At 41.6% G+C, this 62104-nt stretch overlaps 6 protein-coding genes and 1 long non-coding RNA gene across 8 annotated transcripts; 5 read left to right on the top strand and 2 right to left on the bottom strand.

Annotated features, from left to right (window-relative positions):
- Nucleotides 1–2422: 2422 nt before the first annotated feature.
- LOC119491029 (GTPase IMAP family member 8-like) lies at nucleotides 2423–7764 on the top strand. 2 transcript variants are annotated; one of them, XM_037774596.1, is made up of 5 exons: nucleotides 2423–2941; nucleotides 3020–3174; nucleotides 3896–4136; nucleotides 6042–6389; nucleotides 7115–7764. In XM_037774596.1, the coding sequence occupies exons 1-5, from the start codon at nucleotides 2926–2928 to the stop codon at nucleotides 7681–7683; spliced, it is 1329 nt and encodes a 442-aa protein (XP_037630524.1). In that variant the 5' UTR covers nucleotides 2423–2925; the 3' UTR covers nucleotides 7684–7764. The 2 variants fall into 2 exon arrangements, with proteins under 2 accessions (XP_037630524.1, XP_037630523.1); XM_037774595.1 differs by having other exon boundaries at nucleotides 2423–3174.
- A 1089-nt stretch (nucleotides 7765–8853) lies between these two features.
- On the top strand, nucleotides 8854–14727 carry LOC119491388 (TLC domain-containing protein 3A-like). The gene is made up of 5 exons (XM_037775362.1): nucleotides 8854–9155; nucleotides 9792–9875; nucleotides 11806–12025; nucleotides 12138–12233; nucleotides 13348–14727. The coding sequence occupies exons 1-5, from the start codon at nucleotides 9031–9033 to the stop codon at nucleotides 13642–13644; spliced, it is 822 nt and encodes a 273-aa protein (XP_037631290.1). The 5' UTR covers nucleotides 8854–9030; the 3' UTR covers nucleotides 13645–14727.
- A 205-nt stretch (nucleotides 14728–14932) lies between these two features.
- gemin4 (gem (nuclear organelle) associated protein 4) lies at nucleotides 14933–24970 on the bottom strand. The gene is made up of 6 exons (XM_037775361.1): nucleotides 24712–24970; nucleotides 20763–22835; nucleotides 19209–19365; nucleotides 18144–18414; nucleotides 16339–17052; nucleotides 14933–15365 (listed from the first exon to the last, which is right to left on the bottom strand). Exons 1-6 carry the CDS (start codon nucleotides 24719–24721, stop codon nucleotides 15144–15146), a joined length of 3447 nt encoding a protein of 1148 aa, XP_037631289.1. The 5' UTR covers nucleotides 24722–24970; the 3' UTR covers nucleotides 14933–15143.
- A 1530-nt stretch (nucleotides 24971–26500) lies between these two features.
- LOC119491710 (tapasin-like) lies at nucleotides 26501–41560 on the top strand. The gene is made up of 8 exons (XM_037775910.1): nucleotides 26501–26645; nucleotides 34691–34867; nucleotides 34939–35214; nucleotides 36290–36619; nucleotides 39411–39758; nucleotides 39866–39959; nucleotides 40141–40160; nucleotides 40969–41560. Exons 1-7 carry the CDS (start codon nucleotides 26600–26602, stop codon nucleotides 40154–40156), a joined length of 1287 nt encoding a protein of 428 aa, XP_037631838.1. The 5' UTR covers nucleotides 26501–26599; the 3' UTR covers nucleotides 40157–40160; nucleotides 40969–41560.
- LOC119491712 lies at nucleotides 34064–34526 on the bottom strand. The gene is made up of 2 exons (XR_005207643.1): nucleotides 34217–34526; nucleotides 34064–34127 (listed from the first exon to the last, which is right to left on the bottom strand). It is a non-coding gene; the product is annotated as an uncharacterized LOC119491712 (long non-coding RNA).
- A 1507-nt stretch (nucleotides 41561–43067) lies between the features above and the next one.
- LOC119491709 (tapasin-related protein-like) lies at nucleotides 43068–49175 on the top strand. Its single transcript, XM_037775909.1, has 8 exons — nucleotides 43068–43204; nucleotides 44077–44253; nucleotides 44325–44600; nucleotides 45458–45787; nucleotides 47282–47629; nucleotides 47734–47826; nucleotides 48012–48031; nucleotides 48883–49175. The coding sequence occupies exons 1-8, from the start codon at nucleotides 43159–43161 to the stop codon at nucleotides 48895–48897; spliced, it is 1305 nt and encodes a 434-aa protein (XP_037631837.1). The 5' UTR covers nucleotides 43068–43158; the 3' UTR covers nucleotides 48898–49175.
- Nucleotides 49176–50892: 1717 nt separating this feature from the next.
- Nucleotides 50893–58263, top strand: LOC119491711 (tapasin-like). The gene is made up of 8 exons (XM_037775911.1): nucleotides 50893–51018; nucleotides 51851–52027; nucleotides 52099–52374; nucleotides 53451–53780; nucleotides 56184–56531; nucleotides 56639–56707; nucleotides 56889–56908; nucleotides 57672–58263. The coding sequence occupies exons 1-8, from the start codon at nucleotides 50973–50975 to the stop codon at nucleotides 57684–57686; spliced, it is 1281 nt and encodes a 426-aa protein (XP_037631839.1). The 5' UTR covers nucleotides 50893–50972; the 3' UTR covers nucleotides 57687–58263.
- The last annotated feature ends 3841 nt before the right edge of the window (nucleotides 58264–62104 follow it).

Genomic DNA, 62104 nt, shown 5'->3' with positions numbered 1-62104 from the left:
GTTGCCAGATCTCACGAGAGAAACAAGCAACCAGGTCTATAGAAACAAGCCCAAAAGAAGCAACTCTGACCTACCTACCACAATATGAGAGAGAGAGGCAGCCTTCATATATATATGTATGAATTTATTTTAGATTGTCCAAATCAACATACCTCTTTAAAGGACCAGTGTGGCAGAAATGGAATATGATATTAATAAGTATGTTTTCTTTAGTGTTTAATCACCTGATAATAAGAATTGTTGTGTTTTCGTTAGCTTAGAATGAGCTGTTTATATCTACATAGGGAGCGGGTCCTCGCCATGTTGCTCCACCATGTTTCTACAGTAGCCCAGAACTGACAATCCGTCTCTGTTAACTTTTCTTGCTAGGGCCGGAATGTTACTCGCTCCCGTCGCCGCCGCTGTGTCTTAAATCAATACTCACTGCTATTTGCAATGCTACTGCAATGGGAAATAACGCTATTCACATGCATATGAATGTGAATAATAATACTTATAGCTCTCTAACAGTATCATCCAAGTGTTTTAGCCAGTAGAAATTCATACAGGCCCAATTCTATCTCATTTGGCTGCCCAATATTTAGTATCACACATAGTAGAATGACCCTTTAGTGATATAATTCATCTTGGGTAGAGACAGCTCAACCAGCTCTCTTATCAGCTTAACACCGCAGAGACACACACCATTTTCTTTTGATGGATCGCTCAGTAATCATTATGAAAGTGTCGCGGCCTGGCCTACTTCCTGCTGCTCCATTATCCGTACGTGGCCTATTTTCTGTGGTCCGAGCTCTGCGGCCGCATAGTGTGATCTGACGCCATGAAAAGGTCCTTCGGCCAGGAATAGTTCTATAGGCTGACACCCTGGAGGCTCCCACATCACTGGAAGGACTCATTCCATCAGACATCTGAATTTTTTTTTTTTTTAAATACATGTGGAACCTAATCCACTTGTAGCGAAACATTAACTCGACATTGATGTTCAAGGAGGAACATCCATCATATCATCAGACTGATGTATTGGTGTCGCTTCACTTAGTGGCACACAATCTGCAAAATTGGAAGTAACAGTGCTTAATTTAGCAGAACAATGCTTTGGGAATTTGAAGCTCTTAGTTACCATTTTACACTCTGTATCTCTATTTGGACACTCGGGACAGATTCCACTGAAGCCAGCATGCAGGTGCAGATATCACAGGAAGTCAGAACTCAGCTGGGTGGGAGTTCATCAGTGACACAGATGATTTTTTAGAAACATTTTTTAATATTAATTGAAATTCTCATTACATCCTGACATCAATAAATCAAATGCTCTGACAGAAAAAATGAAAGAAATCTGGTATCTGTGGCTGTCGCAGGACTCTAATAAGCCCGTCCAATCAATACATTCGGCCAGAATGAAATGATTAGACGGGCTACCCGTCTACCTGCATGCACTCTGCCCGTGCACTCATTGAGCGTCACCGGAGTCTTCCACAAGCTGCTAGCTTGACAGCTGTTAGTGCTAACAGTAGCCATGTTCATTGTTTACGTTCATTATGATCATTTTGGGGGAGTGTCTTTGGAGGGAGGCCTGAAGGGACAGGCTGTCAGTGTTGCCGACTTGGTGACTTTCTCTCTAGATTTCGGGACTTTTGGAGCTAGTGCTGCTAGCTACTTTCATTGGAAAGGAGTTGGCAACACTGAGCTGGGTTTTTAGGTTGGATCATTTTTAAAAATCTAGCGCACTCTTACTGGTTCCTCAAGATCACCGACCCTACCTTTAAGTTTGCTAAGCTAATGTTAGTACCATAAGCTGATGGTCATACCAAAATCTGTAGTAGCAAAACCCCTGAGTGTATTGAATTACGGCGCATGTTAGTTACTACTAGGGCTGTCAAACTTAACGCAAATTTGTTTTAACGCCGCTAATTTCTTTAACGCATTAATGCAACGTGCGATTTTAGGAAGCTAAAAATGCTCCAAAGTTACACAAAATTTTGGCGAGGACTGGCATGGCCATTTTCAAAGGAGTCCCTTGACCTCTGACCTCAAGATATGTGAATGAAAATGGGTTCTATGGGTACCCACGAGTCTCCCCTTTACAGACATGCCTACTTTATGATCATCACATGCAGTTTGGGGCAAGTCATAGTCAAGTCAGCACACTGACACACTGACAGCTGTTGTTGCCTGCTGGGTTGAGCATGATTTGAGCATATTTTTTTATGCTAAACGCAGTACCTGTGAGGGTTTCTAGACAATATTTGTCATTGTTTTGTGTTGTTAATTGATTTCCAGTAATAAATATATACATACATTTGCATAAAGCAGCATATTTGTCCACTCCCATGTTGATAAGAGTATTAAATACTGGACAAATCTCCCTTCAAGGTACATTTTGAACAGATTAAAAAAAAAAGTGCGATTAATTTGCATCTAATCGTGATTAAATATTTTATTTAATTTACAGCCCTAGTTACTACACATATGAATTCAACTTTTAATTTCGAAGAGAATGAAATGTGCCATATGTTCTTTCAAAAGTTACACAGACACACTTTAAAAAGTGATATGAATTTGACATCGATGCTGAGGCTCAGATAGAGAAAGACCGCTCCTGTCACCAAACCAGGTGGTGCTATAGAGCTATAGAGTTACTGCTGTGTGTGTATTCTTCATGTTTTATGGCCTCAGCGTGTGTGAGTCATTTTATTAACTTAAGCCACTTCTCAGGAACTTCCCTGTTGTGAACTTTGAAAGTAATAACCACATAGCCTTGCACAACTTTGATAAAAGTGCAATTCCACAGAACAACACCGAATCAACAACAGGAAGTAGATACAGAGCTGGAGTCACATAAAAAAGAAGAAGCTGAGGAGAGAGATTTCAGACTGAAGCTTTGACCCATACTCTGACCGTGGATTATACAACAGGAACCGTGACATGGCAACCTCTTATGGTGAGTTACTCTAGGCAATTTAAAAAGATTGCAGCTCTGTTTGAGTGTGTATGAATGGGAGATCACAAATGTTTGCAGGTCCAGAGCCAAGCCTGTCCCAAGTGGTTGTGCTGTTACTGGGTGAGAGACAAAGTGGGAAGAGCTCAGCGGGAAACAGCATCCTGGGAAAACCAGCCTTCCACCAAAATACCTCTCGCAGCTCCAAAGAGAACGGCACCGCCTTCGGAATACAGGTGAATAAACAAGTTCACAGTTTGGATTTACTCACTTTAAACCTGCAGTAGGTAGTATATTTGTGGCGTCATTGGGCAAAAATTCCATAATAACCTTTCAGCAAATTGTAACTCAAGTGTTCTGAGAGAAAACTAGACTTCTGCTCCTCCTCAAGGCTCTGTTTTCAGGCTTTAAAAAATCTAGCGTGACGGGAGACTTTGACCAATCACAGGTCATTTCAGAGAGAGAGCGTTCCTATTGGCTGTGCTCCAGTCACGTGACCAGAACTTGGCGTTCCTTCACCAGATTTCACAATTCACGCGGCAGCGTCACAAACTTTCTCATTTTACAGCTAAACTGTACACTACAAGATGATTCTGAAAACATTTGAGGCGAGAAATAGGCATTACAGAATATTGATTCATATTTGATCAGTGCGACATGGTTTGACCATGTGGTCGGAGTTCGCGAGTGATTGACAGCCAGCTCTCATAGACAGCAGCTGGACAGCAGACCTCTGATCTGCTCTTACTGCTTGTTATCCTCCGGTCTGTGAAATCTTGCAGATGCAGGAGCACCGGAGGACACAGAGGCACATGATTTTTTTCAGGTTACCTGTTTCATGCACTACTGTCACAATATAGCGACCGTTTTATAAAAATAACTTTTTTTAATCATATTTGCTCCAATCTCGCCTACTTCAGCTTTAACTCTAAATATTGTATACATTTGATCAACCAGGTGACAGTAGTGGACACCCCGGGGTGGCTGTCTAACTCCACAACTCCAGACAGAGTATCCCAGGAGCTGTGCAGAGGTTTGACCCTCTGCCACCCAGGACCCCATGTCATCCTGCTGGTGCTGCCCATCACCTCCACCTTCGGCCCAGAGGAGTTGAATGCCATGGAGGCCCAGGTCAGACTGCTCCAAACCCTCATCTGGCAGCGAGCTATGGTCCTCTTCACCCATGGAGACAAGTTAGGTAAACTAATAATCATTTACTGGAGTCTGATATGTTTTCTCTCTGCTCACTGTCTCTGTGTCTCACTGCTAATTGGCCAGAGGGCAGTGCTACCTGATATATTATTTGTGTTTCATTTATAAATCCATTTGTTGGATTGTTCTAATTGGTTTCACAAGATTATAAAAAGGATAAATAATCTTGTGAAGGAGGCTACTGAATATTTTGTTTACCTCTTTAGGGGTTTCAAATGAAACAATCCAAGAAAGAAAAATCACATTTTGATTGAACTGCTCACAATTCATATTCACAGTAACGCCTTGTTTCCACACACTTTCGTTTTGTGTCCTTAGATCTGTATAGTATACGGATTCCGGCACCCAGTGTTCACGCAAGGCAATGCATCTCTTGACATCTGATATGGGAGAGAAGCTACTACATGGATATAAAACAGTGTTTTTATATCTATGAGTTTACTGTCTGTTTTTCGCCGTCCAGTCTATACCAGACGAGTCACATTTATAAATTTGTTCTAAGTGAAAGGTTTGACAGTGTATTTAGCTAACATTGGTAGCATGCTAGCTGTGTAACATAGAGTGCTAAATATGCCATCAAACTTTTCACTTAGAAAAAAATGTATAAATAGAGATGTATTACATTCATCAATCAGATATTAATTTGCTAATTTTCTCTGCAATCTCCCGCAAAAGTTAAATTTTTTCAACTAGCACTCGAGGCAAATTACGGACCGGAAAAAAAACGGAAGGAGGAGTTTTTCAAACGCATCGGAGGTCACAGAGGTTCCCAAAGGAATGAATGAACGTCCTGTGCTCCGGCTGGTGGGCGGTGCTTGGTATTTCTTCAACTGATCTCAACATGGCTGCCGGGTCATAAACTTTCTCATTTTACAGCTAAACAGTACACTACCAGATGTTTCTGAAAACATTTGAGGAGAGAAATAGGCATTACAGTACCAGAATATTGATTCATATTTGATCAGCGCTGCCTAGTTTGACCATTCGATCGGAGTTCGCGAGTGATTGACAGCTTTGACTTTTTTCCAAGAGACTTTTGAGCACGTCTCTGGTAAACACAAGATTTAAAATGGTGCTTTTGTGTGATTCTTTGTGGAGAAATTCCGTTTCACAAATCTGTTGACAACTAATTGATTAGTCAACAAAATCGTTAGTCGACTAAGAATTTCTTTGGTCGAGGACAGCCCTAAAATCATGCCTACACGTGTTGACTCAGCAGGGATATTCCATTATATTTTTATATTTTGAATCGTCATCTGACGCCTTAAAGATAGGGTGGACGATGTTGGAAACCTAGCATCATTTGAAAGTAGCATCGCCTCAAGAGCAGGGAGGCAGGGAGGCATCTGATTGGTTCTTTCCAAGCGGACCGCGAGGCAGTGATTGGTAGACCTTTTTACAGGATTACAGCAGCTACAGATGACGGCTCTTTTCCGGTCCTTTTTCAGAGCTCATAAGTAATGGATCACTGTCGGGTGTAAAGACCATTTCAACCAATATAACAAATAGTGTATACTGGAGAACATTGTCAACCCTGCCTTTAATTTTTTTTTCCTTTGCAAAATTAAAGACATTTCGGACCACAAATTGATGCATAAAAATTCACCAGAATGCAGGAAACTAAGTTTTTGACTCTCAAAATTTCCTGAGGAGGACCCCCAGACGCCCCCATTTCATATGTGTCCCCACAATGTTGAAATGAAATCAACGCCCTTGATGCTAACTCGCTAAACTAAGACTAAGAAACATCAGCATGTTAGCATTGTCATTGTGATCATGCTGACGTTAGCATTTAGCTGTGGACTCTTTGTTCATTTATTACTAAAAATGATGGGTCTTTGGCTCCGTCCAATGATGTTTAACTCAACCAATGAGGTTATTTCCGCTGCAGGAGGCCTGTCTATCCAGGAACACATAAGGCGACAGGATTGGACTCTTCATTGGCTGCTGGAGCGATGTGGGAACAGGTACCAGGTTATGACCAACCAGTCCAGGGCCTCGGAGGCTGAGCTTACAGAGCTCTTTGAGAAGATCCAGAAGATGATGGAGAATAACATGCCTCCCAGGGAGACGCGGGACAGGATGTACACCCAGCTGAGACGAGACGTGAGCATGAAGGAGGCGAGGAGAGCGCAGGGAAGACAAGAGGAGATAGAAATGACAGTGATGCATGATGTGCATGATGGAAGGCCAGGACAGAGGAAGCAGATGGCCTCAGGATGGCCATATATGCCCAGAGGTAGGTATGAACTATATATTTCTAATAGGGCTGTCAATCGATTAAAATATTTAATTGCGCAGTTCTTATCTGTTCAAAATGTACCTTAAAGGAAGATTTGTCAAGTATTTAATAATTTATCAACATGGGAGTTGACAAATATGCTGCTTTACGCAAATGTATGTATATATTTATTATTGAAAATCAATTAAAGACACAAAACAATGACAAATATTGTCCAGAAACCCTCACAGGTACTGCATTTAGCATAAAAAATATGCTCAAATCATAACATGGTAAACTGCAGCCCAACAGGCAACAACAGCTGTCAGTGTGTCAGTGTGTCTGACTTGACTATGACTTGCCCCAAACTGCATGTGATTATCATAAAGTGGGCATTTCTGTAAAGAGGAGACTCGTGGGTACCCATAGAACCCATTTTTCACATTCACATATCTTGAGGTCAGAGGTCAAGGGACCCCTTTGAAAATGGCCATGACAGTTTTTCCTCACCAAAATTCTTGGTACTAAGGGATTTATTAGGTTTTCTAGTTTCATATGATGCCAGTCTAGATTTAAAACTAAGCCCACTACAACTTAAAAATTGCAAGTTGCGTTAATGGGTTAAAGATATTAGTGGTGTTAAAATTTGACAGCAGTACTTTCTAATTTTGTCCACAATCCGCACGTCAACAACTGGAATAAGTTGTGTAAAATGTGAAAATCACTTCGCTGTGTCACTGCAGGATTCCCAACAGAGCCGGTTGGTGTTAAGCCTGCTCTTGGCCTCGTCCTGCTGGGAAGGAGGAAGTCGGGAAAGAGCTCAGCAGGGAACATGATCCTGGACAGTGAAGAGTTTCAGGTGAACGTAAAGACCATCAGGTGCTCTGTAGGCCACGGGGAAGTATCAGGGTGGCCTGTCACGGTGGTGGACACCCCCGGGTGGAGTCTCTTTGGTTTGGCCAATCCCAAGCAGGTCAGGATGGAGATCAGTCGGAGTTCTTGCCTCTGCCCCGAGAGGAGCAAAGTGTCGTTTGTGCTGGCTGTACCGGTGGGCTCGTTCAGAGAGAAAGACAGGAGAGCCATGGAGATGTTCCTCAGCGTTTTGGGGAATGATGTATGGAGGAGCACTGTGGTGTTGTTCACCTATGGAGGGGAGCTGAGAGGGAGGACAGTGGAGAAACACGTCGAGCAGAAAGGAGAGCCTTTACGGTGGGTGCTGGACAGATGTGGCCACCGGCATCAAGTGTTGGATACAAATACAGGAGACAAGAGTCAAGTGAAACAGCTGCTGGAGATGGTGGAGAAACTATAGGAATGATAGAAATATGACTAAAAATCACTTTTAACATGCATATTAATGCGAATAATAATACTGTATAGCTCTCTAACAGTGTGAGCCAAGTGTTTTTAGCCTGTAGAATATCATACAGGTATCAGAAAGTATCATTTGGCTGTCAAATTTGGTACTGCACATGGTAGAATCACACTTTAGTGATATAATTCATCTCAACCGGCTCTCTTATCAGATTAACACCACAGAGACACACACCAGTTTCTTTTGATGGATCGCTCAGTAATCATTATGGAAGTATACACATTATATATATATGAAATTATATTAACTCGTAAGATACATGCTGAGGTAAAAAACTAGAAATACTTGAAAATCAATATTCAAAATAATGTATATATATATATATATATATATATATGTATATAGCTATTACTGTACATCATTTCTGTATATCTGAATAAAGTTATGGATCCAAACTCAATATTATCTTCATGCTTTAAATATGAAAACAATCAAAGGTTCAAAATACCTCTCTGTCAATCAATATAAAGAGAGTTAGTTTAGTTTTTTTGGGAGTGTATTTTCAGTTAAATTCAATTTATTTTTATATAGCGTCAAATCATCAAATCGTTACCTCCAGAAGCTTTTCATAAAGAGCAGGTCTAGTGTATATATATATATATATACACTAGACCTGCTCTTTATAAATGTATTCATAAAGAGCAGGTCTAGTGTAAATATATATATATTTCTATATATATATATTAATAAATATATGTATGTATATATATATATATATATATATATATATATATATATATGCACTAGACCTGCTCTTTATGAATACATTTATATTTATATATATATATATACAACTACAGTATATACTTCCTAATGAGAACAGGACTAGGGTCGTGTCGCAGAAGGTAGCCCGCAAATTGCAAAATCTGATCTGAGATCTGCAAAAACTTGCAGAAACTCTCGCGAGACTCTCTGCTCGACGCCCTATCCTAACAATAACCATTCGAGATCGATGCCTGATCTTAACTATCTCGCGAGAGTTTCCCCAGTTTGCGGGTTCCTTTCCAGACACACTACCCAGAGGACTGGTGAGTATCTCTGACACAGGCTGCAGGACGCTGCAGGAGGTAGATAACTCCAGAAGGAGGCAGTAGGGCAACACGAAGGACGCAAGCTGTCGAGAAAACCAACAGAAGAAGAATAATTATCTAAATAAGTGTTGTGCATATGACGGGGAAGTCCAGTCAGGACCAGCCTGTTGTTGACTGTCGCAGTGTTTAGTCTCTGGAGTCAGCATGGGGTTGTAGCTGCTAGAGTTACACGTTACAGGAAGAGGTCTACTAGATGATGTCTACTGCCTTGCTGTGTGGAGCTGTGGTGTTTCCGGGTCTCTTCTACAGCTTCAGCAGAGTCCTGAGATGCTCTCTGACCCAGTGGAGCGATGCTGACGTGATGTCTGTCAGTGAGAGGTCAGCAGCAGCTCACACACCAGACTCCTTTAACATATGCAGCGCTTTATATATGCTCCTACTTTTATACCTGTTTAGATGCGTGATGGAGGTTTACTTACTATTCTATATTAGTTTATATAAATAGCTGGTAAATTCGGCCCTCCTATAGGGGCGGTGTTATGAGCTGTATGAAAAGTTTACTCAATTATTCATGTCATGTGTGTAATATGTCGACCGAAGAAACCACATTAGACCTCTGAGAGGAGTCAGTAAACTGGGAAAAAGAAGTTTGGAAACTTGTGTTTGGTGGATTATTTCTCTGTTGTTACAATGCTAATGGTCATTGTATTTTACATGGTTGGAAAGCCTGTTTATTTACCTTCACAATGATGTCCAACTTGTAAGGATCATGCATTTGTGGGATGAGCAGCACAGCTGATTATGTGGGGAGCGCCCAAGAAACTTTACATCTGGCAGAGCATTTTAGCAAATTTTTCTTTTTTCCCCCAGTTAATTTAAGTAATAATTTATGATGTGTGCATTGGTGCCGATAAGCAATATACCAAATAAATCTGCACGTATTTCAAAGTGTCGTGTAATTGTCTTTGTGGTCTTTCCTGTCTTTCCTCATTGTTGCTGACTGTGTTTCTTCAGGCTGGTGTCCTCCGTCCATGCATCTCTGGCTACTGCAGCTGGAGTCACAGTGGTGGCGTCCTGCAGGGATGTGATGACTGACAGGTAGGAGAGGCACGCTCCAATTCATACTATACAAATGGGTATTTCCCATATATAAAAAGAGCTAATTCAATCATGATATGACATTATTTCAAATGGAATTGCTTCATATGCATATTATTTACACCAAATTCAAATTATTTTTTTGTTTACAAATCATTTATATGATTTTTTTTTTCATCTAAATGAGCCTGTCCCACACCTCTGAGTCCTTACAGCGACACTGATCAAAAGCCAAAGTCAAAGTTTTATTCAAAGCGGAACTAATCTAGTTTCTATGGAAACAGTTAAAGGGACTGTTTGTAAGAATCAGAAATTGGTTGTAACAGCGACACCTGTGGCCGTTAAGTCAACGAAAGTCAGCGTCCTGTTGCTCGCGCTCGCCCGTGTGCACGCGCTAACTGAATGTGAGCGAGCATCCGTCAAAACAGTGAGGCGACACACGTCAGCCAAAACCACAATATCACTCTATATTTCAGCTGCTTGGCAGTAATGTTAGCTGAAGGTCTCTCCATGAATCAATGCTGATCCTAGAGTTGGCTATTCCTGCTTCAGCCTCCCGACCGCGGCACCTGTTCGGAGACAATAAAGTAACTCGCTGCTGAGCCCCGTCACTTCACAAGACACGGGAAAACATCTGTTGGTCTGGAGGAGCTGCAGCATTTATTTCTGCACAAACGTCCACTCTACATTCACTAGATATTCTCAGAGCTACACTTACTCTTCTGCAGTGTGTAGTGTGCACGCATGCACGTGTAGAGGTGGAGCGAGCTGAGCGAGAACGAGCGCGCAGCGGAGCAGAGGAGCAGAGACTCCGGCCCTGGAGACCAAAGCTACGGTCTCCCCCGAATCCTCCGACCGCGGCCAACACTGTTTAACAGACGGGCTTCACTAGATACAACCAAGAGGTTTTGGTGCTTCCATGTAGTTTGTATTGGAGTCTTGTCTGAACAGCGTAGCCACACGCGAGCGCGCATGGGACACCGACCCGGGTGATTTATACGTGTAAGAAGTTACAAACAGTCCCTTGACAGGTGAGCACATGGATGACAGGTTGTGCCGCCCACATAGGAGACCCTCTAGATCACCTTTTCTCCTGTAGTCTTTATTGTATGTCCTCACCATACAGCTTAGTGATTGTGTATTTTGAACTACATTTAAAAAATAACTTAATATTAGTGTTGAATTCATCTATTTTAGATGCTGATGTAGCAGACCTTGCTAGCTGCCATTTATCTGCAATATTAGCAAAAATGTCAATTGCACAACATGTCTTTAAGGACATTAGACGTTAGAATTGTAATATCTGTCATAAAAAACAACTTATTTTTTTTGTGTAAGAAGACTGACATCTGTGGTTACTGTCTGAATGTTTCAGGGTGTAGAGAAAATCGGGAAATCCCCTATTTAAATTTTTTTTTATATCAATATTTACAATGATGCCCAAAGCATGATGAAAATGAATTTAAATGTTTTAAAAAATATTATAGAAATTAAAAAAGCAAAATGTATAAAGTGAACATTGTAATGTTGCCGTAAGGACCTCTAGTGAGAACAAGTGATGGAAAAACCTGAATTTGTGTCTATTTGTGTGTACCTGTTTATACATACTCTGATGGTTAAAATTAAAATTCATTGAGGTTGATTTTTTTATTTTTATTTGGGAGAGTCAAAAGTGACCCTAGTTGTAGAAATACCCATATATATATATATATATATATATATAACTGAAATATCTGAGTTTGAAGACCATTTACTCTCTGAGCTAATTAAAATCCCAATGAATCAGTTCATGCATTCTGTGTCACTAAAGCTTTTGTGGCTAAACAACATACAACAAATCAAGTAAGTTTATTGTCTTTTCACATCAGATTTATTGTTTGCATATAAACAATGTTAATTCAGTGTGAATGCTCGCTGTCTCACCATACAGTCACTGGCTGGTCAATGCGTTTGCTTTGTTCGGAGCTAACTTCATGGCCTTCGACATCTATGCCATGTATCTGAGCCACTACCACACTCAGAGGGTCAGAGGTCATCCCAGTTCGTCCGGCGGCCACTCTCTTCAGACAGTGAAGGCTTTCCTCTTTAGGGACTGGATGTTGGTCCTCCATCACCTGGTGCTGCTGCTCATTTTCATGCCCATCACTCTGGTAAGTATGCGGAGGGATCACTGTCACAGTGTGTTTATAGAAGGGATTGGTCAGCTTGGTATGAACACACTTACAGTATCGGGGCTGACTGCGTCGTGTGTCTGATTTGCAGTTCTTCAGAAGGGGCCTGGGTGATTTCTTCATCGGCTGCTTTTTCATCACAGAGTTCAGCACACCTTTCGTCTCCATAGGAAAGATTCTCATCCAGGTAAACTATATAGATAACATCATAAAAATTGAGATTTACAACCATTAAGCTGTTACACGTCCCCTAGCGGCACGTGAAGTTTTGCATATTTGAAAGTCTGAAGAAAATACCTAGCTTATTTCAGCTTCTTCTGGTTCATGCCCACTCTGTCTCAGTGACGGTATTTCACACTTACATTCTGATGTGTCATCTCCTGTGGGCACATCTCCCATCAGTGACTCATCAACACTAGTTGCATTTTGGAAAACTGGCAGTTGTGGGAGGTAGAAAAGGAGGAGGAAGAGTGGGTTGTCCACTGATCCATCGGTTCTCTGTGGAGGACGGAACCTGCCAAAATAAAAAATAAATGAATAAATAAATGACTCGATAAATAAATAAATAAATGTCATTAAATGTAGCAAAAATGATATTCAAAATAAATGCTGCCATTGATTGATAAAATGTGACATAAATTGATATTTCTGTTTTAATTTGCTTCTTTATTTATTTGTATTAATTCCTTTATTTTTTATTTTTATACATTTTTAGATGTATTTATTTATTTTTGCAGTTATTTTTATTTATTTTATATTAATTTTTAAATGTATGTATTTATTTATTTATTTATTCCCCCAAACTTATTTATTTCTGTATTCTTTTCTTTATACATTTCCTCATACATGTCTTTTAAAAATTTTGCCTCATTATGCAAATATTATTTTCAATAAACAATGAATGCAAAAATAAATAAATTAAGTAAAAATGTTATAAAAATAAATACATACATAAATAAAAGGGAAAATTAAACCAAAGAGTAAATAAATAAGGGCATTAATACAAAGATTAATAAATAAAGAATCAAATATCTTTGTCACATTTTATCAAGTAATTAATGGCTACATTTATTTTTAATATTATTGTTTGCTATATTTAATGACCTTTTTATTTATTGAGTAATTTATCCATTTATTTTTTTATTTTGGTAGTTAGTTCCGTCCTCCATAGTTCTCCTGTCCACATGTCGAAGTGGGCCAGACCCTGAACCCCAAATTGCTCCCAATGGTCAGATTGCTTGTTGTATTCTTCCTCCAACTTGTTCATATTCTTTCCTCCTCTTCCGTCCCCTGATATCCAGCTGGGCCTCGATGACACCAGGATGTACAGAATCAACGGCATCATTGTCCTCCTGAGTTTCTTCACGTGTCGGATCTTGGTCTTCCCCTTCATGTACTGGATGTACGGCCGGCAGTTTGGCATTCCCCTGCACAGAGTGGCCCTCCATCTGCCTCTGCACTGCAACGTGGGTAACCTGGTGGTCCTGGCTCCACAGATCTACTGGTTCATCCTGCTGCTGAGGAAAGCCAGCAGACTCTACCTGCGACGGGAGAGAGGGAAGGGAGACGCAAACAAAGACAGGCCCAAGACAGACTGAGGGGTTCCAGCTGGTTATTAAAACACCTGGTAGTATTAGGGCCACTGTTGTGGAATTTCTTTTTTGAGAGTAAGTAACATTTTCTAATAATCTTCTGCAAAATAGTTATAATATTGGTGCCTTAAAGTGCCTTCTATCAGTACAGAAGCTGGCAAAACAAACCTGTTCCACTACGGTCCTGGAACGATCTGCAGGCCAAGCTCAAACACGAGACCCTCATGTCTTTAAATGATTTTAAACTTAGAATAAAGGAAGTGGTCACTCCTAGCTGCAGTTGCCTCAATTAACTAACAAACACATGACCAAAATGCTACCTTGTTAATGGACCGTATGATGTATTTTATTGTACCTATTGTTGCCGCTGTGATTCTATGTCGTTGTCTCGTTATGTGTTGGATGCTGCTATTTGGGGTTGTCAGAAAAATTCTAATCTTTTTCTTGAAATATTCATTTTTTCTTGTAAATTTGACCTTTATTCTCAAAACTTCTTTCCCTCAAAGTTAACTTCTGTGAATCCTATTTTTTCCTCAAAATGTACTTTTTACTGAGAAACTTTTTTTTAAACTTAATTTTCAGAATATTAAGACATTTTCCTCAAAGTATTAATTTTTTCCACCTTATTCTCAGATTTTTTTTTCCTTGACTGTGGCCCTAATATATCACGATACAGAGAAGTTTGGTGTTTGTCCTGCACTACCTATCATTATGTAGCTTTTTAAAGGGGCTGTATGTAAGTTTTTACATGTATAAACGTGTTTTAATCATTTTTTATTGCCAGTGTGTGAACAGGTTGTAACCTAACCTAAAAAATGAGACCGTCCGTTACTTTCTGGGTTTCCTTTATCAGCCTGTAAACGTCCCGGGAAAATCCAATGGATGTGACGTCATGCGCGCCCGTGTGTGCCTTTTCAACAAGCAATTTCTGATTCTTACATCCAGCCCCTTTAACTGAACTTTGATTGTCAGTTGCTACTATGTGTAACTACTAGGGTAACTATTTTAAATTTTGTGTTACCATGCACTGTTAAAGCTTTACTATTTGCAGAGAATATTTTTTGTACCAATAAAACAAATTAAATTACGTATTGATAGTAATTCTGTGTACGCAGTGGTAACGTATGCATACACACATGCATCCTAAAAACACGAGGTGGCCCAGGTTAACAGTACATACATTTGTAATTAAATTAAAACATACTATCTGAGCCACCACATCCTGCTCAAGAACCTCTCACAGTTCAGTTTCAGAGTAGAAATATGAATATTACTGAGGCAGCACAAAAAGACATTTGCTGTGAAATATCGGCTTTTTATTCACTCAGATTCCATACCCATCACTTTGTAATGACTTCCTAAATTAGCAAAGCGCAGTGTATGACCTTAACAGAAATGATAACCTTATTTTATCAGAAGACATGCTCAAAATCTACAGAGAGAATCTGAGCGTATGAGAACCCAAATTCTTCGGGTGGAATACGGATGAAAAAAATCGTTGCTTCTTAAGCTGCCGACGACACGAGCTGAGCGATCTTCTGCTGCAGGACGGCCTTCATCTCCTGGTTCTCCAGGTTGTCTGTGATGGTGGAGAAGAAGTGGCGGGTGTTGTCGCTCTCCAGCGGGCTGCTGCTGTGTGGGAAAGCGGCCATGATGGCCTCATAGTGGCTGAGGATCTCCAGACTGGACAGGAACAACGGTTCACTCTGGCCTCCTGGCATCATCACCTGGGAGGAGGACATTTAACCACTGAGACCTTCATCCACATTGAGGGAAATTAATACTTTAGAGGAGTCTATTCTGAACATTTTGCCATCAAAATAAAATAAAACATTGATATTTTGACATTCAATTACTCCGTTTTTAGGGCTGTCAAAGTTAATGCGATAACAATGTGCGCAAATTCGTTTCAACGCCACTAATTTCTTTAACACATTAACGCAACTTGCGATTTTTAGGTTGTACCGGGCTCAGTTTTAAAGCTAGAAACTGGCATCGTATGAAACTAGGAATCCATTGGTACCAACTGTGTCATAGCACGAAGGAGGTTAAATAACGCTCCAAAGTTACGCTACATTTTGGTGAGAAAAAACTGTCATGGCTATTTTCAAAGGGGTCCCTTGACCTCTGACCTCAAGATATGTGAATGTAAATGGGTTCTATGGGTACCCACGAGTCTCCCCTTTACAGACATGCCCACTTTATGATAATCACATGCAGTTTGGGGCGAGTCATAGTCAAGTCAGCACACTGACACACTGACAGCTGTTGTTACCTGTTGGGCTGCAGTTTGCCATGTTATGATTTGAGCATATTTTTATGCTAAATGCAGTACCTGTGAGGGTTTCTGAACAATATCTGTCATTGTTTTATGTTGTTAATTGATTTTCCATAACAAATATATACATACATTTCTATAAAGCAGCATATTTTCCCACTCCCATGTTGATAAGACTATTAAATACTTGACAAATCTCCCTTTAAGGTACATTTTGAACAGATACAAAATTTGCAATTAATTGTGATTTAATATGTTAATTGACTGCCCTATTAGTTTTACATTTAGATTTGCATGGTTCTTTTTTTTTGTTGTCTGTGGAGGTGGTTACACAAATAACCCTAGCTCCATGATCTTTAGCTCGACCTTCTAGCCAATCAGAATGCAGACTTCTCCGTGGCAATGGTATTAATAACTCTTACCTGGATGTGCTGAACATGGCAGAAGAGCTGGCTGAGTACAAAAAGGACTTCTTGGCTGGGAACTGTCTCCATCTCCTCCTCCATCTGGGACTCTTTAGATTTCAGAGGAGAGCATTCTGCTTGTTGAAGGTCTTTGGACATTGTAGGAGCTCTGAGTGAAGAGTCGGAGTCTCTAGACGCTGGTGTTTTAGGAGACGCTGAAGCAGAGACGGTCAACGCTCCAGATGAAGGAAGAGGCAGCTTGGCTCTTAGGGAGTTGATCATCTCCCTCACGGCGTGGGCGTATAACCTGCTGACGTGTCCCCAGCCGTCCGCTGCGAGCCAGTGGGAGCAGCTGGACCCGCAGAGCAGCTGAAGGACTCGAAGCAGGAGGACAGACAGGCGGAGCTCACATGAAAAACTCCTCAGATCCAGGAGGGGCAGGTAGTCCACGTACTCGAGCGAGAAGGGAACGTGGAGGCGACCGGAGGTGATCAGCTCCCTCAGGACTCTCAGCAGTCTGGTCCACTGGGAGACGGAGCACCAGGGCAGGGTCTGGGTCAGGGCCACCAGCAGGCCTTTGCTGAACATGCCGACGTGGTCGGGCCGGCTCTGGTCCAGAGAGAGACAGGACAACATGGTGGACTGCAGGGAGTCTGATGCAGAGCAGCACTCCATCCAGGCCAATAGACCTGTACCCTGGCCATACTCAGGCAGGTCCAAACCGGACCACTCCTACAGAGATAGGAACACAGATATATCAGCAGGAATAGTTTAGTACTTGTTGCAGGGGCGGAGCTAGATGTTGTAAATATTCAGGGCTCAGGCCAAATCTACGGGGTCCGGGTGTATCCTCCCTTTGTTTTTTCCCCATTTAGGCAGCTATATGCTCTATTTTTCAAGACATTTGATAATAGAATGCCTAAGAATCGGTACATCATTAGGGAAAAACCTGATAGTTGCCAAGGAAAAAAACATCCTGTGGAGCCTGCATCGTGTATTATATCTAATGTTCCCCAACTTTCTTCATCCTTTTTAAACCATAACACAACAGATGTTGAGGATGACTCATTTTCACTCCTGCCACCCAAAAAGAGGCAAAATTGCCTGATGTTACTATTTTTAAGTTACATAGGTTGGGTAGGCATTTGGGCTTTCCTGAATATTGCGGCTGCGGTCCAGAGTAGAAGAGTAATATACTGTATATTAGTCGACAAATATATATAAAATTTTAATAAATATAAAATATATAAATATTTGTACACTAGCAGGAATATTATATATATTTGAAACATGAAAACGATATAAAAGATGGACTAAAAGAAGAAAAATCAAAGCACTACAGGCCGAGATACCATGACTTAAGTCCAAAAACACTGCATCCTACATTTCCCATAATGCAACATCTTTCATTAGAGCCTCCCTACCTGGTAAACATCCCATTTTTTTTAACACAGACTTCATGTTAAAAATGTGAGGTCTCCAAACCTAAACTGAGATAATCCTGATGACATCACTGACATCATCAGGGTTATTTTATCAGACTTGACAAAGCTCTCCAGAACCACAAAAGACATCATACAATGTGTAAAATGTAAAGTGGTGGCGCTCACGCTTTGCTCGGTGCAGTGAAAAGCTGTTGTTGCACCGTACAAGCCATTGGAAATATATTATATTTCAATTTAACAGATAAGTCTTGTTGCATTGAGGCAGGAAGTCTTGGTTTGTGGGGATCTAACGCACGGTGATACCGTCGTGATGTCTCTGCACATCTTATTGCCCTTGTAAGAAACTCGAGATTGAGACAAACCCAGATGAGTTCTTACCTGCTCGGGTAGATCGCACACAGCCAGCAGAGACGAGGGAACCTCGTTTTTAAAGTGTTCCCCCCAAACGGGCTTCAGGTGGAACCGAACGGTCCAGTCCAGTTCCTCCATTTTGTTGTAGAGCCAGAACAGAGCTCTGGACCAGCTGCTGTGGGCCGCCAGCACCTCTGCACCCACCACCTGCCCCACTGTGGACAGCACCGACACCAGCAGCTCCTTGGTGTCCATGGACCAGTGGTGGACGGTGCCCTCTGGTGGCTGCTCCCAACACCTGGCAGAGATTTCCATATTAGGCAAGAGTCTGGCGATACGATACGTATCATGATATGGGGTTACGATTCAATATATTGCGTTTCATTTCATTGTAATTTTAGGCAAACTGTCACAGTATAAAGAACACACCACCATATGCATAAAATAAACCATAGTATATAAAAAGTTTACTTTTTTATGCAATCAGAACAGTGGATTGACATTTGCATTTATCACAGTCCCTGTAACATCCAAATAGGGCTGCAACTAACAATTATTTAATTAATCTGTTGATTATTTTATTGATTCATTGATTAGTTGTTTGGTCTATAAAATGTCAGACAATGTTGGAAAATCAGTGTTTCCCAAAGCCCAAGATGACGTTCTTAAATGTCTTGTTTGTCCACAACTCAAAGATATTCACTTTACTGTCATAGAGGAGTAAAGAAAACACAAAATATTCACATTTAAGAAGCTGGAATCAGAAAACTTTGACTTTTTTTTTTTCTTAAAAAATTACTCAAAAGTTTAATCGATTATCAAAATAGTTGGGTGATTAATTTAATATTTGACAGCTAATGGATTAATCGTTGCATCTCTACATCCACATCATAGCACGACTTTGAGAGGAATAAAGTATTGACTGAGTTCATCTTTGTATGTAAACAATTAATTACAAATCAATACAGTATCACAAAACATGATATCACGATATTCGATATTTTCTATATTTTCTTACACCCCTATATGTGTTGAAATCAAATAATAGAAGGTTTGTGGATTAGAGTCCATGAGAACACGCATCTTACAAACCTGAGAGTCTGGTTTTGCAGCTGGGCCAGGACATAGAGGAGGGGAAAGGGAGAGCAGTCCAACACCCAGTGAGGAGATGAGGCTGCTTCCTGGACGTCCACAGACAAAGCAGCGTGGAGGAGCTGCAGACTCAGCTCTATATCAAAGGAGCTTTGACCTGGAAGAAAATACAAAGAATCGAAATGATGGTCTTTACATAAACACATCATGTAAACAAACGCGACAAGACAAGGAACCCTTAAAGCTGCACTAATCAATAAGTTTTACATTAACAATGGATCATGTGACCACATATAATGCAGCGGTTGTGTTTGGCGCGCAGGAGACAGCGAGTGACGTTGATGTGGAACTAATGATTTGACGTTGGAATCTTTTTCACGGCGGTACAGTAAACAGACCGTCCTCCACCGTGCTTCATTCAGACAGAAAATGGACAGATATTTGACAGGGGACGGAAACAAAAACAGGCGATGCTTGCGAGACGAACAACAGAACATGCTCAGCTGACAGTAATCAACCAAAGAAACAAGTCGAGAAGAAAATATGACAAAGCCTGTCCTGCTGTTGGGTTCGCAGTGAATGCGAAGAGACCAGTGTGTATTTAATATCTGAAAGCTCTGGCAGCTGACAGTATGAGACACAACATATTAAGAATACACTTAGAAACATTACATCCCAATCCCGTCAATGAGCCACTCGAGTTCTTTCAGAGAAAACTCGATGAACACCATCAGTAGGAACAAAGCTTTGTTTTGCAGAGAAGTGATTGCAAATGTCTTCTTTTTTTTTTAAAAAGAACACCGACTGAAGGAGCAATAGAGTTGATGATCCTTCTTTTATTTGGCCCATTTTGTTGGGGTACCACTGATATAATGAAAGGTGTAGCTTGTAGTGACATACCAACAGAAAATCACCCTGCTCCGCAGCTCTACGGAGCATTTCAGCATCTTTCAGCTTATTGTTTTGGTTTTACATCCCATAGCTCCACATAGTTTTGGTTCAGTCTCATCGCTTTCATTAGACTTGTGGTTTCACACGGGACACGAACACCGGTCTCCTGGGCAAAAGTCCTGTGTTTTTTGACCCACCCATCCACCCTGACTTCCTCCCTGAGCTGCATTCGCCGCTCTTTATACTTCCCGGTTCACAATTATGTGGATTACATACGAACTGATTTCATGCTGACCATCATACATTTGTTTTTGAAATTTGTGTCTATGTACACAAATCAATACATTCGATTTTGTGACTATTTCACGAGCTGCTGTGCGACTGGACAGTTGGGCGGACTTCTGAGTTAAGAGTATTTTAAACCAATGCTGATACTTCATGAATGAAACTGACTAATATATAAATAGTAAGCTGTGGTCTCTAATATCTAATCCATTCATTAAAAGGACAACCTCAGCATCACACTGGTCTAGCTGTCTCATTAACATGTCATTATAGTTGCATAAGTGCACCAACAAATGGAGACACTTCCCTAAAAGATTCCTAAAGTAACATTGAAAGAGACACATTAGTTTTAACGCATGAACATCACGGGACACTCACCTGTAGCGGAGAGGTTAGGCAGGACGAAGATGTTCACGACCTCCTGAGGAGTCAGAAAGCTTTGCCTCCTTTCTACTTCTCCCTCGGCGGTCACGACAGGCGTCATCAGCAGACCCAGGTACTTGAGGAACTGCTCCTTCTCATTGGCTGACAGTGATTTGGTCTTGATCATCTCCTGTAGACACCTGCAGAGTAGCGTGCTACCGCTCAGAGCCTCCTTTCCTTCATCTGTACTTTCCCCCGCCTCTCTGCTTTCATCTTCATCACTTCCAGCTTCATCTTTTCTTTCCCTGTGTCCTCTGAGTCCAGGCAGCTGTTGCAGGATCTTAGCCATGAGAGAGAAAGCACCTTTATTGAAAATAGCTGAGTGACAACAAGACCTCAAAGCCGCTTCTGGGTTCTGAAACGCAACCCTGGCTACTAAAGACGCCGCTGTGTTCAGCTTGCCCTGCGTCGCCGCCGCTGCCGACGCTCCGCCGCCTCCTTGGATGATGCAGTTGAAGGCCATGTTGAGCTCCTGTTCGAACCCTTCGGTCACAGCGGAGGGAACGGAGCACCCAAAGAACCCCCTGCTGGACAGTCTCAACATGGCAGCCAAAGCTTTGTTCTTGTCTTCCAAGGAAAGTGCAGAGAAAATGTCTGCGGTGACTTTCATCAGCTTCCTGCACTGGCTCACGTTTGTGCTCTCGCTGTGGAGTTTACTCATGAGGGTGGTGGTCAGTTTGATCAGCGTGTCGTGCTGCTGGAAGGACGCCTGGTTCTTTTCCAGGCAGTCCATCCAGAGCTCACCAGAGGCAGCCCAACTCTGCTCACTGGCAAATAACGCCGCAAAGCTCTGATGGTCCGCCAGGCGGTGATTGATGATGATGGCGGTGACCCTCGCGTTCACCTCGGGGGTGCTCTCTGTGGCAGGGAAAGCCAGCGACTCCAACAAACATCTGAGTATATTCTTCTCGGTCCCTTGATCATCCATTTCAGTCACAGTTTTGGGCACTTCCGCTTTCTGCAGAGCTGCCAGGACTCTCTGAACACTTTGTTCTAGTTTAAATGCGGAGTAGCTAGGATTACATACTTTCAGGAGCCCGCTGTTCTGCCAAAACTGAGCAAGTTCTGTTATAATCTTCAAAGCTTCACCGAGCTTCATCCTGCTGGGTTTAAACTGAGACGGTGTGTGAGACGCACGTAGGTCTCTCTGAGCCTCCTGAATGAGTTCAGGACTCAGTTTCTCATCATTCTTTTCTCTGATGCTGACGGCTTTGGACAGGACGTGCATCTTCTCTTCGGTGGGAAGTGCGACTTCTTGGTCTATCAGGAAGGCTGTGTAAAGAGCATCAAGAGAAATGGAGAGGGCCTGGAGGCAAAGGTCGGTTGTAGATATGTCATCTTTTGTGTCTTTAAGTGCATGAAGGAGAATGTGCAGGACATCAGCGGTTGGCGGCGATGCCGGTAGATCTGACGCGTCTAGCTTTAACCTCTTTGCGGCCTGAGGGGACAGACTGGAACACTTAGACGAGAGACGGGCAGACTGTGTGGCGAACATCGTCTCTATGCTGTCCTCTCCTCCCGCTTTCTGCTCATCTCTGCCTTTCCACAGTTCCCACCACACCTCCAGAAAAAGTCGAACATCATCCTCTCTAGTGGGGCCGCTCCTCACGTGTTGCACGAGCCGTTCGAGCTCACTACAAATCTGAGATTGAGGAAGATGCAAGAGGAAATGGGCAAATGTCTGAGCAGCTGCCATCGACCTCACCACTTCCAGCAGGACAACACGGTTGACCTCAGGGAGGCCGTTCTGGAGGGGGAAGAAAGGGTTCTCCCTCCAGGCCGTCTCTACGTCATTTCCAGTCTCTCCGGACAACACCTTCAGCCACACAGCACTAACTAGTTTCTTTATCCAGCTGATAGCCGTTGTGGGGGGATGACCAGTGAGTTCATCCTGTCCACAGATTTCTCTGACTGCCTCCAGGACCGGATGTCCCACCCTGCTCCAGTCAGCCTTCTGAAGGGAGGACAGGGATGAGGGGAGGCACAGTTTATCAGCCAGGAGGAAAGCACCCTGAAGGACAGCCGATTCTGAAAGCACAAGAGAGCAGGCGTCAAAACAAATAAAAAGACCAATATTGCTCATTCATTCATTCATTCATTCATGCACAGCTAATCATCCAATTCTGTTAGCTCAAACAGGTCAGAAGACAGCCACGTCAACAAGTAGTGATTCAATTAAAGATGACTTTCATTATGGATTAATCTACAGATTAATCATTTTGTCTATAAACTGTCAGAAAGAGAAAAATGGCCATCATCTGGTCCTAGAGCCCAAGACGGCGTCAACAAACAGTCCAAAACCCGAAGATATTCAGTTTACTATCAGATATGAAAAAGCTTCATGCAATAACTTCTGTTATGATTTGACGCTATATAAAAATCAATAACTGAAAATAATAATTTACCATAACTAAAAACTCGAAAATATGGCTTAACCCTCTGAGACCTGTGGGAATATGGGCACTCCCGACCAACTTGACTGTCTTTCAGAGGCTGTAGCATGGCCATTTTCAAAGGAGTTCCTTGACCTCTGACCTCAAGATATGTGAATGAAAATGGGTTCTATGGGTACCCACGAGTCTCCCCTTTACAGACACTTTATGATAATCACATGCAGTTTCGGGCAAAAAACATGTACTTTCTTTGAATGCAGTATAAATGTGATATTTTCGTCTATTCTAAAATGGTGTATCTGAATATTTCTGCATACTGGGGTCCCTAAACAGTCTTGGAATTACATAAATTGGGTATCACTGTAAAGCTGAGACTATTATGGATTCAATGAGCCCAATCGTATTCATGTGAGATGATGTTAGTCCACATAGTAGACATTTCATATAGCGAGACCTATTTATTTTTAAATAGGACCTCACTGTATAAAATGACCTGTGGTGACCTCTAGGATAATCACAGCCTCATGAAACTTTACAGCCACAAACTACAGACCTAGAGCATTCAGAGGATGGATGGCTTTCCTAGCTAGATTGACAATAAGAGGGTTTCTGAGAAGTTTCCACAACACAAACGCTCGCCATCCAATCAACGAAAAATGCAATTCTGCAGAAAAATGTCAAAATATCAAAAGTCTTTGATACCAAATCACAGCATGACTTTTTCTATGGTGTTCCTCAAGGTCTTGGTGTCTTAATGAGGTATTTTGGAGGGATTATTGATCATTTTTATCAATTCTCGAATAGTAAAAAAAATGGTTAAAGCTAGCACCAAAATCTGTGTAACAGATGGTATCAACCCAAAAATTGCTGCAACAACTTTATGAGACATAATAAAGCATGGGGATGACCATCATATATCATCATGTTCCAAACACTTATTTACAATGTATTTTAATTCATTCATTCATGTTTATTTCTGATTTATGACTAGAACAACTAGACACACAGTGTTGATCTACATCTCATTATAATCTTCAGGTTCCCAGCTTTCAGATGATGTACACCACTTCTATGTGACATCTACTGCTGACCTGCCATCTCCCCCTAAAGACCCCCTGTATGTACCCCTCTAAAAACAGACAATAATGGGTTTATTGTGGGTCTCAGGGGGTTAATTGTTATTCTCATATGTACCTGTACAGATTATAGGAATCGTTGGAAGCTATTTTTCAATCCGGCATTGAACTGATTCATAAAATGTCCATGTTTGATTAAGCTTCTCTTGTTATTCTCACAGTCTTAAATAAACATAATAAACAGTGTGAGCTGTTTGTTAAAGCTGATTCTAGCTTATAAACACAAATGTGTATTATATTTTTGGGGATATACGGTAATGTAGATAAAGAGGGCAGCTTAACAATGAAAGATGTTGAATTAAATGTAGCATGAAGTCTTCTATATAAGACATTGAGGCGTGTTTGATGTCTATATTGTACAGAAAGTGAACATACCTTTGTCCATCTTCAGAGCTTCAGAGCTGACTGCAGGTATAGTCTGCTGTCCAGTTCTCAGGAGCTGTACAACAGTCTGTCTAGTCCACTAAACCACTAGTGCTGCACCATATACCGCAATGTAGCCTGTCAGACAGCTAGAAGTCTGTCAACATAACTCACTTTTCACACGTTTTCAGCAGCATGTCAACAAGTTCGTATAGAGCGCTTCCGCTGTTCCGCATCAGACAAGAGAGACCCGCTGCTCTCCTCTCAGCGGGTAGGAAGAGTTCACAGCGCCCCCACAGGATGGAGGTAGTACTGCATCACATACAGGATGGAGGTAGTACTGCATGACATACAGGATGGAGGCAGTACTGCATGACATACAGGATGGAGGCAGTGCTGCATCACATACAGGATGGAGGCAGTGCTGCATCACATACAGGATGGAGGCAGTACTGCATGACATACAGGATGGAGGCAGTGCTGCATCACATACAGGATGGAGGCAGTGCTGCATGACATACAGGATGGAGGCAGTGCTGCATCACATACAGGATGGAGGCAGTGCTGCATGACATACAGGATGGAGGCAGTGCTGCATCACATACAGGATGGAGGCAGTACTGCATGACATACAGGATGGAGGCAGTACTGCAGGACATACAGGATGGAGGTAGTGCTGCATCACATACAGGATGGAGGCAGTACTGCATGACATACAGGATGGAGGTAGTACTGCATCACATACAGGATGGAGGTAGTGCTGCATCACATACAGGATGGAGGTAGTGCTGCATCACATACAGGATGGAGGCAGTACTGCATGACATACAGGATGGAGGTAGTGCTGCATCACATACAGGATGGAGGTAGTGCTGCATCACATACAGGATGGAGGCAGTACTGCATGACATACAGGATGGAGGTAGTACTGCATGACATACAGGATGGAGCCAGTACTGCATCACATACAGGATGGAGGTAGTGCTGCATCACATACAGGATGGAGGCAGTACTGCATCACATACAGGATGGAGGTAGTACTGCATCACATACAGGATGGAGGTAGTACTGCAGGACATACAGGATGGAGGTAGTGCTGCATCACATACAGGATGGAGGCAGTACTGCATGACATATCCTGGTCCTGTAAATTGACATGTGAATTGTGGAAAGATGTCAATAATTTTATACTTGTTAACATTTTCTCAGATTTTGCACTGTACTATAGAAATATTATATTTGGTTGCTATGGTTACAGTGACAAAGACAGTATGCATTTGTTCTTATTAATTTAATTTTAATTCTCGTGAAGTTCCACATTTACAAGTGTAAATTTACCAAAAGAAATTCCTAATTTCTTTGTATTTATGAAAGAAATGGAATTATATCTGTCAACAATTTCTTCCTCACAAAACAAAAAAGCAATGAAAAAAATGAATGTATGCAATATCTTTAACGTTTTTAAGTGAAATTATTGTCATACTCTCGCGTGGTCTTTTTTTATTATTAATTATTTTTTTTATTTTTTTTATTGTGTTTTTTTTATGTTGATTCTGTTTCATTTCTGTTGTCCTTTTATGTTTGGCACAGCTCTTTGTTTATGTTTTCGCTATGTTTCTTTTATATGTAAATGTTTTTAATGTTTTATGCTGTTACTATGTATACTGTTATGTTGAAATAATAAAAAAGAAAAAAAAAAAGTACTGCATGACATACAGGATGGAGTCAGTACTGCAGGACACACAGTCAGTGATATTCTATCTGCCTAACACGTGATGCGAGAGGCAGGCAGAGCAAGTTTTTTTTCCTGTCAAGTCAAAGTGAAAGTATCCTTTCAACTGTTTGAACAACTCAATGTGGTGCTCGATCAACAAGGAGAGATATCTACCGATGAAACATCATGGGACTGATCTTAAAGATACTTAGTTACTTGTATCTGTGTGCAGGTAAGTTGCTGTTTGCAGCTTTGTTACAGATTGTGGCGTTTTTGGAGACAAGAATGAAATGACTACTACAGTATACTATACTATACTGTATGTAATATATACTACAGTATATGTATGTACTATATTATACTATACTATACTATACTATAATAGCATATACCACCAGTATACTTTACTATACTATACTACTCTATACTGTACTATACTATATTACACTGTACTGTACAATAATGTACTACAGTATACATCTGTACTATATTATACTGTAATAATATACTTTACTATAGTAGTCTATTTATATCACCAGTATACTATGCTATTCTATAGTATACTGTACTACACTGTACTATACTACACTGTACTGTGATATACTAATTAATAATATACTACAGCATACGTCTGTACTCTGTACTATATTATACTCTACTATAGTAGTTTTTTTATACCACCAGTATACTATACTATACTACACTATACTATACTACACTGTACTGTAATATACTATATACTATAGCATTCGTCTGTACTGTATTATACTATAATAATATACTATACTATAGTAGCCTATTTATACCCCCAGTATAATATTCTATACTATGCTATTCTATACTGTAGTATAGTATAGTGTACCACACTATACTATACTACACTGTACTGTAATATACTATATGATATAGTATACATCTGTACTGTATTATTGAAGAAGCTATGTTGCTTGTGGTGGTGTTGGTTCATAAAACATCTGATGTGGTGCACATTTAAACACAGGATCCAGGGAGCCGTTCCAACAATTTATTAAAGTCAAGGTGTGAAGTTGGATGGGAGTTGGTGGATGATTTTTTCTATTAAGAAAGGACATTAACAGATGATATTATAAATCTCATAAATATAATACAGATTACAATTAATAAGTCAATTCATTTTAACTTACATCTTTATGCATCCACAATCTGGAATTTGCCTTTTCTCCTTCACATATTAAACTCAGGTATCTAACATAACACAAAACAATCTGTTAACTTTCAAACAATATATATCTCATTTCAACCAAATAAATTATAAAGGCACAAAAGCCACATTAAACTCACATCACTCTCTCTTTGCTCTGCCTGGAATTGTTTGGAGGGAAAAGGGAGGGTTCAGGCCTGGAGGGCAGACTTATATAACCTACGGGGGAGTGGTTTAGTCAAGTGTGCATTCTATACCATGCCTGCAGGTGGGTTAGGCACTTGTGATTTAACAGCCGCCCCTTCAAATGGTACATTTGAATTTAATAAACAAATCGCAAGTTATTCATTGGAGTCAGATTCAACTGGTGAGAGAATGACCAGTCGGGCAACTGGTCTGATAAATCTTTTCCCCTTCGTTGTGACCTCCACTTTTCGGGTCCTTCCATCGTGACTTGGGAGGATTTGTGACACTTTCCCTACAGGCCATAATCCTCTAGGTAGCTGGGGGTCCATTATCAATACTACTGTTCCTTCCTTCAGATTCTGGGTGTCCTTTTGCCATTTATTCCGTACCTGTAGGTTGGGAAGGTAGTTTCTGATGAAGGAGGACCAAAACCGATCAGCTAGTATTTGACTGTGCCTCCATCGTCTCCGTCCAAGCAAGTTGGTCTCTGCATAGACAGCCTGTGGCAGAGAAGCATCTCGCCGCCCCATGAGAAGGAGATTTGGGGTAATGGGGTCAGGGTCTGCTATGTCAGCAGATGCATATCCGATTGGTTTGGAATTTAGAATTCCTTCTATCTCCACTAGGACTGTGTTTAGGACTTCCTCAAAAACAGTTTGGCTTCCCACTGTAACCCTGAGAGCAGCTTTAATTGATCTGATTTCCATTTCCCACATTCCCCCAAAATGAGGGGCATTTGGAGGGTTAAAGTGGAACTGTATTTGGGATTTACCTAGCTGTTCTCTCAGTTGTGGATTCATGGCTGCGAACGCTTCTCTCAGCTCTCTGTCTCCTCCTTTGAAGTTGGTGCCACAGTCAGAAAGGAGCTCATACGGGCGTCCTCTACGTGCAATGAAACGCCTGAGGGACATAAGAAAACTGTCAGAATCAAGACTGTTTAACAGTTCTATATGGGAACATCTGATGGTCATACACTTGAACAGTATTCCCCATCGTTTCTCTACCCGGCGCCCCAATTTAATGTTTAGGGGGCCAAAACAGTCTACTCCTGTAGACCAGAAAGGGGGTTTCCATAGCCTCAGCCTGGATGAAGGTAGGTCAGCCATTTTTGGATACACAGGTTTTGCCCGCCATTTTCGGCACTCAGTACATGCCCACTGATGTTTTTTGACAGCTTGTCTGCCCCAGAGGATCCAGTAAGCACGGCGTATTTCAGCAAATACCCTGTCAGGGCCTGGGTGAAGGAGTCGCTCGTCGTAATCTTTAATCAACAGTTTTATTAGAGGATGTTTAGGGTCAAGCACTATGGGATGGATGGTATCAGGTTCTAGGTCTTTACTTTGTCTCAGTCTGCCACCCACTCTTATAATTCCAATTGTTTCGTCAAACTCAGGAGAGAGAGGCAACAGACGACTATGTGGGGGAAGTTCTTTGCCCGATTTCAGTGCCTGAAATTCCTCTGGGAAACTTTCGGATTGGGCATGAGAGATTAGTGCAGTTTCTGCTTTAGTTCTTGTTTTGGTGATGGGATCAGGATTTGAATAACAGGTTGAGGTTTGCATCTTTTGGTAAGTGGCATTTATCAGGTCTGTCCAGGTGTTGTATCCCTTTGGATCAGGTAGGTCAAATGGTTTAGTGGGTTGTGTGAAGCCACAAAAAAGGGGTTTCCTCAACTCTGTGGGTAGCTCGGTAGCAGGAGCAGGACAGACAGGCCATTGACCAGGAGGAAGGTGGAGGAATGCAGGACCTCTATGCCATCGATGTGTGGTAGTTAAATCTTTGAGTGGCTTACCTCTGGTGATATCATCTGCAGAGTTCTGCTTTGTGTCCACATACCTCCATTCACTGGCTGAGGTTAGTTCGAGTATCTCCACGATTCTGTTGGCTACAAAGACCTTATACCTGCAGGATTCAGATAGGAGCCATGTTAGTACCACAGTGGAATCAGACCACAGAAAGGTTCTGTCAATGGCGACTGTCAGTTCAGCTTTGATTAGTTTACTCAGCTGTGCTCCAGTCAGGGCTGCAGATAGCTCCAAGCGGGGTATAGTCAGTTGCTTTAGAGGAGCTACACGTGATCTGGCCATTACAAATGAGACATTAGTCTCCCCCATCTGGTTTATGGTTTTCATGTATGCCACTGAACCATATGCTCTCTCTGAAGCATCACAGAAGATGTGTAGTTCTCTGTCTGTCACTTTGCAAGAAACATTAGGGTTGTTACCATCATACCACCTGGGGAAGGAGATGTGAACCAGGTTTGGGAGTTCACTCTCCCATCCATCCCATGCACGTTGCAGGTCACCGGTGGGGATCGGCTGATCCCACTGCTTGTTGTTCACCCAGAGCTGCTGGAGCAGAACTTTGGCTCTAGTGGTGAATGGGATGATGTATCCTAAGGGGTCATATTGTGAAGCCAGCACTTTATACACATTTCTCATGGTTAGAGTTTGGTAGGAGACGGGTCTGTGTCTATAGCCCAAGGTATCAGAGACACAATGCCAGCTGAGCCCTAGTGCACCCTCTACTGGATCTGTCCGGTTTTGATTCAGCCAGAGCTCAGCACTGTCTGACCTGGCAGCTGCTGGTAGGTGATCAACAACAGATGGAAAGTTACTTGCCCATTGCCTAATTTCAAATCCACCAGTTGACAACAGAGCCTTTATCTTGAGAAGAAGTTGTTTTGCTTCATTTGGGCAGGCGAGTGATCTCAGGCAATTATCTACATAGAATGACTCAAGAACAGTTTCAACCATATCCTCATTGTCCTTACTGTGGTCCTGCACATGTTTCTGGACAGCATATGTTGCACAGCAGGGGCTACATGTTGTGCCGAATGGGAGCACTTGCCATTCGTAGACAGTTGGTGTCTCTTTACGTTTCATGTCACGCCACAAGAACCTGAGAAGCAGTTTGTCCTCCGGTAATAGCTTTACTTGGTGGAACATTCCTTTAATATCTCCACTCATAGCAACTCTGTGTTGGCGGAAACAGAGCAGAACACCAAGTAGTGATGGGCCTAAAGTGGGGCCAGGAAGGAGTTGGTCATTGAGTACTTGGCCTTGATAGGTGAAGGAGCAGTTGAATACAACACGATATTTGTCGTTGTGCTCCACTAAGTGATGGGGAATATACCATGATTCTTTTGACTCAGTAATTTGTTCTGCATTGAGTTTTGCAACATAACCAGCCTGATATAGTTTGCTGATCTCATTACTGTAGATGTCGGCTAATTCAGGATTCTTCTCAAGTCTGCGCTCGGTGTGGCGGAGAAGGGGCATTACTGATTCAAATGGGGCATTAAGTTCAGGTGCACCTTTCTTTCTTAACAAAGGTGTTGCATAACGTGCAGTTCTATCTGTGTCCACTCGTATGGTCTTTGCACTCAGAAGGTCCATGGCCTCCTTATCTTGCTTTGATCTAGTGATCAACTTTTCATTTCTGAAGGGAAGGGTATCAACTTGCCACAATTGCTCCACATGGTGTTTCAGTTCAGCGTAGGGGTTAGCTTGTGATGTGAATAGACATTGGATAGAGTCAGGTAACTCACCAAGAGAAGTAGGTCCTTGTAATGCCCATCCAAGCCTTGTCCTCACTGCAGCTGGTGCTCCCTTTGGGCCATGTTGGACTCGCTCCATGGGTGTGATGAGGAATGGATTGTCTGATCCGATGAGGATGTGCGGCTGAACTTTAGAGAAGGGATTCAGTGGAAGACCATGTAGATGTGGATAGTGTTGCTTGAGTTTATCGACAGGGTAACTTTGTTCGACAAACATGATCATGTCGGAAGTGAAAGCACTGTCAATTGAAAATTTTCTTTCAGGGAATGAGGCAGCAGATAGTTTGAGGTTTACAGTTCTTCCTTCTAGTGTCTCTGTCTGCTGTCTTACGGTGCGCAGCTCAAGTCTTTCGGGCTCTCCATCCAAACCAAGATACTTAGCAGCACCTGGTAGCAACATTGTACGTTCAGATCCATCATCTAAGATGGCATAGGTATCAAATGTCCTATTCTTGTTGTACAGTCTTACTTTGACTACTTTAAGTAGTACTTTTGGTGACGTACTCTGTGGGTTCATGTACAACACTCTAGATGCTGTTTGGGTTCTATTTACATCATGTAATATGCCTAGGTGCAGGCCATTACATTTGGGGCAAGGTTTTCTCAGAGTGCAATCTGTTGCTCTGTGAGTTCTACCACATGTCCAACATCTGTTTTGTTCTTTCAGCCATTTTGCCACTTTATCCATGGTTAAATCCTTTAAGCTTTCACAGTTTGTCAGGTAATGGGAGGTCGACTGACAGTATACACATGGATACCTTGTTTGGGGTTGTGGCTGATGTCCTGATGCAGTGCGTCCATGTGAAGGCTTCCGATCTGCCCCGTGGAGAATGGTAGCTGACGGAAACTTGAATCCTTGATTTGTGTCCTTCCTTTGAATTTGGGGGACACCGATTTGAAGGTTATTGGCTTGTGCTACGACTGCTTGGCATTCCGCCTCTCCTTCAAGCCATGCAGAAAAGTCCACTAGGTTGTAGTGAGCATTGGGAGAGGCTGAACGGGTGTGTCTGGCAAAGTTAGAAATTAGCTCTACAGGGAGTTTACTCAACAATCGCTGAACATGTGAAGCACAGGCTAGCTCTGCTGCACCTTCTCCTGATCTTAGTGATTGTAACATGCCCACTAATGACCTTACTCTAACTGCAAAGTTTTGAAACCCCTCAGCATCTCCACGGGCCAATTTAGGGAGATTTAATATGGTCTGTATCTCCTTTAAGGCCAGGTGATGTGGTTGTCCATACTGTCGCTCCAGCGCTGCCAGTGCCATGGTGAAAGGTTGTGGGGCATGGGCATAGGAGAGTGCAATATGGCGAGCAGGGGGGAGGCGTAGATGATCCAGCAGGATATGGAATTTGTACAGTTCGGGCTCTTCTGCTGGTAGTAGGTTCGTGAAAGCCATCTTCAACATTACAAACTCATGAGGGTCGTTATGGGTGAAATAAGGGAATGAGGGTCCCTCAATTCGTGATGGATACCTTGAACTCATAGTCTGCTGTACAGGAGCCACAGGTAAAGAGAAGCTTGGAATAAGGGGAACTCCAGTAGGCTGTGGGGCATATGAAACTGGAGCTTGCTGGGAAACAAAGTATTGGGGTTGAGGCTGCTGCACATGCTGCTGAGGTACATGCTGAAACTGGTATGAAGCTACATTACTTGGATGGTAAGCAGATGGCTGTAAACTGGCTGACGAAACTTGGGCTGTAGGAATAGGTGGGAGTTGTATTCCATACGATGGGAGCAAAGTCCCCTGGGCTGGTGGTAAATGACTGTGAGGGTCACAGCCGGTTGGAGCTGTGCCAACCCCCTGTGATGGTACTGGGTGGTATAGTTGATGAGAAGACACATAGGAGAAAGTGGCTGGTGGCATCCGTTCCGGTGGCACGTGGATAGGAATTTGAGGTGTTGGTAGAGGTACTGAAGGAGGCTGAATTGCAGGCATATGGGTAGAAGTGATATAGGGGCCAGGCCCTGAAACTGGTAAGGCTGAGCTTACACTAGGTCTATAGGAGGAAAATACTGGATTAAATGGCACATGAGCTGATGAGGCTACAGGTAATGAGCCTGAGGGTTCCTGGGGTCGAAGCTCTGAACCATATCTGGTATAGGAGGCTGAAGCAGGTCTTTTATGCTCACATTCTACAAAGGCAGAGGGCTTATGAACATAAGGAAAAAGTGTTTGGGCAGACTGGGAAATTTTACCAGGATTCGTTGCAGGTACTAAACCAGCTAGGTTAGGTTCAGATCGGGTTTTATCACACTGAGCCTCTGTGTGAGTTTGCAGTGGCTGGTCACATTCATGTGAGTGTTGGGCTCCTTGGGACTGTATATCACCCTCTCCCTCTGAATCTCCCTCTGAATAAGACTGTTCATAATGCTCAACTCTTCCCATTAATTCATTAACCATACCCTTTAACTGTGCTACTTCCTGTCTTAATAAAACAGTCTCTGAAGTCTCTGAAACAGGTTCTGCACACTCTGTTAATTGTTGAGGGGGCTTGGCGTAGAGTTCAGTTTGGTAGTCTTGTAGATAACGTGGAGGCATCCTCTCCCGCTGTGGCCTTCCTCCCTGCTGTCTCTCCTGCTCGGGTGAAACGGCATGTGGATCCATTTCCCAACATAGATGTTTTCTCCGGCTCGAAGGACCATGAAGAAGCTATGTTGCTTGTGGTGGTGTTGGTTCATAAAACATCTGATGTGGTGCACATTTAAACACAGGATCCAGGGAGCCGTTCCAACAATTTATTAAAGTCAAGGTGTGAAGTTGGATGGCAGTTGGTGGATGATTTTTTCTATTAAGAACGGACATTAACAGATGATATTATAAATCTCATAAATATAATACAGATTACAATTAATAAGTCAATTCATTTTAACTTACATCTTTATGCATCCACAATCTGGAATTTGCCTTTTCTCCTTCACATATTAAACTCAGGTATCTAACATAACACAAAACAATCTGTTAACTTTCAAACAATATATATCTCATTTCAACCAAATAAATTATAAAGGCACAAAAGCCACATTAAACTCACATCACTCTCTCTTTGTTCTGCCTGGAATTGTTTGGAGGGAAAAGGGAGGGTTCAGGCCTGGAGGGCAGACTTATATAACCTACGGGGGAGTGGTTTAGTCAAGTGTGCATTCTATACCATGCCTGCAGGTGGGTTAGGGACTTGTGATTTAACAATTATACTATACTAATATACTCTACAATAGTAGCCTATTTATACCACACAAAACTATACTGTACTAATACTCTGCTATACTGTACTGTGTTGTACTGTACTCTACAGTATACTGTACTCTATGTTAGCTGACTATACTGATTCAGTGTGTGTGTCTCTGTCAGGTGTGCAGTGTGTCCACCAGGTGTCATGGCTGCCATGTCAGTTCACTGATGAACATGTGTCTGTGAATAACGAGGGTCACACCGAGACTCAGCACATCCTCAGAGAGGCTATGCTGCAGTTTGGTCTAATAGGAGACCCTCCTGTTAATCCATATGCCATCACTTTCCTGATCACCGGTAAGACACGCATCTCACAGGAGGAACGGACTGAAATCTATTGTATTCTAATGCTTTCTATTCTGTTCCAGCGTCTAAGTTGGACCTGCGGCGGTACGTAGAGGGAGCGGAAGCAGAGCAGTTGGAGTGTGAGCTGCGTAGGTACAGCACAGAGGGCATCTATGTCCGCTGGCCAGTCCTGGGGGCCCGGGACTACAACCACTGGTTCAGCTGCACCCTCAGACACACCAATGGCCTGTTCACAGTCACCGGCTTCCTCAGACACCCGTCTGACCAACCCGCCCCAGGACAGCAGGACTACCGCCGCTGGCCTGCCATCGGGGACAGAGAGATACTCACAACAACAGGTAGCACTCAACACAATGCCTCTCATTTGAATCATTTTGCAATAAATCTAAGTTAAGTTGTCAAAGTTTTGCTACAAACTATATTCTTGTGAGGCTTGAGAATGAACTGAAGCACTGATACTGATCAGGTCTGATAAATAAAAATAACACTTTTTACTTTACAAAGTTAAAGTGTCAGTAGGCAGAATATTTTTGGCATCATTGGGCAAAAAAATTCCATAATAACCTTTCAGCAAATTGTAATTCAAGTGTTCTGAGAGAAAATTAGACTTCTGCACCTCCTCATGGCTCTGTTTTCAGGCTTTAGAAGATCTAGCCTGTGAGGGGAGACTTTGACCAATCACAGGTCACTTCAGAGAGAGAGAGCGTTCCTAATGGCTGTTCATTCAACGGAGGCAGCTGTCAATCACTCGCAAACTCAGATCAAACGGACAAACTAGGCAGCGCTGATCAAATATGAATTAATATTAGTTACTGTAATGCCTATTTGTCAGGTGAAATGTTTTCAGAAACATCTTGTAGTGTACTGTTTAGCTGTAAAATAAAAAAGTTTGCTCCGGCTGGTGGGCGGTGCTTGGTATTTCCCCAACTGATCTCAACATGGCAGCCGGGTCACAAACTTTCTCATTTTACAGCTAAACTACAAGATGTTTCTGAAAACACTTTATGCGTGAAATTCATATTTGATCAGCGCTGCCTAGTTTGACCGTTTGATCGGAGTTAGCAAGTGATTGACAGCTGCTCAGAGACGGCCAGGCTCCAGCTCGGCTCTGATTGATTGTTTTCCTCCGGTCTGTGAAATCTTGCAGATGCTATTAGGAGCACCGGAGGACACAGAGGACACTGGAGGATACCAGAGGCTCATGATTTCTTTCAGATTACCTGTCTCATGTACTACTGTCAGGATATAGTGGCCGTTTTATAAAAATAACTTTTTTTATTCCTATTTGCTCCATTTCTACCTACTGCTGCTTTAACATCGGTCCCATATCTCAGTTTAGTGCAAGCCCGTTTTCATGTCTAAGAACTAAATATATCTCTATGTGCTTCTGTCTTGTCACATCTGTGTCCATAGTTGCCATGGTAATTAAAACACAGTCTCCATCGGTGAGAGCAGGCCTGGGCTCCGAACAAAAGCTCCACTGCCAGTTTGATGTCGACCACAAAGGACCAAAAGTCACTGTGGAGTGGCACATGCAGCATCATGGAGAGAGAACCAGACTCTTCAGTCACACCAGCCGCACAGGGCAGAGCCAGGGGACCGGGGTCGGGCTGAGGAGCCTAGCAGGCGGGGATGCTTCCTACAGCCTCCCCTTCACCAAGATGAGCAGTGAAGGGACGTACATTTGTTCGGTGTCGGTGCTTCCTCTGTCCGTCAGTCTGGATATAGAGCTGCATATCGAAGGTGAGGAAGAGTCAAGGAGAGAATACTAGTATCAGTCAGGCCAGTCTACTTACTAGCTTTTTTTTATAGCTTTCAATTGCACCTGACGGCCTTCATCAGCAGATGGAGTTTGCATGTCAAAGTGGACCTCATGTGAAGGGCCATGGAGAGCCGAGGTGAAACCAGAACTTCCAGAAATTAGAAAACCTCGTTCAAAATCCCATTGACAATTTTAAAGACACTAAGAACTACAAAATCCACCCTTGGATATAGCCTAAGCTAACATTTCAGTTTATATTGAACGAGTGGTATGAATCTTCTCATCTAACTCTAGAAGCAAGAAAGCGAATACGCGTATTTCCCAAAATGTCAAAGGGATAGTTTGGGTGTTTTGAAGTGGGGTTGTGTGAGGTTCTTATCCATAGTCAGTGTATTACCTACAGTAGATGACGGTCGGCACGCCTCCAGTTTGGAGAAACAGACAGAAGTTAATGCATGGATGCAAAGCAATGTACTGCTGTGGACGGGGGCAGCAGCAAAATGTATTTTAGCCACCTAAAAAAATCAATATCATTTTAAGTGTACGCTATATTTAGAATATTTTCCAACAGGGAACTGAACTGAAAGTGAAACTTTGAAGAGAGTATAGATAAGTTTCACTTTCAGTTCAGTTCCCCGTCTGAAAGGGCTGTCTGACGGCAAGATAAAGTGGTGAAAATATTCTAAATATAGCGTACACTTAAATGGATATTGATATTTTTAGTTGAGTCTTTCTTTTAGGTGACTAAAATAGGTTTTGCTGCTGCCCCCGTCCACAGCAATATATTGCTTTGCTCCCGTGCTGGTACTCCTGTCTGTTCCTCCAAACTGGGGGCGTGCCGACCGTCATCTACTGAGGGTAATACACTGACTATGGATAAGTACCTCATACAACCCCACAAACAACGATCCATTCTTTTAAAATGGCTTAAATTTTACCACATTTGTCTAATAATTAACTTTATTTTAACATTTAGGTCACACTTCTAGACATGAACATACAGTATAAGGCTGCAATCAATATTCTTTCGATTGATTGATTGATCAATTAGTCTATAAACTGTCAGAAAATAGTGAAAAACACCCATCATAGTTTCCTAGAACCCAAAGTAATGTCTACGAATTGTTTAATCTGAGCAACTGTCATTAGAAGTAACTCTCCCTCTTAAAAACTCATAACAGAAACCTCTTGTCAAAATTGCCTTGAAAATCATTTAAAGGACAAGTGTGTGACTATCAGGGGAATCTATTGGCAGAATTGGAATATAATATTAATAAGTATGTTTTCTTTAGTGTATAATCACCTGAAAATAAGAATTGTTGTGTTTTCGTTACCTTAGAATGAGCCGTTTATACACATATATAGGATTTCAAAACCGAAGCAGGGGTCTGGAGGTTCTCCCCCCAAAATAAATTTAGTTCCAGAGACGTTGTTTCCTGCATTCTGATGGTGACTTTTAAAGAATGAAAATAACAAAATAATAAGTACACTGTAACAGCTTTTTTGTGTTAAATAGGACCACTTTTAATTTTACTTTTAATTCTCAGGAAGGAATACAGAATAATTCGCCCCTCTGGTGTGAATCTCTGGTATAATCTAATATTCATCAGTTTTCATTCATTCATTACTTTTCCGCCCTGCTTAAGTATTTCTTTCTCTCCATTTCCCTCTCCTTCTCTCAGTCACTGAAGGTCCTTTCAGACATAATGCAACAACAGCACCACTGCGCTCTGAAACCCATTATTTCCACTGGCTTGTGCCGCGCCACGACGGCTTTGCTGTGATGCTGTGATGTGTGGCGAGCGCAGCTCAAACCCCGCCGCAGTGTCGCTAGCAGCTCTCCTCCGCCAGGAAAATACATGTGGTCTAACTTATACACGCTGTGCAGTGCCAGAGATAACGAAAAGGAAAAAAAATGTAAATAATTGCCATGGCCAACGGGAGAATCCCGGTAAAATCTATGTCTACAGATTTACAAACTGACAAAGTTCTGGGTTATAAATATATTAATTCTGATTTTGTGAAAGAACATTAAAATCCTCCTTTTCTTCCTCTTCTTCCACTTCCTTCTCATCCTCCTCTTCCTCTTCTTCCTCTTCCTTCTCCTCTTTTTTCTCTTTCTCCTCTTCCTCTTACTGCTCCTCTTCCTCTTTTTCCTCCTCTCAGACTAAAGCCATTCTAACTGACCCGTCTGTATTGATGATCTCTGTTACAGTTTTTGGTTCTCAGATCTCAGCTGAACCTTGTGTGAGTGTGACTGTGTATATTTATTATTATTATTATTATTATTGTTAATATGATGATGGTTATTATTATTATTATTATTATTGTGTTAAAGGATACATGCTGGCAAGTGTGCGTTTATATCTACATAGGGAGCGGGTCCCCTCCCCACGAAGTCCGCCATGTTGCACTGCCATGTTTCTACAGTAGCACAGAACGGACAAAAAAACTTTGTTAACTTAAACTTTAACTTTAAACTTTAAACTTTTCCTGCTTGGGCCGGAGTCAATACTCGCTTCTGTCGCCACCCCTCTCTCTCTCTTGCTTCACCATTCACTCCCCACGTACACACACACACACTCTACACACTGGCTCTGCTCCAAATGGTTTTAGAGAGGGCCATTGGCGTTTTCGTGTCGGCCACCTTAGCTCTCCTACACGCTTGGCACACGGGAGAAGTTGTAATCTGCAGCCTTACCGCTACATACCGCCAGATCCTACACACTTCTCCTTAAAGTCATCATTCATTCAATGTTATTTTCTCCCCAGAGCCTCCCCGTGTCTCCCTCAACGTTGGACCCACTCTCTCACTGCTGGTCGGCGGGGAGCAGAAGGTTGCTTGTGAGGCAGAGAGCTACTACCCTCTGGATGTGGAGATAGTTTGGTACGTGCAGGACCCGGCGGTGTCAGGCCAGAGGGTGGGCGCTCCTCTCCCCATGGTGCTCCAGAACGTTCAACTGTCCAGCCACAAACACAACCAGGATAAGACTTTCTCGCTGACGTCTTTCTTCTACTTCGAGGCTTCACTCAGGGACTCAGGGAAACAGTTCACATGCATCGTCTCCCATCAGTCCCTGAGAATGCCTATCAGGAAGAGCTTCATCCTGACTGTTGAGGGTGAGTGGAGGACACCCCGAGTCACACTCATTTCACTGTAGTACTGTGAGCTACCACACCGTGGCAGCAGAGGAACGTCATGTTTGTTATCTGTGTTCTCCGCTCAGAGCCAATCAGCTGGACGTCTTACCTCACTGTTGGCTTCATGGTGGTGGCACTGGTGGTCATCCTGTGTGTGCGGCTGTGTATACCTGCACTCAGGTGAGTGTGCACAGAGAGATAATAGGATTATGTGAACATGATGATGCTGTAGTCTTTGAAATGAGTCCAAGCGTCAGTCATAACGAGAAATAGATTGATGTAAACACACTAGATTCAAAAGGAAATGTATCATCATTAACCACTGTGTTCATATAATAATAAGCATTTATTTTCTCCACAGCAAAAAAACAAAGTAACAAGGTAAGATGATATGAAAACAAAACTGTTTTGATTAGGGCTGTCAAAGTTAACGCGATGACTCATTAATTATAACTTGTGATTTTTAGGTGGTTAGGCTCCGTTTTAAAGCTAGAGTGAAGATACTGGTATCATATGAAGCTAGAAAATCTAATAAATCCATTGGTACCAACCATGTCATACTAGCTTGTTGGAAAATAATGCTCCAAACTTATGCTAAATTTTGGCGAGGAAAAACTGGCATTGCCATTTTCAAAGGGGTCCCTTGACCTCTGACCTCGAGATATGTGAATGAAAATGGGTTCTCTAGGTACCCACGAGTCTCCCCTTTACAGACATGCCCACTTTATGATAATCACATGCAGTTTGGGGCAGGTCATAGTCAAGTCAGCACACTGACACACTGACAGCTGTTGTTGCCTGTTGGGCTGCAGTTTGCCATGTTATGATTTGAGCATATTTTTTATGCTAAATGCAGTACCTGTGAGGGTTTCTGGACAATATCTGTTATTGTTTTGTGTTGTTAATCGATTTCCAGTAATAAATATATATATATACATTTGCATAAAACAAGAATATTTGTCCACTCCCATGTTGATAAGAGTATTAAATACTTGACAAATCTCCCTTTAAGGTACATTTTCAACAGATAAAAAATGTGATTAATTTGCGATTAATCACAATTAACCATGAACAATAATGCGATTAATCGCGATTAAATATTTTAATTGATTGACAGCCCTAGTTTTGATTTAACCATTGTCATCATTACAAAATAGTTAATTTGTCTGTATGTGCATGTTCTGAGCAGAGGAAACCATACTGAGCAGCCTTTGAAGACTGAGCAGACCGGCTCAGAACACCAGTGAAGACGGACTTCCCTCCTCCCTCCTTCATTTTTGTTTTAGAATGTCTCAGACGTTTGATTTTTGTTTGTTTGTTTGAGGTGAATTTGGGTTTCTATGAAACTGAATGTGTTGTTCATGTTGCATTGATTTTGCTTTGACTTTGCTCATGCTACAAAACTGGAAGTAAGTAAATGATTGGTCTTCTGGACGAACATCAATCCACACATTATTCAACTGGTGAAAATGCAACAATCACAGTTTAGAGTACTAGCGTATTGGAGCAATGTGTTTACGAGTGGCTCACTGTTTTGTTTATATCATTGTGTGTGCGTGATGATGATGATGATGCACATGCACACATGCAAGTGCACAGGCGACATGGCACACACATCCCTGCCGCGGGTTTCACACTATTCCAATGATCTACAGGTGGTGGTATATACAAATATTTTTTAAAATTGGATTTGCTAATGTTTTATGAGGAAGCAAATGCATTCAACACATTTGTTAAGGTGTTTTCAGACCAAACGTGAAATAAACGTTAATAATAATGAACGTTGCTAAGGTATGTGGTATCTATAGAGGTAAACCCCTCTTCATTTCCAACATGTTCTCAACATGTCACGCCCCTTGGTGTCACGCCCCTTCACATTATGTTTAGGCATCAAAATCACTTAGTTAGGTTAAGGAAAAAACTACATGGTTGGGCTTAAATCTACTACGTTTGTAAAGTCAAAATGAAACCGAACGTTTGAACACAGGACACGAACAAACAGGTGATTGTAACGTGACCCGTGGGACATACCGCATACCAGCTCTAAAGGTGCCATGTGCGGCGGTATCACGCGCTGACGGCCATGACAAAGCCTCGTTATTTAACGCCCTGGGAATGAGAACGGGCTGTCTTTTCTCAAATTGGCTGAAAAGGGCAAATATTCGCAAGTTGCAAAATACTCCAAAAAACACTCCAGCAGCTGTAAGGTGAAAATACGCTTTGTGTTTGGTCAGAACACACCTTTAGACCTCAGTGACAACAGACATTTGTTTGTTTACAAGAAAACTCAACAGGGTATCTGTAAGGATCTCTCACGTACAGGATGGAGGCAGTACTGCAGGACATACAGGATGGAGGCAGTACTGCATCACATACAGGATGGAGGCAGTAGTGCATCAGATACAGGACGGAGACAGTACTGCACGACATATTCTGTTCCTGTAAATATACATGTGAATTGTGGAAAGATGTCAATAATTTTATACTTGTTAACATTTTCTCAGATTTGCACTGTACTATAGAAATATTATGTTTGGTTGCTATGATTACCGTGACAAGTTTTTAATTTTTTTAATTTCTTTTTTTAATTATTTTATTCTTATTTTATTCTAACGTTTTTATCTATTCTTTTGTTATTATACTGTTTAACTTGCACCAACGAAACCAAAGCAAATTCCTAGTGTATACCTTTTACACCTGGCAATAAACACGATTCTGATTCTGATTCTGACAAAGACAGTAATGCATTTTTTTCTTATTACTTTAATTTTAATTCTCGCGAAGTTCCACATTCACAAGTGTAAATTTACCAAAAAAATCCTAATTTCTTTGTATTTATGAAAGAAATGGAATTATATCTGTCAACAATTTCTTCCTCACAAAACAAAAAAGCAATGAAAAAAATGAATGTATGCAATATCTTTAAAGTTTTTAAGTGAAATTATTGTCATTCTCTCGTGTGGTCTTTTTTATTATTATTTATTAATTTATTTTTTTTATTGTGTTCCTTTGTATTATTTTATGTTGGTTTTGTTTCATTTCTGTTGTCCTTTTATGTTTGGCACAGCTCTTTGTTTATGTTTTTGCTATGCTTCTTTTGTATGTAAATGTTTTTAATGTTTTATGCTGTTACTATGTATACTGTCATTTTGAAATAATAAAAAAAAAAAAAAAAAAAAAGTACTGCATGACATACAGGATGGAGTCAGTACTGCAGGACACACAGTCAGTGATATTCTATCTGCCTAACACGTGATGCGAGAGGCAGGCAGAGCAAGTTTTTTTTCCTGCTAAGTGAAAGTGAAAGTATCCTTTCAACTGTTTGAACAACTCGATGTGGTGTTCGATCAACAAGGAGAGATTCTATCGATGAAACATCATGAGACTGATCTTAAAGATACTTAGTTACTTGTATCTGTGTGCAGGTAAGTTGCTGTTTGCAGCTTTGTTACAGATTGTGGCGTTTTTGGAGATGAGAATGAAATGACTACTGCGGTATACTAGCCTATACTACACTATGCTATACTATACTATACTATACTGTATGCAATATATACTACAGTATATGTCTGTACTATATTATACTATACTAATATACTATAGTAGCATATACCACCAGTATACTTTCCTATACTTTGCTACTCTATACTGTACTATACTATACTATACACTGTACTGTACAATAATGAACTACAGTATACATCTGTACTATATTATACTGCAATAATATACTCTACTATAATAGCCTATTTATACCACCGGTATACTTTGCTATTCTATAGTATACTGTACTACACTGTACTATACTACACTGTACTGTGATATACTACTTAATAATATACTACAGCATATGTCTGTACTCTGTACTATATTATACTCAGCTCATATACTCTATTATAGTAGCCTATTTATACCCCCAGTATACTATGCTATACTGTACTACACTATACTATACTACAATGAACTGTAGTATACTATATACTACAGTATATGTCTGTACTGTATTATACTATACTAATATACTCTACTGTAGTAGCCTATTTATACCACCAGTATACTATTCTATACTATGCTATTCTATACTGTAGTATACTATACTATACCGTACTACACTATACTATACTACACTGCACTGTAATATACTATACTAATACTCTACAATAGTAGCCTATTTATACCACACAAAACTATACTGTACTAATACTCTGCTATACTGTACTGTGTTGTACTGTACTCTACAGTATACTGTACTCTATGTTAGCTGACTATACTGATTCAGTGTGTGTGTCTCTGTCAGGTGTGCAGTGTGTCCATCAGGTGTCATGGCTGCCCTGTCAGTTCACTGATGAACATGTGTCTAAGAATAATGATGGTCACTACGAGACTCAGCACATCCTCAGAGAGGCTATGCTGCAGTTTGGTCAAATAGGAGACCCTCCTGTTAATCCACATGCCATCACTTTCCTGATCACCGGTAAGGCACGCACCTCACAGGAGGAACGGACTGAAATCTATTGTATTCTAATGCTTTCTATTCTGTTCCAGCGTCTAAGTTGGACCTGCGGCGGTACGTAGAGGGAGCGGAGGCGGATCAGTTGGAGTGTGAGCTGCGTAGGTACAGCACAGATGGCATCTATGTTCGCTGGCCAGTCAAGGGGGCCCTGGACTACAACAACTGGTTCAGCTGCACCCTCAGACACACCAATGGCCTGTTCACAGTCACCGGCTTCCTCAGACACCCGTCTGACCAACCCCCCCCTGGACAGCAGGACTACCGCCGCTGGACTCCCATCGGGGACAGAGAGATACTCACAACAACAGGTAGCACTCAACACAATGCCTCTCATTTGAATCATTTTGCAATAAATCTAAGTTAAGTTGTCAAAGTTTTGCTACAAACTATATTCTTGTGAGGCTTGAGAATGAACTGAAACACTGATACTGATCAGGTCTGATAAATAAAAATAACACTTTTTACTTTACAAAGTTAAAGTGTCAGTAGGCAGAATATTTTTGGCATCATTGGGCAAAAAAATGCCATAATAACCTTTCAGCAAATTGTAATTCAAGTGTTCTGAGAGAAAACTAGACTTCTGCACCTCCTCATGGCTCTGTTTTCAGGCTTTAGAAGATCTAGCCTGTGAGGGGAGACTTTGACCAATCACAGGTCACTTCAGAGAGAGAGAGCGTTCCTATTGGCTGTTCATTCAACGGAGGCAGCTGTCAATCACTCTCAAACTCAGATCAAACGGACAAACTAGGCAGCGCTGATCAAATATGAATTAATATTCTAATATTATTAATATTATACTAGTTTGACCGTTTGATCGGAGTTTGCGAGTGATTGACAGCTGCTCAGAGATGGCCAGGCTCCAGCTCGGCTCTGATTGGTTGTTTTCCTCCGGTCTGTGAAATCTTGCAGATGCCATTAGGAGCACCGGAGGACACCGGAGGAAACAGAGGCACATGATTTTTTTCAGATTACCTGTCTCATGCACTACTGTCAGGATATAGTGACCGTTTTATAAAAATAACTTTTTTTATTCCTATTTGCTCCATTTCTACCTACTGCTGCTTTAACATCGGTCCCATATCTCAGTTTAGTGCTAGCCCGTTTTCATGTCTAAGAACTAAATATATCTCTATGTGCTTCTGTCTTGTCACATCTGTGTCCATAGTTGCCATGGTAATTAAAGCACAGTCTCCATCGGTGAGAGCAGGCCTGGGCTCCGAACAAAAGCTCCACTGCCAGTTTGCCGTCGACCACAAAGGACCAAACATCACTGTTGAGTGGCACATGCAGCATCGTGGAGAGAGAACCAGACTCTTCAGTCACACCAGCCGCACAGGGCAGAGCCAGGGGACCGGGGTCAGGCTGAAGAGCCTAGAAGGCGGGGATGCTTCCTACAGCCTCCCCTTCACCAAGATGAGCAGTGAAGGGACGTACATTTGTTCGGTGTCGGTGCTTCCTCTGTTCGTCAGTCTGGATATAGGGCTGCATATCGAAGGTGAGGAAGAGTCAAGGCGAGGATACTAGTATCAGTCAGGCTAGACTGATATTTTGGGCTATTAATAGTCTTACATTGACAAAAAAATAAAAGTCTACTTACTAGTTTTTTTTATAGCTTTCAAGTGCACCTGACGGCCTTAATCAGCAGATGGAGTTTGCATGACAAAGTGGACCTCATGTGAAGGGCCATGGAGAGCCGAAGTGAAACCAGAACTTCCAGAAATTAGAAAAACCTCGTTCAAAATCCCATTGACAATTGTAACGACACTAAGTACTAAAAATCCACCCTTGGATATAGCTCAACAGTCTTATGGGTTGCGTCATATGTTTAAATAAGGACGGTAATTTAAAAAAACAACAACAATGTAATATTTTTGTTTATTTAATATTCATAGTGTCCCTTAACAAACAATTTCCCATAAGCTCTAGAGGTTCGTGGGCTAAATGTCAACAAAAAGAGGCGAATCCATTCCATGGTGAGTCGCAGCTAGCTAAGACACGTCTGTAATAACAGCAGGACAGAGAGGAGTGAGACATTCTTAAACAGGAGAAACTAAAAAAATGACTTTGGAAGTTGGTTAGTGTAAATAATTGCGATGGAGGCTTTATTTAACTTTCCTGACTTTTAATGAACACCGTCAGACAGCCGTTGCGTTACAAGTGGATCATTTCAGTTACTTCCGTAAACCCCCACAGTACATACGCCAGCGCATTCAACTACCGTATATAACATGGTACATACGCAAGCGCATTCAACTACCATATATAACATAGTATATGACACCTCCCCCCTTTTTTATGCCATTTCAACAGAAATTGCCCCCATACTGTGTCTTATATCATGGCACATCTCAAGACTAAGACAACTCAAGTTGATACACTTTAAATCACAGTGGTCTTCTTCCTACTCAACCAAGGCACTCATTACAATTCACTTTATTACATTATTCTTTTTTTGTTTCCCATCCCCCAAAGGCCATATGATGTGTATTTGCCAACAGGTCAAGCCTGTCGACTGGCTTGCACACCCGTCCGGATCTGGTCACAGTCTGACCGGGTAGGGGTGTTCTGATTCTGACTGCCGCAGCTCTGCTCCTCGTTGCGTCCTGATGACGAAGGATCTCGGGGTGGGGCTCTCACTTGAGATCACCGCTGGCAGAGATCACTTAAACTTTAACTTTAAACTTTTAACTTTCCCTGCTTGGGCCGGAGTCAATAACGTTACTAGCTCCCATCGCCGCCTCTCTCTCTCTCTTGCTTCGCCATTCACTCCCCACGTACAAACACACACACACACACACACTCTACGCACTGGCTCTGCTCCAAATGGCTTTAGAGAGGGCCATTGGCGTTTTCGCGTCAGCCAGCGTAGCTCTCCTACACGCTTGGCACACGGGAGAAGTTGTAATCTACAACCTTACCGCTACATACCGCCAGATCCTACACACTTCTCCTTAAAATCATCATTCATTAAATGTTATTTTCTCCCCAGAGCCTCCCCGTGTCTCCCTCAACGTTGGACCCACTCTCTCACTGCAGGACGGCGGGGAGCAGAAGGTTGCTTGTGAGGCAGAGAGCTACTACCCTCTGGACGTGGAGATAGTTTGGAAGGTGCAGGACCCGGCGGTGTCAGGCCAGAGGGTGGGCGCTCCTCTCCCCAAGGTGCTCCAGAACGTTCTGCTGTCCAGCCACAAACACAACCAGGACAAGACCTTCTCGCTGACGTCTTTCTTCTACCTCGAGGCTTCACTCAGGGACTCAGGGAAACAGTATACATGCATCGTCTCCCATCAGTCCCTGAGAATGCCTATCAGGAAGAGCTTCATCCTGACTGTCGAGGGTGAGTGGAGGACACCCTGAGTCACACTCATTTCACTGTAGTACTGTGAGCTACCACACTGTAGCAGCAGAGGAACGTCATGTTTATCTGTGTTCTCCGCTCAGAGCCAATCATCTGGACGTTTTACCTCACTGTTGGCTTCATGATGGTCGCACTGGTGGTCATCCTGTGCGTGATGCTGTGTTACCTGCACTCAGGTGAGTGTGCACAGAGAGATAATAGGATTATGTGAACATGATGATGCTGGAGTCTTTGAAATGAGTCCAAGCTTCAGTCATAACGAGAAATAGATTGATGTAAACACACTAAATTCAAAAGGAAAAAAGAATGTATCATCATTAACCTGTGTTCATATAATAATTATCATTTATTTTCTCCACAGCAAAAAAACAAAATAACAAGGTAAGATGATATGAAAACAAAACTGTTTTGATTAGGGCTGTCAAAGTTAACGCGATAACTCATTAATGCAAATTTGTTTTAACACCACTAATTTCTTTAACGCTTTAAAGCAACTTGTGATTTTTAGGTGGTTAGGCTCCGTTTTAAAGCTAGAGTGAAGATACTGGTATCATATGAAGCTAGAAAACCTAATGAATCCATTGGTACCAACCATGACATACTAGCTTGTCGGGAAACAATGCTCCAAACTTATGCTAAATTTTGGCGAGGAAAAACTGGTATTGCCATTTTCAAAGGGGTCCCTTGACCTCTGACCTCGAGATATGTGAATGAAAATGGGTTCTCTGGGTACCCACGAGTCTCTCCTTTATAGACATGCCCACTTTATGATAATCACATGCAGTTTGGGGCAAGTCATAGTCAAGTCAGCACACTGACACACTGACAGCTGTTGTTGCCTGTTGGGCTGCAGTTTGCCATGTTATGATTTGAGCATATTTCTTATGCTAAATGCAGTACCTGTGAGGATTTATGGACAATATCTGTCATTGTTTTATGTTGTTAACCAATTTCCAGTAATAAATATATACATACATTTGCATAGATCAAGAATATTTGTCCACTCCCATGTTGATAAGAGTATTAAATACTTGACAAATCTCCCTTTAAGGTACATTTTCAACAGATAAAAAATGTAATTAATTTGCGATTAATCACAATTAACCATGGACAATAATGCGATTAATCGCGATTAATTATTTTAATTGATTGACAGCCATGATTTTTAACCATTGTCATCATTTCAACATATTTAATTTGTCTGTGTGTGTGTGTGTGTGTGTTCTGAGCAGAGGAAACCATACTGAGCAGCCTTGGAAGACTGAGCAGACCAGCTCAGAACACCAGTGAAGACGGACTTCCCTCCTCCCTCCTTCATTTTTGTTTTAGAATGTCTCAGACGTTTGATATTTGTTTGTTTGTTTTGAGGTGAATTTGGGTTTCTATGAAACTGAATGTGTTGTTCATGTTGCATTGATTTTGCTTTGACTTTGCTCATGCTACAAAACTGGAAGTAAGTAAATGATTGGTCTTCTGGACGAACAGCAATCCACACATTATTAAACTGGTGAAAATGCAACAATCACAGTTTAGAGTACTAGCTTTTTCGAGTGGCTCACTGTTTTGATTCTATCATTGTGTGTGCGTGATGATGATGATGATGCACATGCACACATGCAAGTGCACAGACAACATGGCACACACATCCCTGCCGCGGGTTTCACACTATTCCAATGATCTACAGGTGGTGGTATATACAAATATTTTTTAAAATTGGATTTGCTAATGTTTTATGAGGAAGCAAATGCATTCAACACATTTGTTAAGGTGTTTTCAGACCAAACGTGAAATAAACCTTAATAATAATAAACGTTGCTAAGGTATGTGGTATCTATAGAGGTAAACCCCTCTTCATTTCCAACATGTTCTCAACATGTCACGCCCCTTGGTGTCACGCCCCTTCACATTATGTTTAGGCATCAAAATCACTTAGTTAGGTTAAGGAAAAAACTACATGGTTGGGCTTAAATCTACTACGTTTGTAAAGTCAAAATGAAACCGAACGTTTGAACACAGGACACGAACGAACAGGTGATTGTAACGTGACCCGCGGGACATACCGCATACCAGCTCTAAAGGTGCCTTGTGCGGCGGTATCACGCGCTGACGGCCATGACAAAGCCTCGTTATTTAACGCCCTGGGAATGAGAACGGGCTGTCTTTTCTGAAATTGGCTGAAAAGGGCAAATATTCACAAGTTGCAAAATACTCCAAAAAACACTCCAGCAGCTGTAAGGTGAAAATACGCTTTGTGTTTGGTCAGAACACACCTTTAGACCTCAGTGACAACAGACATTTGTTTGTTTACAAGAAAACTCAACAGGGTATCTGTAAGGATCTCTCACGTACAGGATGGAGACAGTACTGCAGGACATATTCTGTTCCTGTAAATATACATGTGAATTGTGGAAAGATGTCAATAATTTTATACTTGTTAACATTTTCTCAGATTTGCACTGTACTATAGAAATATTATGTTTGGTTGCTATGATTACCGTGACAAGTTTTTTAATTTTTTTAATTTCTTTTTTTAATTATTTTATTCTTATTTTATTCTAACGTTTTTATCTATTCTTTTGTTATTATACTGTTTAACTTGCACCAACGAAACCAAAGCAAATTCCTAATGTATACCTCTTACACCTGGCAATAAACACGATTCTGATTCTGATTCTGACAAAGACAGTAATGCATTTTTTTCTTATTACTTTAATTAAAATTCTCGCGAAGTTCCACATTCACAAGTGTAAATTTACCAAAAAAAATCCTAATTTCTTTGTATTTATGAAAGAAATGGAATTATATCTGTCAACAATTTCTTCCTCACAAAACAAAAAAGCAATGAAAAAAATGAATGTATGCAATATCTTTAAAGTTTTTAAGTGAAATTATTGTCATACTCTCGCGTGGTCTTTTATATTATTATTTATTAATTATTTTTTTTTATTGTGTTCCTTTGTATTATTTTATGTTGATTCTGTTTCATTTCTGTTGTCCTTTTATGTTTGGCACAGCTCTTTGTTTATGTTTTCGCTATGTTTCTTTTATATGTAAATGTTTTTAATGTTTTCTGCTGTTACTATGTATACTGTCATTTTGAAATAAGAAAAAAAAAAAAAAAAAAGTACTGCATGACATACAGGATGGAGTCAGTACTGCATCACACAGTCAGTGATATTCTATCTGCCTAACACGTGATGCGAGAGGCAGGCAGGGCAAGTTTTTTTTCCTGTCAAGTCAAAGTGAAAGTATCCTTTCAACTGTTTGAACAACTCGATGTGGTGCTCGATCAACAATGAGAGATATCTACCGATGAAACATCATGGGACTGATCTTAAAGATACTTAGTTACTTGTATCTGTGTGCAGGTAAGTTGCTGTTTGCAGCTTTGTTACAGATTGTGGCGTTTTTGGAGCCCATAAGACACGAATGAAATGACTACTACAGTATACTAGCCTATACTGTATGTAATATATACTACAGTATATGTATGTACTATATTATACTATACTATAATAGCATATACCACCAGTATACTTTACTATACTATACTACTCTATACTGTACTACACTGTACTGTACAATAATGTACTACAGTATACATCTGTACTATATTATACTGTAATAATATACTTTACTATAGTAGTCTATTTATATCACCAGTATACTATGCTATTCTATAGTATACTGTACTATAGCCTACTATACAACACTACTGTAATATACTAATTAATAATATACTACAGCATATGTCTGTACTCTGTACTATATTATACTCTACTATAGTAGTTTTTTTATACCACCAGTATACTATACTATACTATACTACACTGTACTGTAATATACTATATACTACAGCATTCGTCTGTACTGTATTATACTATAATAATATACTTTACTATAGTAGCCTATTTATACCCCCAGTATAATATTCTATACTATGCTATTCTATACTGTAGTATAGTATAGTGTACTACACTATACTATACTACACTGTACTGTAATATACTATATGATATAGTATACATCTGTACTGTATTATACTATACTAATATACTCTACAATAGTAGCCTATTTATACCACACAAAACTATACTGTACTAATACTCTGCTATACTGTACTGTGTTGTACTGTACTCTACAGTATACTGTACTCTATGTTAGCTGACTATACTGATTCAGTGTGTGTGTCTCTGTCAGGTGTGCAGTGTGTCCACCAGGTGTCATGGCTGCCCTGTCAGTTCACTGATGAACATGTGTCTGTGAATAACGAGGGTCACATTGAGACTCAGCACATCCTCAGAGAGGCTATGCTGCAGTTTGGTCTAATAGGAGACCCTCCTGTTAATCCACATGCCATCACTTTCCTGATCACCGGTAAGACACGCATCTCATAGGAGGAATGTACTGAAATCTATTGTATTCTAATGCTTTCTATTCTGTTCCAGCGTCTAAGTTGGACCTGCGGCGGTACGTAGAGGGAGCGGAGGCGGATCAGTTGGAGTGTGAGCTGCGTAGGTACAGCACAGAGGGCATCTATGTCCGCTGGCCAGTCCTGGGAGCCCGGGACTACAACCACTGGTTCAGCTGCACCCTCAGACACACCAAGGGCCTGTTCACAGTCACCGGCTTCCTCAGACACCCGTCTGACCAACCCGCCCCAGGACAGCAGGACTACCGCCGCTGGACTCCCATCGGGGACAGAGAGATACTCACAACAACAGGTAGCACTCAACACAATGCCTCTCATTTGAATCATTTTGCAATAAATCTAAGTTAAGTTGTCAAAGTTTTGCTACAAACTATATTCTTGTGAGGCTTGAGAATGAACTGAAGCACTGATACTGATCAGGTCTGATAAATAAAAATAACACTTTTTACTTTACAAAGTTAAAGCTGCAGTAGGCAGAATATTTTTGGCATCATTGGGCAAAAAAATTCCATAATAACCTTTCAGCAAATTGTAATTCAAGTGTTCTGAGAGAAAATTAGACTTCTGCACCTCCTCATGGCTCTGTTTTCAGGCTTTAGAAGATCTAGCCTGTGAGGGGAGACTTTGACCAATCACAGGTCACTTCAGAGAGAGAGAGCGTTCCTAATGGCTGTTCATTCAACGGAGGCAGCTGTCAATCACTCTCAAACTCAGATCAAACGGACAAACTAGGCAGCGCTGATCAAATATGAATTAATATTAGTTACTGTAATGCCTATTTGTCAGGTGAAATGTTTTCAGAAACATCTTGTAGTGTACTGTTTAGCTGTAAAATAAAAAAGTTTGCTCCGGCTGGTGGGCGGTGCTTGGTATTTCCCCAACTGATCTCAACATGGCAACCGGGTCACAAACGTTCTCATTTTACAGCTAAACTACAAGATGTTTCTGAAAACACTTTATGCGTGAAATTCATATTTGATCAGCGCTGCCTAGTTTGACCGTTTGATCGGAGTTAGCAAGTGATTGACAGCTGCTCAGAGACGGCAAGGCCCCAGCTCGGCTCTGATTGGTTGTTTTCCTCCGGTCTGTGAAATCTTGCAGATGCTATTATGAGCACCGGAGGACACAGAGGACACTGGAGGATACCAGAGGCTCATGATTTCTTTCAGATTACCTGTCTCATGTACTACTGTCAGGATATAGTGGCCGTTTTATAAAAATAACTTTTCTTTATTCCTATTTGCTCCATTTCTACCTACTGCTGCTTTAACATCGGTCCCATATCTCAGTTTAGTGCAAGCCCGTTTTCATGTCTAAGAACTAAATATATCTCTATGTGCTTCTGTCTTGTCACATCTGTGTCCATAGTTGCCATGGTAATTAAAACACAGTCTCCATCGGTGAGAGCAGGCCTGGGCTCCGAACAAAAGCTCCACTGCCAGTTTGCCGTCGACCACAAAGGACCAAACGTCACTGTGGAGTGGCACAGGCAGCATCATGGAGAGAGAACCAGACTCTTCAGTCACACCAGCCGCACAGGGCAGAGCCATGGGACCGGGGTCGGGCTGAGGAGCCTAGCGGGCGGGGATGCTTCCTACAGCCTCCCCTTCACCAAGATGAGCAGTGAAGGGACGTACATTTGTTCGGTGTCGGTGTTTCCTCTGTTCGTCAGTCTGGATATAGAGCTGCATATCGAAGGTGAGGAAGAGTCAAGGAGAGAATACTAGTATCAGTCAGGCCATTCTACTTACTAGCTTTTTTTTATAGCTTTCAATTGCACCTGACGGCCTTCATCAGCAGATGGAGTTTGCATGACAGAGTGGACCTCATGTGAAGGGCCATGGAGAGCCGAGGTGAAACCAGAACTTCCAGAAATTAGAAAACCTCGTTCAAAATCCCATTGACAATTTTAAAGACACTAAGAACTACAAAATCCACCCTTGGATATAGCCTAAGCTAACATTTCAGTTTATATTGAACGAGTGGTATGAATCTTCTCATCTAACTCTAGAAACAAGAAAGTGAATACGCGTATTTCCCAAAATGTCAAAGGGATAGTTTGGGTGTTTTGAAGTGGGGTTGTGTGAGGTACTTATGAATAGTCAGTGTATTACCTACAGTAGATGACGGTCGGCACGCCTCCAGTTTGGAGAAACAGACAGGAGTTAATGCATGGATGCAAAGCAATGTACTGCTGTGGACGGGGGCAGCAGCAAAATGTATTTTAGCCACCTAAAAAAATCAATATCATTTTAAGTGTACGCTATATTTAGAATATTTTCCAACAGGGAACTGAACTGAAAGTGAAACTTTGAAGAGAGTATAGATAAGTTTCACTTTCAGTTCAGTTCCCCGTCTGAAAGGGCTGTCTGACGGCAAGATAAAGTGGTGAAAATATTCTAAATATAGCGTACACTTAAATGGATATTGATATTTTTAGGTGAGTCTTTCTTTTAGGTGACTAAAATATGTTTTGCTGCTGCCCCCGTCCACAGCAGTCCATTGCTTTGCTCCCGTGCTGGTACTCCTGTCTGTTCCTCCAAACTGGGGGCGTGCGGACCGTCATCTACTGAAGTTAATACACTGACTATGGATAAGTACCTCATACAACCCCACAAACAACGATCCATTCTTTTGAAATAGCTTTAATTTTACCACATTTGTCTAATAATTAACTTTATTTTAACATCTAGGCCACACTTCTAGACATGAACATACAGTATAAGGCTGCAATCAATATTCTTTCGATTGATTGATCAATTAGTCTATAAACTGTCAGAAAATAGTGAAAAACACCCATCATAGTTTCCTAGAACCCAAAGTAATGTCTACGAATTGTTTAATCTGAGCAACAGTCATTAGAAGTAACTCTCCCTCTTAAAAACTCATAACAGAAACCTCTTGCCAAAATTGCCTTGAAAATCATTTAAAGGACCAGTGTGTGACTATCAGGGGAACCTATTGGCAGAATTGGAATATAATATTAATAAGTATGTTTTCTTTAGTGTATAATCACCTGAAAATAAGAATTGTTGTGTTTTCGTTACCTTAGAATGAGCCGTTTATACACATATATAGGATTTCAATATCGAAGCAGGGGTCTGGAGGTCCTCCCCCAAAATAAATTTAGTTCCAGAGACGTTGTTTCCTGCATTCTGATGGTGACTTTTAAAGAATGAAAATAACAAAATAATAAGTACACTGTAACAGCTTTTTTTTGTTAAATAGGCCTACTTTTAATTTTACTTTTATTTCTCAGGAAGGAATACAGAATAATTCGCCCCTCTGGTGTGAATCTCTGGTATAATGTAATATTCATCAGTTTTCATTCATTCATTACTTTTCCGCCCTGCTTAAGTATTTCTTTCTCTCCATTTCCCTCTCCTTCTCTCAGTCACTGAAGGTCCTTTCAGACATAATGCAACAACAGCACCACTGCGCTCTGAAACCCATTATTTCCACTGGCTTGTGCCGCGCCACGACGGCTTTGCTGTGATGCTGTGATCTGCGGCGAGCGCAGCTCAAACCCCGCCGCAGTGCCGCTAGCAGCTCTCCTCCGCCAGGAAAATACATGTGGTGTAACTTATACACGCTGTGCAGTGCCAGAGATAACAAAAAGGAAAAAAAAATGTGAATAATTGCCATAACCAACGGGAGAATCCCGGTAAAATCAGGAGGGCTGGCAAGTGTGCATTTATATCTACATAGGGAGCGGGTCCCCTCCCCACGAAGTCCGCCATGTTGCACTGCCATGTTTCTACAGTAGCACAGAACGGACAAAAAAACTTCGTTAACTTAAACTTTAACTTTAAACTTTAAACTTTTCATGCTTGGGCCGGAGTCAATACTCGCTTCTGTCGCCGACCCTCTCTCTCTCTTGTTTCACCATTCACTCCCCACGTACACACACACTCTACGCACTGTCTCTGCTCCAAATGGCTTTAGAGAGGGCCATTGGCGTTTTCGCGTCAGCCACTGTAGCTCTCCTACACGCTTGGCACACGGGAGAAGTTGTAATCTGCAACCTTACCGCTACATACCGCCAGATCCTACACACTTCTCCTTAAAGTCATCATTCATTCAATGTTATTTTCTCCCCAGAGCCTCCCCGTGTCTCCCTCAACGTTGGACCCACTCTCTCACTGCAGGACGGCGGGGAGCAGAAGGTTGCTTGTGAGGCAGAGAGCTACTACCCTCTGGACGTGGAGATAGTTTGGTACGTGCAGGACCCGGCGGTGTCAGGCCAGACGGTGGGCGCTCCTCTCCCCAAGGTGCTCCAGAACGTTCAACTGTCCAGCCACAAACACAACCAGGACAAGACCTTCTCGCTGACGTCTTTCTTCTACCTCGAGGCTTCACTCAGGGACTCAGGGAAACAGTTCACATGCATCGTCTCCCATCGGTCCCTGAGAATGCCCATCAGGAAGAGCTTCATCCTGACTGTTGAGGGTGAGTGGAGGACACCCCGAGTCACACTCATTTCACTGTAGTACTGTGAGCTACCACACCGTGGCAGCAGAGGAACGTCATGTTTGTTATCTGTGTTCTCTGCTCAGAGCCAATCAGCTGGACGTTTTACCTCACTGTTGGCTTCATGGTGGTCATCCTGTGTTACCTGTACTCAGGTGAGTGTGCAGAGCGAGATAATAGGATTATGTGAACATGATGATGCTGGAGTCTTTGAAATGAGTCCAAGCGTCAGTCATAACGAGAAATAGATTGATGTAAACACACTAGATTCAAAAGGAAATGTATCATCATTAACCACTGTGTTCATATAATAATAAGCATTTATTTTCTCCACAGCAAAAAAACAAAGTGACAAGGTAAGGTGATATGAAAACAAAACTGTTTTGATTAGGGCTGTCAAAGTTAACGCGATGACTCATTAATTATAACTTGTGATTTTTAGGTGGTTAGGCTCCGTTTTAAAGCTAGAGTGAAGATACTGGTATCATATGAAGTTAGAAAACCTAATGAATCCATTGGTACCAACCATGTCATACTAGCTTGTTGGAAAATAATGCTCCAAACTTATGCTAAATTTTGGCGAGGAAAAACTGGCATTGCCATTTTCAAAGGGGTCCCTTGACCTCTGACCTCGAGATATGTGAATGAAAATGGGTTCTCTGGGTACCCACGAGTCTCCCCTTTACAGACATGCCCACTTTATGATAATCACATGCAGTTTGGGGGCAAGTCATAGTCAAGTCAGCACACTGACACACTGACAGCTGTTGTTGCCTGTTGGGCTGCAGTATGCTAAATGCAGTATCTGTGAGGGTTTGGAAAATATGTGTCATTGTTTTATGTTGTTAATTGATTTCTAGTAATAAATATATACATATAAATCAAAAATATTTGTCCACTCCCATGTTGATAAGAGTATTAAATACTTGACAAATCTCCCTTTAAGGTACACAACAGATACAAAATTTGATTAATTTGCGATTAATCACAATTAACTATGGACAATAATGCGATTAATCGCGATTAAATATTTTAATTGATTAACAGCCCTAGTTTTGATTTAACCATTGTCATCATTTCAACATATTTAATTTGTCTGTGTGTGTGTGTTCTGAGCAGAACAAACCATACTGAGCAGCCTTGGAAGACTGAGCAGACCAGCTCAGAACACCAGTGAAGACGGCCTTCCCTCCTCCCTCCTTCATTTTTGTTTTAGAATATCTCAGACATTTGATTTTTGTTTGTTTGTTTGAGGTGAATTTGGGTTTCTATGAAACTGAATGTGTTGTTCATGTTGCATTGATTTTGCTTTGACTTTGCTCATGCTACAAAACTGGAAGTAAGTAAATGATTGGTCTTCTGGACGAACATCAATCCACACATTATTCAACTGGTGAAAATGCAACAATCACAATTTAGAGTACTAGTGTAATGGAGCAATGTGTTTACGAGTGGCTCACTGTTTTGTTTCTATCGTTGTGTGCGCGTGATGATGATGATGATGCACATGTACACATGCAAGTGCACAGGCGACATGGCACACACATCCCTGCCGCGGGTTTCACACTATTCCAATGATCTACAGGTGGTGGTATATACAAATATTTTTTAAAATTGGATTTGCTAATGTTTTATGAGGAAGCAAATGCATTCAACACATTTGTTAAGGTGTTTTCAGACCAAACGTGAAATAAACGTTAATAATAATGAACGTTGCTAAGGTATATGGTATCTATAGAGGTAAACCCCTCTTCATTTCCAACATGTTCTCATCCCAACTCGTCACAAACCGCCGCTTTGCCACGCCCCTTGGTGTCACGCCCCTTCACATTATGTTTAGGCATCAAAATCACTTAGTTAGGTTAAGGAAAAAACTACATGGTTGGGCTTAAAACTATGACGTTTGTAAAGTCAAAATGAAACCGAACGTTTGAACACAGGACACGAACGAACAGCTGATTGTAACGTGACCCGCGGGACACGAACAACGGTCTCCTGGATCAAAGCCTTGTGTTTGTTGGACCCATCCACCTTCCCTTCCGCCCAACAAGTGTGTGTCTTTTCATACCGCATACCAGCGCTAAAGGTGCCTTGTGCGGCGGTATCATACGCTGACACCCGTGACAAAGCCTCGTTATTTAAAAATCGATATGTGTAAGTGAAAGTGAAACTTATCTATACTCTCTTCAAAACCAGCAGACTCTAAATATAGCATACACTTAAACTGGTATTGATTTTTTTAGGTGGCAAATCCGTTTTGCTGCTGCCCCCGTCCACAGCAGTACATCGCTTTGCTCCTGTGCTGGTACACTTGTCTGTTTCTCCAAACTGGGGGCGTGCCGACCGTCATCTACTGTAGGTAATACACTGACTCATAAGTTCCTCATACAACCCCACTTCAAAACACCAGAAATATCCCTTTAAGTGCAATTCTTGGAACTTTGATAAATCACAGACCATAACGGTCTAATGTTGCTTTCTCTTAAACCCACACTCGGCTCTGCACACACACAAGTAAAATCAAAGCTTCTTGTAAAACTTCCAGAAAAATCCTCGGCGTTTGTATATTACATGCTATCTCTGTGCTCTCTCATTAGAAACACACACTCACAAAAACCATGCTTGTAAAACATACTGAACCTCACTGCTCGTATATGTCAGCCGTCAGCTTTGAAGTGGACTGATGAAGAGGAGCTTTAAGATGAAGTCCACAGAGAGGACACCTAAACTGGTCAGTCAGGTCTGAGTCCATTTACAGGGATAAACAGAGCTTTACTTAGACTGAGACCAGATGTGTGTGTGTCTGTGTGTGCTGACAGCGCCCTGTGCCCTGAGGGGTGAGTGTGTGTGTGTGGCCAGGTTTGATCACAAATGTTCAGAGAAGACAGAGTAGATCAGCTGTATCTGTCTGGGAGGCACGGAGGGCAAGAAGGAGAAAAGAAAAAACAGATTTGACCTTTGATATTCTTTAAAGTAATGCCATGACAAAACAGAGAACAAGAAGTCGGCCCTAAAAATTCACAGACATACTCTAGGGATGTCCCAATCAAGTTTTGTTTACCCTGATCCCGATCCAGCTTTCTTCATCTCTTCAGCTTTAATATTCTACTCGTAACATAAATAAATGTTGATTAAATATATATCTGACACGCTGAAATAACAGCTGGAGCCTTCTAAACTTGGCACACCTCATTTTTCACAAGCTACTTGTTAGAAATACTGAAGGCCTTGATTCAAAACTATAAAGTCGATACACTTAGATTATTAATATGATATGACTGAAATTTAAAAAACACTTTTTTTCCATAGACTTACATCGGGAAAGAGATGTCTGTAAATCATTTTTTTAAGTGAATCAACTTCCCAGTACGAACACTCTAATAGCCCTTATTTAAATCATTAGGTCCTAAAAGTAGTAAAATGCACTAATAGCTGAATCCAGAGTTATTTCCCTTCCTCCGTTCATGTGAATGAGACCCAGGCCGAGGCTGGGGTGAGGACTGTGAAGCGGAGTTAAAGGAAACGCTACTGCGCCTGCTATATGCGCCCAATGGATGCGGAAGATCGCCGGATGATCCGGGTACTTTATCACTCGGCAGTCGAGCCATTTTGGCATCATGCGCCACTGAGCAGCTCTCATAGGAATGAACGGGAGCCTACAACGCTGTATACAGTTCTCTTTATACATCTATGGATCAGCTAAAGAGAAGCCAAGGTACTACAAAACAGTCCACTTTCTGTTTTATGCTGTAAAGCAATATATTGTGCCAGAAAGCAGTACAGCAGAATTTCCCTTAACCCTAATTTGAAGATACTGTAGTAAGTAAGTAGAGGACAAAAAAGGCTTCTAATCCCCTTGATACTGGTGTCATGATTATGTAGGCTAGTAACTGTACTAATGTCTCAAATTAACACCACACAATTCGATCTGATGGTTTAACAGTCAGACCCTCTTTGCCCACTGCACCTGTTGCATTTGTGCAACAAAATTCTTGGGAAAATGATTATGCAAAGACCAGCTTTTGACATATAGGATGTATTTATCCAAAATGTCTATGTGGCAAACGTGCCCTGGCTAAAGACTGCAGTACCACATTTAAATAGTACACTGTTTAATCAGAATACTTCAGAAGACTGATTGCCCTACACAGATCATGTGACTTTAAAAGGTTTTCCCACACTGGCAATACTAAATTACTGTGAGAATACTGAATACTATATTTGGCATGGAAACAAAAAAAAAATAAATAATGAAAATAGGCAGAAATCTTGGCTGTGGCGGCTTCAGTGGAAAAAAAACATCTATACTGGTATCAGTCCTGAAAAAGCAACCACAGAAGACCTCTGTAGGGCTGGTTTGGTCCTGACATTTGAACAGAGGTTTAAAGCTCTGCTGGGAAAACTTCACTCTATTACAAAGAAATGGAACATATGATGCAGTTTCAGGTCAGAGTGACACAACCACAACAGACCACATGATTATTCCCGAGAAACAGATGAACATGACAGTTGGGACACAAATGTTTAATCAGTTCTGTGTAACTACAGTAACTTCATCCAGTCACAGATCTTGAGACGATAAGCCTGTTTGGAAGACAAGAGGCAAGCCGGGGCCGGTGCTCGAGGTTGGTTGATTTCAGTCAAAATAAATAATAAATGAAATACCATCAAACTCGTGAGTGCAGTGTCAGACGGTCACGGAAACACACAGCCGCGTCAACCGGCGCCAGTATCCCCGACATGCACAAGGGGCGATGGCCCGTTCATCGCTGCTTGCAGCTTTCTTTCTTTTCTTTTCTTTTTTTTTCAATTGTAACAGTATCGTACTGTGTGAATCAAACAACTCATCCATCTCCTGCATGTTGCCATTCTGTCGGCCAAATGCCTGCTCACAGTAGACGATTTCATTTCTGAGACTTGACCTTGATTTTTATTATTTATACCTGATATTAAATGAGATATATAAAATAAGCCCCAACTACAGTATAGCAAGTGGCACACAACCTGGAGAAGAAAATCAGTTAAGATTCTTCTTCTCTCTTGCATGCTCATGTCGTGACCACATGTATATTCATACTTGTCTGTGTGTCAGTCAGTTGATATGGAGGGCATTGCCTAAGTTTATTAAGAGGGGGGCTATGACACAGTGTGTGTCTAAGGTTTGCAGACCGACCCTCTGATCGCGCTGTGTCCCAGCAACAAACTGGTAACCTAAACTCAGTGGAAATTTCATGTCAAGAGCCGGGAAGGTCCCATCTGTGTGTGTGTGTGTACCTCACAAGACCCTGTGACCAAACCGCTGGCCACACACTTAACTACTGCACGCATAATGAAGATCCATGTAGAGCTAGTGGAAAGTTGTGTTGAAAAGTGTGTTTTGAGAGAGCGTGTGTGACGGTCTTTCTGAGCTTTAATCTGTGTGTGGCTTCAGCTCTCCTCTTTTCTCCCCCATCTCCTTTTCCCCTTTTCCTCCTCACCACAAGTACCCCAGCTTTATTTCTTCCTCGCTGTTCATTCCTCAGTTTCTGCCTCTCGACCTCAGCATGTAGATC

Source organism: Sebastes umbrosus, chromosome 7, assembly GCF_015220745.1.
Source record: "Sebastes umbrosus isolate fSebUmb1 chromosome 7, fSebUmb1.pri, whole genome shotgun sequence".
Classification (NCBI taxonomy): Eukaryota; Metazoa; Chordata; class Actinopteri; order Perciformes; family Sebastidae; genus Sebastes; species Sebastes umbrosus.
Note: the sequence above shows the minus strand (reverse complement) of the source record. Positions and strands in the feature narration are given on the sequence as shown.

Excerpts from the sequence above, each read along its gene's own strand:
- gemin4 (XM_037775361.1), bottom strand. Across the intron at positions 18,415-19,208 it reads CTGCAAAACCAGACTCTCAG|GTGTTGGGAGCAGCCACCAG; the intron begins GTTTGTAAGATG and ends AATCTCTGCCAG. Across the intron at positions 17,053-18,143 it reads TGTGCGATCTACCCGAGCAG|GAGTGGTCCGGTTTGGACCT; the intron begins GTAAGAACTCAT and ends CTATCTCTGTAG.
- LOC119491711 (XM_037775911.1), top strand. The coding sequence starts at position 50,973 with ATGGGACTGATCTTAAAGATACTTAGTTACTTGTATCTGTGTGCAG. Across the intron at positions 52,028-52,098 it reads CATCACTTTCCTGATCACCG|CGTCTAAGTTGGACCTGCGG; the intron begins GTAAGACACGCA and ends ATTCTGTTCCAG. Across the intron at positions 56,532-56,638 it reads CTTCATCCTGACTGTTGAGG|AGCCAATCAGCTGGACGTTT; the intron begins GTGAGTGGAGGA and ends TTCTCTGCTCAG.
- LOC119491029 (XM_037774595.1), top strand. The coding sequence starts at position 2,992 with ATGAATGGGAGATCACAAATGTTTGCAGGTCCAGAGCCAAGCCTGTCC. Across the intron at positions 4,137-6,041 it reads CACCCATGGAGACAAGTTAG|GAGGCCTGTCTATCCAGGAA; the intron begins GTAAACTAATAA and ends TTTCCGCTGCAG. Across the intron at positions 6,390-7,114 it reads ATGGCCATATATGCCCAGAG|GATTCCCAACAGAGCCGGTT; the intron begins GTAGGTATGAAC and ends GTGTCACTGCAG.
- LOC119491710 (XM_037775910.1), top strand. The coding sequence starts at position 26,600 with ATGGGACTGATCTTAAAGATACTTAGTTACTTGTATCTGTGTGCAG. Across the intron at positions 26,646-34,690 it reads TTACTTGTATCTGTGTGCAG|GTGTGCAGTGTGTCCACCAG; the intron begins GTAAGTTGCTGT and ends TGTCTCTGTCAG. Across the intron at positions 36,620-39,410 it reads TATAGAGCTGCATATCGAAG|AGCCTCCCCGTGTCTCCCTC; the intron begins GTGAGGAAGAGT and ends TTTTCTCCCCAG.
- LOC119491388 (XM_037775362.1), top strand. The coding sequence starts at position 9,031 with ATGATGTCTACTGCCTTGCTGTGTGGAGCTGTGGTGTTTCCGGGTCTC. Across the intron at positions 9,156-9,791 it reads GTGATGTCTGTCAGTGAGAG|GCTGGTGTCCTCCGTCCATG; the intron begins GTCAGCAGCAGC and ends GTGTTTCTTCAG. Across the intron at positions 12,026-12,137 it reads TTTTCATGCCCATCACTCTG|TTCTTCAGAAGGGGCCTGGG; the intron begins GTAAGTATGCGG and ends TCTGATTTGCAG.
- LOC119491709 (XM_037775909.1), top strand. The coding sequence starts at position 43,159 with ATGAGACTGATCTTAAAGATACTTAGTTACTTGTATCTGTGTGCAG. Across the intron at positions 43,205-44,076 it reads TTACTTGTATCTGTGTGCAG|GTGTGCAGTGTGTCCATCAG; the intron begins GTAAGTTGCTGT and ends TGTCTCTGTCAG. Across the intron at positions 45,788-47,281 it reads TATAGGGCTGCATATCGAAG|AGCCTCCCCGTGTCTCCCTC; the intron begins GTGAGGAAGAGT and ends TTTTCTCCCCAG.